Source organism: Delphinapterus leucas, chromosome 2 (assembly GCF_059928025.1).
Source record: "Delphinapterus leucas isolate spDelLeu-1000000601 "Yukka" chromosome 2, BTC_Dleu_Yukka2, whole genome shotgun sequence".
Taxonomy (NCBI): domain Eukaryota; kingdom Metazoa; phylum Chordata; class Mammalia; order Artiodactyla; family Monodontidae; genus Delphinapterus; species Delphinapterus leucas.
The window spans coordinates 171,268,048-171,339,646 of NC_143130.1; the positions used below are offsets into that span (position 1 = coordinate 171,268,048).

At 45.9% G+C, this 71,599-nt stretch overlaps 2 protein-coding genes across 3 annotated transcripts in view; both read right to left on the minus strand.

Moving 5' to 3' along the window:
- Positions 1–5,994: 5,994 nt before the first annotated feature.
- Positions 5,995–18,659, minus strand: SERPINA6 (serpin family A member 6). The gene is made up of 4 exons (XM_022575861.2): positions 18,035–18,659; positions 11,648–11,918; positions 7,682–7,829; positions 5,995–6,295 (listed from the first exon to the last, which is right to left on the minus strand). The coding sequence occupies exons 1-4, from the start codon at positions 18,642–18,644 to the stop codon at positions 6,110–6,112; spliced, it is 1,215 nt and encodes a 404-aa protein (XP_022431569.1). The 5' UTR covers positions 18,645–18,659; the 3' UTR covers positions 5,995–6,109.
- A 46,338-nt stretch (positions 18,660–64,997) lies between these two features.
- The window catches only part of SERPINA1 (serpin family A member 1), a 10,940-nt gene continuing 4,338 nt past the window's right edge, over positions 64,998–71,599 (minus strand). For both annotated transcript variants that reach the window (XM_022576185.3, XM_022576186.2), the window contains exons 2-5: positions 68,166–68,824; positions 67,235–67,505; positions 66,105–66,252; positions 64,998–65,265 (exon numbers count right to left, since the gene is read on the minus strand). In XM_022576185.3, the coding sequence (XP_022431893.2) occupies positions 65,074–65,265; positions 66,105–66,252; positions 67,235–67,505; positions 68,166–68,820 (1,266 nt within the window). In that variant the 5' untranslated portion in view covers positions 68,821–68,824 and the 3' untranslated portion in view covers positions 64,998–65,073. The remainder of the gene's footprint in view (positions 65,266–66,104; positions 66,253–67,234; positions 67,506–68,165; positions 68,825–71,599) is intronic.

A 71,599-nucleotide genomic window follows, 5' to 3' on the forward strand; every position in this document is an offset into this window, starting at 1 on the left:
AAGGCCCTTCCTGCCCGTGTTGGTGCCAGAATAGAACCAGGCCACCTGACTTCCCGTTTGCATTTGATTTCAGCTCGTCACCAGCCTGTGTAGAGAGAGATTGGGAAAGATCTGATAGGAAGGCGTGTGTTGACCAGAGTCACCTCATGGGAGACAGTACAATCCTTCCCAGAACTCCCTGCAGGCAGGAAGCACAATGCTTCCAAAAGCCACCCCGGAACGGGGGGATCCAGAGGCTTCTGAAGCAAATTTGTCCTGGAACCCAAGGGGCTAAATGCCTGAAAAACAACTAGAGCTAGTTATTGGCAGAATCAGGCCAGGAAACAGAGAAACAGAGAGAAATCAGGACACAGAGAGAACTGCAGTTGGTTTGCTCTGCGTGGATGAGATCAAGAGGAAAGCTTGGGCGGGTCCGAGGTGCAGAGGTAGAAAAGCAAAAGCTTCTCAAATCCTTGCGACATGCACACGTGTGGGACAAATGGCTCGCTGTTTGCCAAGCAGCCTCTCTCTCTCCCTTCCCCATGGGCCTGCTTTTTTGTAATTTACTTTTATTTTTAGTTTATTTTTGGTTGCGTCGGGTCTTAGTTGTGGCTCGCGGGATCTTCGTTGCAGCATGCGTGCTCTTCACTGGCACGGGCTTCTCTCTAGTTGCGGTGTGTGGGTTTTCTCTCTCTAGTGGTGGTCTGCAGGCTCCAGAGCGCGTGGGCTCTGTCGTTTGCAGCACGCGGGCTTTCTCATTAAGGCGCGTGAGCTCAGTAGTTGTGGCACACAGGCTTAGTTGCCCTACAGCATGTGGGATCTTAGTTCCCCCACCAGGGATCGAACCATGTCCCCTGCAATGGAAGGTGGATTCTCTACCACTGGACCACCAGGGAAGTGCCCCCCACGGGCCTTCTGATTCCCTGTTCCTGATCCAGGCTTCCTCCACCCTGGCTCACTGGGCTCCAGTGACACCTAACAAGATTGCTGATTGATCCCTTCTGTCCCCAGCGGTGCAAAGCTGATGGCCCAGGCAAGTTCGCTATGGTTGCCCTGAGAAGATGTGCTCAGGGCACTGGTCAGCAAGGTGGGGATAACTTCTGGGTAACTAGGGGTTTGACTAGTTAGCACCTAACAAAGCTTTCTTTCCTTGAGATGGACCCTTTGAGTGAGAGGGACATGATAATTAGTTTTCTTTAATGGGTATAAAGAAACAGATGCTCAGAGAGGTCAGTTAACCTGTTCAAAACCACAGAGCTTGAATTTGAACCCAGACCTCTGGTTCCCAAGGCAGTTAACCACGTAGTGTGACAGCAGGTTTTCACTAAGATGGTTCTTCTACTTGGGAGGTTATGTCCTTTCCCTATCTTTCTTTTGTGCTGCGGGTCATTATTTATTTATTTCAGTTTTTAACTTAAAAAAATTAATTTTAAATAATTTCAAACTTAAAGTAAAACTGCAAGAGTAGTTACAAAGAAATTCTATAACCCTTTACCCAGATTCACTAATTTTGAAGCATTTTCCACGTTTTACAATCCTGTTCTCTCTATATACCCATATCTATATATGTATGCACAGGTGCAAGGTGTGTGTACGCATGCACGCACACACATGCTATCTTATTCTGAACCATTTGAGCTGATAAGGTAATCCCAAGAACAAGAATATTCTCTTATGTAAATATCAATAGTATCAATTTCTGAAATCCAATTTAATATTGTTACACAACCTGAAGCTACAGTCATATTCCAGTTTTGTCAGCTGCCCCACTCATGTCCTTTGTGGCATTTTTATTTTTAGCGTAGGGTCCCTCCAGGACCATGTATGCATTTGGAGCTATGTCTCCTTAGTTTCCTTGAATCTGGAGCAGTTCTTCAGCCCTTTGTTTGCCTCTTATTATGTTGACATTTTGAAATTTTACCAGTTCTCTCAATTCAGGTTGGTCTGATGTATCCCCATGATTAGCCTCAGATTATACATTTTTGGAAGGAATATCACAGAAACGATGTTGGCTCCTTCTTAGAGTGTCACATCCAGAGGCACACGAAGTCTCTTTGTCCCTAAATGGTGATGTTAATTTTAATGCCTTGGTTAAGATGAATGTCCGTTTCTCCAATATATAGCTACCATTTCTCCCTTTGTAATAAGTCACTGCTGAGGAGATACTTTGAAACTAATTTAAATATCTTGTTTTTCATCAAATTCCCCATGCCCTCAGATTTAGCATCCATTGATTATTCTTGCCTGAATCAGTATTTACTATGATACTCTAAATCCATCATTCCTTTCATATTTATTTATCAGCATTATTGGTACAGATTCATGGACTCTTGATTTTATTCAATGCATTTTAATCCATTACTGTTCTTACTATATATATGTATGTGTTTTGTATGTATGTATTTATTTAGAGATTCAAATTGTCCCAGGCATACACATATTTTAGAAATGTACTAGAAACCATGATTTTATCCCTCCAATTCATGTGCTACCCCACAGGATTCTTCCTTGCTTCCCTCATTCTGTGTTGTATCTCTCCTTGCCCAATCCTACACATCATATAATGTTTGCTATCTTCATCCCATGATGAAAAATGAGCCTGAAAAGAGGCCTTCAAGATTGTTTGCAGTCTTGTATTCTTTCTTTTAAAAAAATAAATAATTAATTAATTTTTGGCTGCGTTGGGTCTTCGTTTCTGCGCGTGGGCTTTCTCTAGTTGCAGTGAGCGGGGGTACTCTTCGTGGCAGTGCATGGGCTTCTCCTTGTGGCGGCTTCATCTTGTTGCAGATCACGGGCTCTAGGTGCGCGGGCTTTAGTAGTTGTGGCTCGTGGGCTCAGTAGTTGTGGCGCACGGGCTTAGTTGCTCCGCGGCATGAGGGATCTTCCCAGATCAGGGCTTGAACCCGTGTCTCCTGCATTGGCAGGCGGATTCTTAACCACTGTGCCACCAGGGAAGCCCCTGCAGTCTTGTATTCTTAAAACTAGAGGCATATTGTCCAAGCATCGTGTTGAAAATTTCCTTGGGTTAATTCTTTTTCTCCCCTTCAGAATAGTTATATTATCCATTTGAAATATGTTTGAATTCATTTGTTTTCTTTTCACTTGGTTTTAGGGCTTTCCTCATTTGTTCATTTAATTTTATTTTTGAGTATATAGAACATTAACATTATTCTAAAAGTCTAAAGCATACAAAAAGCTCCATGAAGAAAAGTGCTATTCCCCACCCCCCATCTCTTCCACTCTGTCCTCCCCCTTCCCTTGCAGGTAACCAGTTAATTAGTTTCTAGTTTATCCTTCCTGTGTTTCTTTTTTCAAGGACCCATCAGCATTCCCACTAGCAACCCATGAAAATGATTGTTTCCACACAACCAATAGAGTGTCCTGTGAAGCTTTTACATTATTGCCAATCTGATGGATAGGAAATGGTATCTCAGTGTAGTTTTCAGTTGCATTTTTTATTATTCAGTGAAGTGAAATGTATTTTCATATGTTTAAAGACCACATATTAAGGATATTACCTCTATCAGTGGCATACCTTGCAAATATCTTCTTTCAGGTTTTTACTTCTGTTGACTTTGCTTATGAATTTTTACCACACAATTAAAAAATATTTTTATATAGTCAAATTTCTCAATTCTTTAAAAAATTTCATCTGGACTTTGAGTCATGGTTGAAAAGCCTTTTTCTACACCTAAATTATGGAGGAATTTACCCACGTTTTCTTCTAGTACTTGTATAGTTCTATTTTTTTTTTCATTTAGATCTCTGATTCTTAGTTTATTCTTAAGTATGGTGTGAAGAATGGGTCTAATTTTACCCTTTCTGTTTTTCTTTTTTTTTTTTTAATTTATTTATTTTCTTTTATTTATTTTTGGCTGAGTTGTGTCTTTGTTACTGTGTGCGTGCTTTTTCTAGTTGCAGCGAGCGGGGGCTACCCCTCGCTGTGGTGTGCTGGCTTCCCACTGCGGTGGCCTCTCCAGCTGCGGAGCACGGGCTCCAAGCGTGCAGCCTTCATGAGTTGTGGCTCGCGGGCTCCAGAGCGCAGGCTAAGCAGTTGTGGCGCACGGGCCTAGTTGTTCTGCGGCATGTGGTATCTTCCCAGACCAGTGCTCGAACCCGGTCCCCCGCATTGGCAGGTGGATTCTCAACCACTGCGCCACCAGGGAAGCCCCTTTCTGTTTTCAAATGGCTATCCAGTTGTCCCAATAACATTTATTTAAAAGTCTTCCTTTATCAAATATTAAATTTCCATTTGTACTTGAATCTATTGCCAGACTTTCTAACGTATTTCATTGGTCTGCCTATCTATTCATATCCGAGTACCATAGATTTAATTGAAGTATCTGTGCCGTATGCTTTAACATCTGGTCGGGCCAGTCCCCTATCTTCCCCACCCCCTGTCCCTGACATCTTTTTCTTTTCGGTGTTTTCCAGCTACTCTTGCATGCTTATTTTTCTATAGGGACTTTGGTATTATCTTGTTTATCTCCAGAAAAAGAAATTGCTAGTATTTTTATTGGGATACAATTAAATTGACAAATTAACTTAGGGAAGACTGATATCTAGATGATGTTGAGCATCTTATTCAAGAAGGAATATCTTTGCATTTGTTCAAGTCTAATTTTGCATCTTTAAGGAATATTTTATCATTTTCTCTATATAGATTCTGCGCATTTCTTGTTTATTTCTAAGTGTTATATCCTTTTGGTTGCGATTGGGTTTTCTCTTCCATTATGTGTTTTAACTGCTTGTTGTTTGTGTATATGAGGCACTGCTTTTGCATGTTAAGTCTATATTCTGATACCTTGCCGAAATCTTTATTGTTTGAGTTTGTTTTGTCATTGATTTGCTAGGGTTATGCAAGTATATTACATGTCATCTGCAAATAGAGAGAGTTTACAATTCTATGCCGCTACTTTCTCTTGTCTAATTGCTTTGTCTACTATCCCCAGGACTATGTGAATACGATGAGTAGTCTTGTCTTACAGTAGTGGGAATGCGTTTAGTGTTTTCTTATTAAGATGCTGACTTTAGAAACATGTAAATATGTATATTTAAGGAAGTATCGCTCAATTCCTTTCTCTCAAGATGTATGCTGTGTCTATCATCTAATTATCTATATATCATCTATTTTCTATCTATAATCGATCTATCTATCCATCCATCTATCTATCTATCATCTTCCTATCACCTATGTAATCTATGTATCTATCTATCCATCTGGTTCTCTTTTATCTCATTTAATGCTTTTTGTCCTGAACTGTGAGAATAAGGTCTCTTCCTCCTGCGATCTTTCTCTAGCGCCCTCTACTGACAAAATTTAATATCATGCCCAGGGGCACAGTAAAACTAAAAAGGTCCAGATTGGTTTTTGCAGAGCAGCAACGAAGGGAGGATTTGGAGTCGAAAAGCAATAAATCGATAACTATTTTTGCTTTAAACAGTTAATTATACTTTAAATATATTTTAAAATATTTTATCATTGCCCACATAATTACTCTTTCCAGTGCTCTTCATTCTTTTGTGCGTCCATCTAGAATCATCTTGTTTCTCCATAAACAACTACTTAAAAAAAGTCTTTAGTGAAGATGATAAGCCTCCTCAGCTCTTGTTTGTCTGAAAAAAAAAACCCAAACTTTATTTTGCCTTCATTTTTGAAGGAATTTTTTGTTTGTTTTTTTGCTTTTTGAAAGATATGACATTTCCATCCTAGCACTTTAAAAACATCTTTCTGTTGTGTGTGTGTGTGTGTGTGTGTGTGTTCTTCTGTTGTGTTTTGGCTTGTGTGATTCCTTCTTTTCAAGTTCTTACTTGGAAATAATTTCAAACTTACAAAAATTTACAAAAATAATAGTGCTTCCATATACTTTTCACTGTGCTTCCATACATCACATAACCCTAGGACAATGACCAAAACTAGAAAATTATACTGGTACAATATTATATTGATGTTATTCAAGTTTTATCAATCGTCCCACTCTTCCCCTTCAACCACACTTGTCACCAGTCGCAACGACAGTAATTTATTACCAGAGGGGAACCAGGGGAGGATTGGGGGGAACCTCTCACTCCTTTCTGTGGGGTCCCTGGTGCCCGAGTCAGATGCGCTGTGGCTCCAGGGGGCGTCCCCTTAGGTCGGATTCACAACCTTGCCCAGGAAGAGGCTGCTCCACGTGAAGTCGTCGAAGATCATGACAACGAAGGGCCGGTCGAAGCGGATTGTGAGAGGCTCGGGCGCCGAGTTCTGGTGGACCTGGGTGCGGGCGGCTGACTCCAAGCCCCTCTCATCCAGTTGCAGGGTGGCCTTATGGACCACCTGGTGGGAACGGACAAAGCGTGGAGGATGAACACCAGCCGTGTGGGCGGAGCTTTCCGAGCCTCTTGGCTTCGACTCCTACCACCCTGTTTTCTGGCTGGCGAAGCTGAGGCTCAGAGAAGGTCACTTGCCGGCTCCTCATCTACGTGGCAGCCCCAGGACTAGTGCTGGGGTCTATCCACCTCTGGAACCCAGGCCACACTTAGACTTCCTCCCTAGAGAGTGGGCAGCTGGAGCCGATCCATGGAGAGCAAGGGACTTGGGGCTGAAACTGGACTTCAGCATCCATATCGGGCTCCCCTCACCGGGTCCTGGGCTGGTGGAGGGACACTTCGCTCCCTCTCCACTCTGCCAGTAATTGAGAGGGTTCAACTTATGCAAAATGCTTGTGCCCACTCTGTAGGGAAAAGGCTTATCTTTGCCTGCTGAAACATCCTTTGTTATGATCAAAATTAGAAGATATTCTCAAGTCAGTAAAATGCTTGAGTAGGTTGCATCAAAAGCATCGGAAAGATCAGAACTGGCTGATTAAATAACAACACCTACGGGACAGGACTCTCACTGATGGAGCAGCAGGGAATCAGAGGCTCAGAGTGCTCTGTAAATAGGCTAGGGAGAAGCTCAGCTGGGCTAGGAACCCCTGCAGTGTGTTTTGGGAATATGAGGTTTTGAGTCAAATGTCAGGCTATTTACTAGCTCTGTGACCTGAGAAACTAGGGTAACACCCACCTCATAAGGAGGTAGCTGTTTGACTGAGTTCTTCACACACAGGCATTTTATTGAGCACATACTGTGTGCCCACATCATGATGGTCAAAGTCTGTGTGCACGAGGGAGGGGGCTGCTGCCACCACAGCTTCCTCCTGTTCCCTCTCCTGTTTTGTCACCCACAGGACTGTAAGATCCTGTGAGGGCAGGGCCACATCTGAGGCATACCCAGTGTCTAGCACAGTTTGGGGCACATAGAACATGTTCAGTAAATATTTTCTGAATGAATGAATAACAGAACATAAAGCTGAAGGATGGAGATAAAGAACATCATTGGATAGAACATTCAGTGTGATCTCACGCAGACGTTTCCTTTTGCCTGGGGGCTGCTCACAGCCCTGCCATGATGACTTGTCTTCCACAGTGCCCCCTCTGTGTGGCCTGGCAGAACGGTGCACGCCTGAGCTGTGGTGCTCCCTTGTCACTAGCTTCCTGTGTGACCTTGGGGACATCAAGTTCTTGCTGAGCTTTCATTTAGCCTGTTGTAAAACTAGGGGCTTGGACAAGACCTCTCAGCCTGGGGCCTAGAAGCCTATTCATGAATGGGCTCCATGTTGCTTATTATTATTTGTATTGTGAATTTGGGGGGGGAAGAAGGATGGGCTCTAGAGACCCCTACCTTTGACACCTTCGGCAGGGCCTCTTGGGTGATGCCTGAGAAATGTGTCCGGTTGTTGAGCAAGTCTGCAATGCCCATGTCCCCCATGATGCCCCCGAGGTCGTAGCCTCCAGAAATGGAGAACTTCGGGATGTACAGGTCCACCAGGCTGCTCGGGGTAAGCAGATGGGGTTAGACTTTCCCAGGGCTGGGCCCAGCCAGCCAGATTCCCGTTTCCCCTGTGATCCCTCCAGACCCTGCCTCCCAGCCAGACCTGCTCTTTCGGGACAGGGGAAGGAACAGAACAAGAAGCAGGATCTGCCTCTCCCTCCATCACAAAGGCATCTTCCTCTCTGGGTCTCTGAATTGCAAAGCCCTTTCTTCTCAGCTCTTTCTTTGAGCTGATTCCACCTGATCCAGTTAAACTACCAGACACTGAAGCAAAGAATACCTAAAGAAGTCCTTGTGGGCAAAAGACATAAAAGCAAAAATAAACAAATGGAACTGAATCAAACTTATAAGCTTTTGCACAGTGTTTAAAACCATAAACAAAACAAAACGACAACCTATGGCTGGAGAAAATATTTGCAAATGATGCTACCGACAAGGGCTTAATTTCCAAAATATACAAACAGGTCAAACAACTCAATATCAAAAAACTAAATAACCCAATCAAAAAATGGGGAGAAGACCTAAATAGACATTTCTCCAGAGAAGACACACAGATGGCCAAGAGGTACGTGAAAAGATGCTCAACATCACTGATCATTAGAGAAATGCAAGTCAAAACTACAATGAGGCATCACCTTACCCCAGTCAGAATGGCCATCATTAAAGAGTCTACAAATAATAAATGCTGGAGAGGGTGTGGAGAAAAGGGAACCCTCCTACACTCTTGGTGGGAATGTAAATTGGTGCAGCCACTATGGAAAACAGTATGGAGGTTCCTTAAAAAACTAAAAATAGAGTTACTGTATGATCCAGCAATCCCACTCCTGGGCATATATCCAGAAAAGATGAAAACTCTAATTCAAAAAAGATACATGCATCCCAATGTTCACAACAGCACTATTTACAATAGCCAAGACATGGAAGCAATCTAAGCGTCCATCAACAGAGGAATGGATAAAGAAGATGTGGTATATATATATATAGATAGATAGATAGATAGATATAGATATATTAATTACACCCAATGGAATATTACTCAGCCATAAAAAAGAATGAAATAATGCCATTTGCAGCAACATGGATGGACCTAGAGATTATCATACTAAGTGAAGTAAGTCAGACAGTGAAAGGCAAATGTTATACGATGTCACATGTGTGGAATCTAAAAAAATAATACAAATGAACTCATTTACAAGACAGAAAGAGACACACAGACACAGAAAACAAACATAGCTACCAAAGGGAAGAGGCGGGAGGGATAAAATAGGAGTATGGGATTAACAGATACACACTACCACACATAAAATAGATAAACAACAAGGATTTATGGGGGACAAGCACAGAGAACTGTATTCATTACCTTGTAATAACCTATAATGGAAAAGAATGAAAAAAAGGATATATATAAAACAGAATCACTTTGCTGTACACCTGAAACTAACACAGTATTGTAAATCAATTATACTTCAATTAAAAAAAAGAAAAAAACAGGAAGTCCTGTGGTCCCCTAAGCACCCCCTGGCAGAAGTGGAGGAGTGGAGGGAACGTGCAGCTGGGAGCAGGGGTCCTGGCCCCAGCCATGCCGCTAATGCTGTGTGGCTTTAGCCAAGTCCTGTCCGTCTCTGTGCTAGTCCTCATCTACACAGCAAGGGAGAGAGAAGATGCCTGAACCCTGAAGTCAGTGATAGGGCCCCGGCTCTCCAGAGGGTGGAGGGAAGGCATGAGACCTCTGTACTTGAGCACAAGCTGCTCTGGGGAGGTCTGGAAGCTGGCAACCCGGGGGAAGTGAGGAGGAATCCAAGGTCAGTGGGACGTGTGAATTCTCTAGATGGGAGATGGCAACAGAAGGTAAGGGAGGCCGACCCATACCCAGCGTTTGGCTGCCCCTCCTGACCTCCTTTATCTCGTCTAATCCGCGCAGGCACACACAGCCTTACAAACTGGAGTCATCATTTTTAACTTCCAGATTGAGAGACTGAAACTCAAAAAAAAGCTGAGGAATTTCCCCAAAGTCACACCGCTGGGAAGTAGCAGGACCGTGAAGAAACCAGGACTAGTTAACTCGGAGCCCCATCGCCCCAACTCAGAGAGCTGCCCCACGACCTGCGCGGGCCGCAGCGAGGTGACGCGGAGCAAGGGGATGGAGAGAGAGGCTGTTGCGAGAGCGCCCCGTGAGTGGGACCCAGAGGCTGCCCGGGGGCGGGGGGTGGGGTGGGGTGTCATCTGGGCCCTGAAGGATGCTGAGCTTGGATGCACCGGAGAGCCTGGTGGGGAAGGGCGTGGTGGTGCTGGCTGGGGTGAGGAGGGAGAAGGGGCCACGCAAGCGTGCAGGTGAGCCGTAGGCCACAGCATTGGGATGAAGGAGAGAACTCATGATGTCTAAAGGTGCAAAGTTTTACCTTGAATGTTTTCTTAAAAAAATCTAGAAGAAAATGGTACCTGTTACTGACTAATGTTGTTTAAGTGTTTTAGTGAAGAGATTATTTTTGGAGTAAAGAGAAGGGGCATCCTTCGCCTTATTTTCAACACACTAGGGTACAGAATTTGAATCATGGCGCATTGTCACTACCTGGTGGCACTGTACCTGAACTACAGGTTCCCTTCAAGGGGTGGGAGTGAAGTGGAGTGAGACGGTTGACCTGAAAAGCTGGCAAATGGCCTCCGCGACTTGACTGGTGCCATTTCCTCTTCCGTGCATACTCTCGGGGAGGTTGCCACTGACTGAACCTCTACTCAGGCTTAAGGCACAGTTCAAAGTGAAGGCAATGTGCTCTGCAGCCCCTCCTCCATTCCCCTGGCTTAGAGTCCGGCGTCCCACCCTCCCTCAAATTGTACACATTATGCATCTCCTTCCCTGTCTTGCTCTGACAGAGCTTATGACATTGTACCACTATTAATTCCACCAGAATCCGTTTTCTGCTCTAGAGTGCATCCCTTCTGCTTGGCCTAGTGCATGGTACATAGCAATTGCTTCCATATATATACTGAATGAATGAATGAATGAATGAATTCCAGACATGGTGCCTGGCCCACGAGGCTTCCTGAGCGACTCTAGATCCAAGTGCTGGCTCCTTCCCCTACAGCCCTCTTCCCTTTGAGTCTGCACCCCGCCACCCAGCTCCCACGTTGTTTGGCTCCTTCACAGACAGAACTCTAATCTCCCAAGAGCGAGGACCGTCTTCTCAAGAACATCTGCTCCCTCAGGACCGGAGCTGGACACAAGCTTGACTATAATTTTGATTCCCCTCTAGCGCAGAGGTTCCTGGGAAAATGAGTTTATTACGTACTTATGTCCTTACTTTCTTACTTATTTACTGATTGACTGATGGAAGAAACATTAGATTCCCTGAGTGACTTAACCATTCGTAGGCTTTGCGTTGGTTCCAGGGTCATTACAGTGGTCATATGGTGGTCACTTTCATTATATCTTTTTATGGTCTCCCAGGAATCTTTAGCGGTGCTTGGTCTCAGGTAAGCAATATAATAAAATGGATCAGTGCGGGCTGGGTGATGGGTGAATTCAGCTTAAGAAAAAGATGAAAGATGTGATAACACAGAGGGTGGCCATCAACCTGCTGGGGAAGGTGGACCTCGCTTTGTGGAGTGCCCCAGAGTATCAATAGCTCAGTGTTAATTGACAGAAAGATAAATAAGTGTAACCTCTAGACCAGAGAACCCAGCAGATAGGAAAATAATGAGCACTGGAAGGCGAGTCTGGGGGAGGAAGGACGGCCAGGTGCACCCCTTTTCCACTTGCCCCACTTTCTGGGAACACGTCCAACTGCAGAAATCAACACAGCTGGCTGGAGGGCTTACCTGTTGGTCAGGGACTTGGACCACCTCTGAATGGTGTCCCGGCTCAGCATGGCAATGACCGTGTCCATCTTCCCCTTGACCGGGAGGACAAAGAAGACGGTCTCGTTGCCTGTGTAGTCCAGCTGTACCAGCTGGCAGGGGAGCACCGAGTCGTTCAGGTACTTGATGGTGCTCGACTGGAACATCATGGACACCTTCACCGTGGTCGTCTCATTCACGTAGAAGTTATCTTCCCTGGTGCTTTCTAGGTTGAAGGAGTGTGCCCACGAGCCTGGGAAGAGGGGGGAGGGGGAGGGGAGGAGACAGACCTGTGACAGCAGGAGGAAAACGCAACTTGGGTGGCAGCAGAGGGCCAGGGGTGACCGCCAAGCAAGTTACACGGTGGCCTCCCTCAACCTGGAAGGTCCCCACCAGAGCTGCTGGAATTTGCTAAGATATGAAATTCCCAGAGGTTTAAAGCCTGTTCCATCCTCTACCCTTTGGGATGGCTTGAGGATTAGCACGATGTCTGAGACTGACTTCTAAAAATGGAAAGAGGGAGAGAACAGAGGATGCTGGCCCTAGGATTTGGGAGTAGGATTCAGTAAAGCAGACTTGGCCTTGTTGCCCCGCTCCCTGGAGTGGCTTCTGGACTGGAGGGCTCTGGAGGTGGTGCTGGGGAACCGACCATCCAGTCCATCCCCACCCCCTGATGTGTGGCAACAGAAGCCCAGCAGGCAGTTTGGCTGCCCAGTCAAATGTACCCACTTTCTTGCAGGAGGCTCCTTGCCTCCCGAGTGGCCCTGAGGGCCACAGTACATTTCCCAGAGGCAGAATCAGGGCGAGATGAGTCCTTCAAGGTTACAGACTCCCACCACAGCTAGACTCGACTCCACTCCACCATGTTCCATGATGTCATTATGCAACGTTTGTTCCCCTTGTGATGGGGAACTCACTACCTAACAGAGGGGACTTTCCACTACTGGTCAATGCTGAAGGGAAGGCAACTGCTCCTTAGATGAAGCCAAAGCCTGCCTGATTGTAATGCCTGCCGACTGAGCCTCTTTGACCCTTGAGTTTATTCCAGTGTCCTCTAATAGGTGATAGATCTTTGGATATTTAGACATGGATTGAGTCTCATCAGGGCCTCATCTGCTCTAGGTTGAGTCTCCCCAGGTCTGGAGATGACTGAGGACTCTGAGTCTAGCAGATCCTGAGTGTCCTGGCTGCCCTTGGCCTCCAGCCCAGAAGCCCTTGTGAGGTCACTGTTTCCCAACTGAGGCTGCCTGAAAGTGGCCAGAGCATAGCCACAGGCAGACATTTCTCTATCCCTCTGCCTGTGGGATCTCTGGACCACGAAGCCAGAACTCTTGGTTCTGAGCCAGCCTCAACTCCCTGGAAGGGTTACTAAGGGTGACCATGGGCAGTGGCCAGAGGATGTAGGGAAAAGAGCAATGGATGTGGAGCCTGGAGACCCAGGGGCTGTGCCTGGTCCATCCCTAATGACTGAGGCTGTCTCACAGCAAGTGAGATAATTTGCGGGTTCTCAAACCATCTTCTAAAGGAAGGCTGGGGTCCTCAGAATTGAAGGGGGGAGTGCTTTGTGGCTAACTTGTCCAACTCACAACCAAGAAAATGTAGATAAAATATTTTTCAGTGCTAGGTTTTTCATCCTTAGAAGTCTGCTGTGTGCTTTTTACTGAGTATTTCTTTTCTAGAAGCAAGTATAACGTATATCCAGTTTGGCAGAAAACCAAATACGGAATGGGATCTAATCTCTATTTTAAGGGATTTTTTTTGTTGAAAATTCTTGAGTTAGGAGAACTTATGGTAGAGAAACCTAAGAATTGATGAAGGGAAATTGGAGAGAGCAAGGATGAGTCCCTGGAAAATGTTTTAACAATATTTCTAATGTTCTCCAAAAAAAGAGCTGTCAAGACAGTCCACTAAGTAAGGAACATGCCAGGGATACTGTACATGTCCTAAGTTTAGTGATGAGAGCCACACCATTCTTCATTTCTATTTATTATCCTGGTGTGCTGGAAACATTTCAGAGTATCTCTCAGCTTAAACAGGGCTTGTTAATTAGCTTTGCCTGATCACAGAAAATCTGTGTACAAACAGGCACAGGTGGGTACAGCCCACACTCCTGTCAATGTCTGTTCCTGCATTCAAATGTTCAAATCCTCTCTGATTTTATTACCAGGAACTACTGTTTCCCATCAACTCAGCCCCACTGTGGTCATGAGAATGCTTAGAAACTGTGAGAGCAAAGCCGTGCGCCAAATGACACCCTGCCAGCCCCTGTCCTGCCAGCCCCCGCTCAGGCTCCTTGCAGGCTCAGGAGGGCCCTCTCTCTCTCTGGGTTTTCTGTGCTCTTCTCCCCAGGCTGTGTTACCAGAACCTCTATGCAGCCACTTTGGAGTTACTTCCATTTACCAAGCACTATGCAAACGCACTGGACCTCCCAAAGAGACGAGGATGCCATACACAAGAGTGAGGGGTCTAGTGGGAGAGATGGCCTGGAGAATTCATGGGAGCATCCAGAAACATTTCCGGGCAAACATTCCCTGACTCCTTGGCCCCCCAGGGTCAGGTGTAAAGAATACTGCCTTTTGTGTGGGACCACAGAAGATCTTAAATAGCCAAAGCCATCTTGAGAAAGAACATAGTTGGAGGCATCACACCTCCTGATTTCAAACTGTATTATAAAGCTATAGTAATCAAACAGTATGGTACAGGCATAAGGACAGACACATAGACCAATGGAACAGAATTGAAAGCCTAGATATAACCCCTCCCATATATAGTCAACTAAGATATGACAGGGGAACCAAGAATACTGAGTGGGGAAAAGATAATCTCTTCAATAAATGGTGCTGAGAAAACTGGATATTCACATGCAAAAGAATGAAACTGGACCCCTATCTTACATCATTCACAAAAACTAATTTGAAATATGTTAAAGACTTAAACATAAGACCTGAAACCATAAAACTCCTAGAAGAAAATGTAGGGAAAAAGGAACTCTTTGATATTAGTCTTAGCTATGATTTTTTTTTTTTGAATATGACACCAAAGGCATAAGCAACAAGGGAAAAACTAACAAGTGGGATCACATCAAACTAAAAAGCTTCTGCCCAGCAAAGGATACAATCAATAAAGTGAAAAGGCAACCTATGGGATGGAAGAAAATATTTGCGAAACATACATTTGATAAGGGGGTAATATCCAAAAATATATAAGGAACTCATACAACCTCAATAGCAAAAAAAAAAAAGCCCCAAATAATCAAATTAAAAAATGGGCAGAGGACTTGAATAGATTTTTTTTCCAAAGAAGATGTACAAATGGCCAACAAGTACAAGAAAAGGTGCTCAAAATCACGAATCATCAAGGAAATGCGAATTGAAACCACAATAGCACTTCACACCTATCAGAATGGCTATTATCAAAAAGAAAAGAGAAAACAAGTGCCGGCAGGATGTGAAGAAAACAGCACCCTTGTGCACCGTTGGTGGGAATGTAAATTGGTGCAGCCATTATGGAGAACAGTATGGAGGTTCCTCAAAAAATTAAAAATAGAACTACCATATGCTCCAGCAATTCCACTTCTTGGTATATATCAGAAGGAAATGAACCCACTATACTGAAGAGATATCTGCACTCCCATGTTCATTGCAGCATTATTCACAATAGCCAAGATGTGGAAACAATCAAGTGTCCATCAATAGATGAATGGATAAAGAACAGTGTGTGTATACACACACACACACACACACACACACACACACAAAAACCCCAAATGGAATATTACTCAGCCATAAAAAAGAAGAGAATCCTGTCATTTGCAGCAACATGGATGAACCTTGAGGGCATTATGCTATGTGAAATAAGGCAGACAGAGAAAGACGAATACTGCATGCCCTCACTTATACATGGAATCTAAAAATACAGAATTTATAGAAACAGAGAAAAGAATGATGGGGTAGGAGGTTCGGAGAAGTGGGTAAAGGTGGTCAAAGGTACAAACTTCCAGTTATAAGATGAATAGGTTCTGGGGAATCTAATGCACAGCATGGTACTACAGTTAATAATACTGTATCATATACCTAAAAGTTGCTAAGAGAGCAGATATTAAAAATCCTCACCCCCTGGCCCCAACACACAAAGGTAACTGTGAGGTGATAGACGTGTTAGCTAACCTTATCTGGGTAATCATCTCACCATATACATATACATATATATATATCAAGTCATCCCATTGTGTACCTTAAGCTTCCATGATAAGTCATTTATATCTCAATAAAGTGGGAGAAAAAAGAAAATGCTGCCTTTGCTGGTCGGTCTCTCACCCTCACTACCATCCAAGAAGGGAGGCCTTTGTCAGGTGGGTTCCCAGACTTGTGCTGGAGAATAGACAGAGAAAGACCAAGAGGCAGGAGGATGGCTCACCAAGATGCCAAGTCTGTCCAGGTAATAAAGATCTGGGGGAGGGAAGGGGTTCAGTTGGCTACTGGAGGGCCCTGAGTGAGAACTGGGGAGGAGCGAAATGGGCATATGGGATAATCTTTATGTTGTTGAGAGACACATTAAATATTATACTTTTTTTTTTGGCTGTTTTACCTGCACTTCTTTGTATATGACTACTTAATTGAAACTGAACCACTTGGGTCCAGGTTTACACGTTCTAACAAGATGCATATTAAAATTCGGTGTGGGCAAACTGCAGAGGATGCGTATGAGAGACAAAGATTTGCTGGAGAGAATCAGGGGAGGCTTCACGGAGGTGGTGACTTTTGAGCCAAGATTTGAAGGGCGGGTAGAAGTTTTAGGCAGTCAGACAAGTTGAGGGAGGGCTCAGGGGACAGAATGGGCACGGGCCCTGTGTCAGGCAGAATGCCCCCCCCCGCCCCAAAGATGTCCTAATCCTTGCAACCTGTGAATATATTATGTTACATGGCAAGAGGAAATTAAGGCTGCTAATCAACTGACTTTGAGTTGAGGAGAATTTTCTGGATTATCCAGGTGGGCCCGCTGTAATCACAAGCATCCTTAAAAGGAGAAGAGGATGGCAGGAGGGTCAGAGTCAGAAAGGAGACGTGATGGAGGTAGAGGTCAGCGCAATGCGATTACTAGCTCTGAAGAGGGAAGGGGGCCTCAAGCCAAGGAATGCAGGTAGCTTCTACAGGCTGGAAAAGGCAGGGAACAGATCCTCCCCTAGAGCCACAGAAGGAACACACCCTAGCATCACCTTGACTTTAACCCAGAGTGGCCCATTTTGGACTTCTGACCTCCAGAATTGTAGGGTAATAAATTGGTGCTGTTTTAAGCCACCAATTTTGTTGCAATTTGTTACAGTGGCAATAGGGAACTAATACAGACTTCCATGGGGAGAGTCATGCTCAAAGACATGCAAGGAGTTTGGTGTGATTGGATATCGTGTGTGTGTGTGTGTGTTTGTGTGTGTCTGCTGTGTATTGGGAACTTGTATAGGGGAAACTGTTGAGACCTGAGTCTGGACAAGGCAGAAGAAACAGATGATTTCTCAACCTTGGGACTCTAGCCATTTGGAGGCAGCTGTCACTGTGGGGAGCTGCTCTGTGCATTGTAGGACGTTGAGCATTCTCCTTGGCCTCTACCCACAAGATGCCAGTGGCACACCCCACCCCACCCCCAGTTGTTACAACTCACAATGTCTCTAGACATTGCCAAATGTCCCTGAGGGTGGATGGGGGTGGGAATCACCCTGGGTTGAGGACCACTGCTGTAGACTAAGGACTGTAGATTTCATTCTGGAGGATAATATATCCCCAAATTACCTGCTCGTCAAAACGATTGGGGAAGGGGGCCTTGTTAAAAGTACACATTCTAGGACATTCTTGCATCAGTTTTGCTCTAGTAGATCTGGTGTGGGCTCTGGAATCTGTAATTTTAACAAGCCTCCGTGGTGATTTTTATGGACAGGCATTTTGGAAAACTTTGCTCTGAACCGGTGAGGTGGGGCTGTGGTTTGGCTGAGAGGGGTCTGGGCTGGAGCTGGCTCGGGAAGTGCGTGCAGGAAGGCTTATGGGCCGTCTGGAAGTTCCTGAGGGGGGCGACTGTGTCTGTCTGGTTCTAGGCTCTATTTCCAGCCTCTGACCAAGTGCCTGACTCACAGCCAGACCTTGGCCAATATTTGTAGACCACTAGGCAGCCAGACTGTTCGTGGTTACATGTTTGGGCCTTGAAACAACCTGCAAGGGCTTGGGCAAGTTGCTCTACTGGGTGTCATTTTGATCCTTGGTAAGGATGATATAATTTCACCTTTCTAATAGCATCAAGAGCACACCCTTAATTTTGATGGCTTTTACTATCCCTGGCAATAGTAGATGGGACCTTGTCAGAACGGGATGGGTGGGGGGGTACCTTTAAAGAAGATGTAGTTGATCAGGATGAGCATGGCTGAGCTATCTTGCTCCGAGAACAAGTCCACAATTTTCCCTTGCGTCTTATTTTTGATATACTCGTTGATTTGTCTGCTGGCTCCTGCCCAGTCCTGGAAGTCTGCATTCAAGGCCTCCAGCTCATAGTAGTGCTTGGTGTCTGCTAAAAATGACTCCAGAAGTTCCAGGCTGCGGTCCAGGAACATGGCATTGCCCATGGTCATTTCCAAGGTGGTGTTTGACTCCCTGAGGAGGTGGTGGAGATGCCGGAAGCCCTGGTGGATCTCGGCTTCGGACATCTCGGTGAGGTTGAAGCCCAGGCCTTGGAGAAGCTGCTCCCGCGTGTAGCCTCTGGCGCCCAGGGACAGCATAGCCAAGGCTGTGGAGATGCTCACAGGGGAGATGAAGACATTCTTGCCCGGAGCTGAGGCCACTAAGTGCTTATACAGGGTAAAGGCAAAGTCAACGTTGTTTGGAGCCAAGTGCCGGTGAGGGTTCCTCATGCTCATGTCAGTGTCAGGGTCCTTAGCCTGGATGGTCCAGAGCCCACTGGTAGACAGCCAGAGGAGACAGATGTACAGGGTGAACAGCATTGTTCAGGATGGCCAGGCCCTGGAAAATCAGAAATGCTCATTAGATGACGTGGGGCCTCCGAGGCAGTGGGGCATGGTGAGCAGTAGGCAGAAGACCCCATTGAAGACCCCCCTGAAGCTCCAATTTCTTCTTCCACATTGGCTGTGTGACCTGGGGCAAGTCAGGACTCTGGGCCTCAATTTCCTCACCTGAAAGTATGAATTACACCTGCTATGATTTATCAAATACCTACCAAGTTTCCAAAATTTTGCCTCACCAACAATAAAGTATATATGATTCTTTTGATTTCGGGTAGGCAGAAGTGGAAGCTCAGAAAGGTTAAATATCCACCCAGTTGATATATTCAAAGTACTGAAAGGAAAAAGCTATCCACCAAGAATACTACAGCAGGCAAATCTGCCCTTCAAAAGTGAGGGAGAAATTAAGACATTCCCCGATAAACAAAAGCTGAGGGAGTTCATTACCACTAGACCTCTCCTACGAGAAATGCTAAAGGCAGTACTTCTGGTTAAAATGAAAGAACACCAGAAAGTAAATAGAATCTGTAAGAAGAAATAAAGATCTCTGCTAAAGGTAAATATATGAACAAGTATCAAAGCTAGTATTATTGTGATTTTGGTTTGTAATTCCACTTTTTATTTTCTATGTGATTTAAAAGACTAATGCATAAAAAGTAATTATTCGTATATGTTTTGGGACCCACAATGAATAAAGCTGTAATTTGTGACTTAACTGAAAGGATGTGGGAATGGAGCTATATAGGAGCGATTTTTGTATGCTACTAAAGTTTATCTGGCATAAATTCAAATGAGAGTGTTATAACTTTAGGATGTTAAATGTAATTTCCATGATAACCAGAAAGAAAATAGTTATAGAGTATGCACGAAAGGAGGTGAGAAGGGAATTAAAATGTTTCACTACAAAAAATCAACTAAACACAAAAGAAGACAGTAATGCAGGAAATAAAGGACAAAAAAACTATAAGGCATACAGAAAACAAATAGGAAACTGATAGAGTAGTCCCTCCATATGAGTAATTACTTTAATGTAAATGGATACAATTCTCCAATCTAAAGACAGAGATTGACAGAATGGGTTAAAAAAAGAAACAACTATATGCACACTACAGAAGACTCATTTTAGATCCAAAGGCACAGATATGACAGTGAAGGGATGGAAAAAGATATTCCATGTAAAGAGACACCAAAGGAGAGTGCAGCTGGCAGAAGAAAGAAAGCAATAAAGATTAAAGCCCAGACAAATAAATAGAAAATAGAAAAAGGAGAGAAAATCAATGAAACCAAAATATAATATATCTAATCAATATAGTATTATATAGTAAGGTAACATAATATAATAATATAACATGATATAATTATAACATCATATAATATATATAATGTCATCTTCAAAGAGATTAACAAAATTGACAAGCCTTTAGCTAGACTGAGTAAGAAAAAGAGAGAGAAGTCTCAAATAACTAAAATCAGAATTGAAAGTAGGGGCATTACTACCTATTCTACAGAAATTTTTAAAAATTCTGAGAATACTATGAAAAAATTGAAAATGACACACCAACAAATTGGATAACCTATATGAAATGGAAAATTTATAGAAACACAAAACATACCAAAATTAAACCTCAAAGAAATAGAATATCTGAATAGACCTATAAGTAGCAAGGACATTGAATCAGTAACTGAAAACCTCCCAAAAAAGAAAAGTCCAGGATCACATGGCTTCAGTTTTGAATTCTACCAAACATTTAAAGAAGAAGTCACACAAATTCTCCTCAAACTCCTTCAAAAAAATTAAAGAGGAGGGAACACTTCCTAACTCATTCTTTGCCCTGATACCAAAGCCAAAGACACCATAAGAAAATAAAACTACAGACAAATATTGCTTATGAACATTGATGCAAAAATCCTCAACAAAGTGCTAGCAAATAGAATTCAGCAGTGTACTAAAAGGATTTTACACTATGACCAAGTGGGATTTATTCCTGGAATGCAAGGATGGTTCTACATACACAACTTGATCAATGTAAATACCACATTAAAAGAATGAAGGAAAATAATCATATGATCATCTCAACTGATGCAGTAAAAGCATTTGACAAAATTCAACATCCCCTTTCATGTTAAAAACACTCAACAAACTGGGAGTAGAAGGAAACTACTTCAGCATAATAAAAGCCATATATGAAAAGCCCACAGCTAACATCCTACTCAATGGTGAAAGACTGAAAGCTTTTCATCTCAGATTCAGAACAAGACAGGATGCCTGCTTTTGCCTCTTCTATTTAACACAGTATTGGAAATTCTAGCCAGAGAAATTAGGCAAGCCAAAGAAATAAAATGCATCCAAATTGGAAAGGAAGAAGTAAAATTATCTCTGTTCACAGGCAACACGATCTTATACATAGAAAACCCTAAAGACAACAAAAAACTTATGAGAACCAATAAATTCAACAAATAAGTGGGATACAAAATCAACACACAAAAATCAGTCCTGTTTCCATATACTAACAATGAGCAATCTGAAAAAGAAATTAAGGAAACAATTCCATTTATAATAAAATTAAAAAGAATAAAATACCTAGGAGTTGAGTTAACCAAGGAGGTTAAAGGCTTGTACACTGGGAACGTTGCTGAAAGAAATTAAAGAAGATATAAGTAAATAGAAAGACATCCTGTGTTCACAGATTGGAGGACGTAATATGTAAGATGTCAAAACTACCCAAAGAAATCTATAGGTTCAATGCAATTCTTATCAAAATCCCATGATGTATTTTGCAGAAATAGAAAAATCCATCCTGTAAACTTGGAGAGCATTATGCTAAGTGAAATAAGTCAGAGAAAGACAAATACTGTATGATACCACTTATATGTGGAATCTAAAAAATATAACAAATTAGTGAATATAATAAAAAAGCCGACTCACAGAGAACAAACTAGTGGTTACCAGTGGGAAGGGGAAAGAGGAATTATAGGGGTGGGGGAGTGGGAGGTACACACTCCCTGACTTCAGACTATACTACAAAGCTACAGTCATCAAAACAGTATGGTACTGGCACAAAAATAGAAAAAAAAAAAAAGATAAGTGGAACAGGATAGAAAGCCCAGAGGTAAACCCATGCACCTATGGTCAACTAATCTATGACAAAGGAGGCAAGAATATACGATGGAGAAAAGACAGTCTCTTCAATAAGTGGTGCTGGGGAAACTGGACAGCTACATGTAAAAGAATGAAATTAGAACACTCTCTAACACCGTACAAAAATAAACTCAAAATGGATTAAAGACCTAAATGTAAGGCTGGATACTATAAAACTCTTAGAGGAAAACATGGGCAGAACCCTCTCTGACATAAATTGCAGCAAGATCTTCTTTGATCCACCTCCTAGACTATGAAAATGAAAACAAAAATAAACAAGTAGGACCTAATTAAACTTAAAACCTTTTGCATAGCACAGGAAATCATCAACAAAACGAAAAGAAAACCCACAGAATGGGAGAAAATAAGTTCCAATCATGACTTGGTCTTTCTGGTGACACGCCCCCCATCCTGAAGTCATCCAGGAGCTCACTCAGAGTTGCCTCATTAGAGCAAAGGACACTGCAGTCACCCAGGAAATTCCAAGGGATTTTGGAGCTCTGCCTCAGGAAGCAGGGTCAAAGACCAAATATTAGAAAAAAAGATGCTTCTAATGTTCTTATCACTTAGGAAATGACAAGGGTTTTAGGAGCTCTGCACCAGGAGCCAGGGGCAGAGATCAGTATGTATTTTTTTCTATATTTCACAGTGGTATATGCCTGTGGTTGGATACTCTTCAGTCTTCAGAAAAATGAAATTCTGATACATGCTACAGCATGGATGAATGAACGTTGAAGGCATGCTAAGTGAAATAAGCCAGTCACAAAAGACAAATATTGTGTGACTCCACTCACATGAGAGCCCTAGAGCAGTCAAATTCATAGAAACAGAAAGTAGAATAGTGGTTAACAGAGGCTGGGGGGAGGGGGAAATGGGGAGTTAGGGTTTAATGGGTAGAGTTTCAGTCTGGGATGATGAAAAAGTCCTGGAGATGAATAGTGGTGTTGGTTTCACAACAATGTGAATGTATTTAATACCAGAGAGCTGTACACTTAAACCTAGTTGAAATGCTCAATCTTTGTGTATCTTACCACGATACAAAATTAATTATAAGCCATGAAAAGTGTTTGATAAGAGCAATTCAAAAACTGCAGCCAGGCTCAGAATCAGTAAGTGGACACTCTGTCTGCAAGGCCAGTGGTCCCAAGCTCTGAGCTTTATGGAACCCCCTGTATCCCCATAAAGAAGGGATACTTATAGGAGAAGCTGATTCCCCTGCACCACCCCACCTACGGGACTAGCCATGCTGGGAGGGGGCTGGGAACCCGCAGTAAAACCAGTCCCGGGAGAATGCGTGCACGTTGCGTGTGGGAAACCCTGGTCTGCTCTGGAGCACCCCCGAGGCCTTTTCCCTGGCCTGTTCCAAACCCAGAACCTCATGAAAGCGGGCTGTAAACACACCCCTGACCTCCCTCAGCCCTCCTACAACCCTCCCCGCCTGTCTCCCTCCACGTGGTAGAAAAACAAGCAAATTCCTTGCTTCTTGGCTTTGATAACAGCCCTGACGTCCTGCCCCCTCCCTCCGCAGCCGCCTGGCTTTACAGACAGTTCTCCTTTTTCCTGGGCTTTGTGGCAGACCGAGTTGAATGAGGATCTCAGCATTGCTATTTATGACCTAGGTGACATGGGTGCACTGTTTAAAACTCTTCCCGTTTCCTTGGCATAAAATAGAGTTGATAATAATACCCGCCCCAGGCCTGGCCCATTTACCTTCTAAATTTCTGGGGTTTGTCTTCGCTTCTTCAGTCTCAGGACACAGCCCAAGTTCGGGGCTTGGCATCTCTCCCGTTGCCCCCTCCCCGCCCCCACCTGTTCTCCTTTCCTCCTGCTCACCTCCTGCCAGCCTTTCTTTCCTCTGCAACTAGGGTATCTTTCCAAAATCAAGTGGATGGGCCATTCTCCTGCAGAAAAGCTTTCAGTGACTCCCACTGCCTGCGGGCGGAGCTGATCCTCACTGATGTGGCCCAGGGAGTCCTCATGCCCCGTCCCTGGTGACAGCACCACCCCCAGCCTCAAATCTGGCCTCTTGAAGTCTCAGTCACAGCAACACTGGGTGTCTTGGGGTGTCCTCCCAGCACTTATCAGACTTTCATCCCTCTGCCTGGGTCAGGCCAGGGAGGTCATTCCATTCCCCAATGTTTGCAGAGCCCGGCTCTGGCCTGAGAGCTGGGGACAAAGATGGGCCTGTTCCAGTCCTGCCCCATGTGGGTCCACTGTGTCGGCCCGTCCCCTCCTTGTCATGCCTGGCTCACTGCCTCTTGTCCTTTGGCACGCAGGTCCTGGGTCACCTCCTCCAGGAAGCCCTCCTGTGTGCTTCTCTCTGTCACTGCCCTCATCAGACTGTAGTGAAATCTTTGCTTCAGCCCTAGCCACCTCCACACCTCCACCTCTTTGGTCCCTTCTTGGGCAAGGACCCCATGCAGTTCACAACCTGGAACGAGATGGGCTTGCCCCCAATAGAAGTTCTTTTCCCTTCCCTTCTCTACCTGCTGCCTCTGAGATTTTGTGCCTCATCCTCTCCTGTGCTAATCCTCCAAGATGGGGATTAAATCTCTACCCACCTCAAAAGACTTTTGTGAATATCAGTCACAGCTGTTATCAGTGCTTTCTTTAGTGACCTCACTTCATGGGTCATCCTGGGCCCATTGTACAGATAAGAAAACTGAGGCCCAGGGAGTAAAAGCTGAAATTCCAAGCCCTGCCGTCTGACTTTGGAGCCTGTGCCATGCTGTTCTGCCTTTCTCTAGAGTGAACCAGCTCTCTGAAAAGTACCCAGCAACGTAAAAATGCAGAGTATCAATATTATCCATGAATTTAATTTCATGTGTGTCCTCCTTGTCCCTCATTTTTGAAGTCACACACGCAGTAAACACCCACTGTGTTCTGTTTTTCCAAATGCTCCCCATAAGCCAGGTATAGTCCCAGGTACAGTCCTAGGCCCTGTGCATTTAAACCTCATACCATGTGGTGTAATGCTGGTAGTTCCGTCCTATCTGCAGGATCCTTGCCCCAGGTCACTGAGGGAGGAGGTGTGTGTGATTCTGTAGGATGCACAGTCTGTGCTGTGTCAGCCGGGCAATGCTGTCTCCTGCCTGTGTCCCCGGCAGAGGCGTTGTGTTGTGCTGATCCATCCCAGCTCTCAGACTCCATCTCTGAGGCTGTTATGGCTGTTTGGCTGGCCTTAGGAGCGTCATGCGATGGCTGGGAATGGCTCTTAGTTCAATGTCAGTCCCTGCAAGGCAGGAGCCCGGGAGAAATAAAAACCCCTGTGGGTAACCCACAGACTCTGAAAAACCCTCCCCAGGGTTGCCTCTTATCACTGCTGGTTGCCCTAATGCTCAATGCCCCATTAAAAAAAAAAAATTAAATGAGCAAGACACAGTCGTGGCTTCGTTCTGGAGGCTGGGCAGGGGCGGGGGCGATGGAGAGTCCTTAGCTGTTACTCACGGTCTGCAGTGGGTTCAGGCTGCAGGTGCTGGCTCGGTCCTGCTGTCCCGGATCCTGTCATGTGTACAGTAAGCCGGCGGGGCGGCTGCTGCTCAATCTTGTTTGCCAGCTTTCCTGCTGGTTAATGGTTAGAGGGGGGCCGGTGGCCTTCACCATTTGGTGGTCTCCTCCCCCCAGTCATGAACCAATGGGAGCCTTTTCCAGGAAATTTGAGTAAACACAGCAATACTGCGAATTAACTTTCTTCGGCGTACAGTTCCCTGAGGTTTTATTTTTTGATATCAAAATGTGGCTGGAATTGCGTCAGTGTTTGTGGTTGCCCAGGGGCAGCTGGCACAGGAGCCACAGGTGCCCTTAATTAGCACGATGGTGCTGACAGCTGTGAAGAACCGGGTGCTGAGCTTGGGCTGGGAATGAGACCTGCAAGATCCTGCCTTCAAGGGGGGGCAATGGTCCGATGGGAAAGACAGACATGGAATAAAAGGCAGCCCAGTGATTCCCATGGATTATGTCATTTAGTCTTCACAGCGACTCTGTGAAATGGATACCATTATTATTATCACTCTGCTCTAGATGGGGAAACTGAGGCACATGACGCTTAAGTGAGCTGCCCTTGAGATTCGAATCCAAGACCGTTTACCTCTGAAATCTAGCACCTTCACTTCCCTCTTCCCCACATTTTTATTCATCAGTTCTCTTTTGATTGCAGGTGACAGATGAAGTTCAAACAGCTTTAAAGCAAAGAAGAACATTTATTGGATCTCCTGAAGGAGAGTTCTGAAGGGTGGAGGGGGGCGCTTCAGGCCTGGCTGGATCCAGAGGTCCCAAGATGGTTATCAAATCTCTGTCTCTTTAAAAAAAAAAATTCTTCTTAGTTCTGCTTTCCTGCTTTAGTCTCTCTGTGGTAGAGACAAAGGCGGCCACTGCAGCTACAGGTTATTTGGGTCTAGATGGTTATTTGATATCAGAAGGAGAGAGACTCACTTTTTTTCAGTGTTCATATCAGCCGCCCCCAAAGGACGTGATTGCCCATCCTTGGACTGATAGAGTGTGCAGAAGAATAGGGCATTGTGAATGGCCAGCTAGGGTTCTGTGCCCTCTGCTGGGTTGATGGCGCCATTACTACCCTGCAGGTATGAGGGGAGATGTTCCCATGAGGCCCACAACTGTGTCAAGAGTTTTGGGGGCACCTCAGTTTTATTAATAGTTATTGGTCTTTTCAAGTTTTTTATTCCTTAAGCTAATTATAGAATTTATAACTAGGAATTTACTATTTTTCAAATCTCTGTCATATCAGTAATTATTTTAAATTTTTGTTGGTTCTATGTTTTATTTATGTATTTCCTCTCTTTTTTTTTTTCCTTGATGAGTCTTGTTAGTCTATCTAGCTAATTAATCTTTTCAGAGGACCAAATTTTAGTTTTGTTAATCCTTATTGGTTTTTTAAAATCTATATTTCATTGATTTCTGCTTTTATTATTTTTTACCATCCTTTCACATTCTCTGAATTTTCCTCTGCTCTTTTTCTATTTTCTTGAGTTAAATGCTTAGCTTTCTTACTTTTTAACATTTCTGCTATCCATATAAATATATTTAAAGTTTTCATTGAAAAACTGACTTAACTATGTCCCACAAATATTCTCATTGTTATTTTTTTCTAAATATTTCTTAATTTCCCTTATGGTTTCACTTTTAACCCAGGGATAGTTTAATAATATGTCATTTTGTGTATTTAGAATTTTAGGCTACTCTTCTGTTATTAACTTTTATTTATATTTCATTATGATAAAAAATATCATGTATATGATATTGAAGATTTGGAATTTATTGAGGTTTTTTGGCAATCACATATGGTCTCTTTTTGTAAATATTCCATATTTTCTTATGAAATATTGGGCGTTACCTGTTTGAGATGCATATATATGTATATGCATAATGCTATAATGCTTGAGCTTATTATTTTATTCAACTCTTTCATATCTATGTGGATTCCTTATTTACTTGAGCTTTCAGGTTCTCAACAGGGAACGTTAAAATCTCCAATCACAATTGTTCATTTATTTATCTGTCAGTTGTTGGTTGATATACTTTGCAATGGTCACACGGTGACAGAGTGACTCCTGTAACTCTTTGTTCTGGCAATGTTTGCCCTTTGAGTTTATCTTGCTTTTTGTCCTTAGGGCACACAACAAAATTCTTAAACGTCTTCAGCAAGAAGCTCTTCACAGGGTTTGGGGTGGTCCCTGAAAGACCAGCAAATCATTATCCATGACTTAATGCAGGGCCGAGGTCCTTAACTGGAGGAAACGTGCTATGACGGACATTATTGGGACAATCGACAAAACTGGAATATGGATGGTACGTTAGAGAAAAATATTGTACCAGTGCTAGATTTCCTGAAGTTAATAGCTTTACTAAGAAAATAATATCCCAAATTCCTAGGAAACGTACATGGAAGTATTTAAGGGTAAATGGTCATGATGTATAAAATTTACTCTCAAATGATTCTTTAAAAAAAAAAAGTACACACACACACATGGGGTTGCTGTGAAGACTGGACTGTACCGTGAGCCTAGCACAGCAGAGGGCACGTAGCAAGGCCTCATTCAAGAGAAGTGTTGCTAGAATTGTTATTTTATCTCCCCCGGTCCCCATGGAGTGTGGGATTCTGTTTAGATAGTGCCTGACTAGAAGTCCTTTTCTTTAATCATCGATCTCTTAGCCCCTTAAAATAGAAAAATAGTTTAAAAAAATGGAAGAACATTTTTCAGAAGCACTGTTGAGTCAGACGTCCGTGTGTTCCCAGTTCGCTGCTGGTCTGTGCCCACCAGGCCCTAGATAGCGGCCTCCAGGTGAGTGGGACCTGCTCCCTGCTTACCAGGAGGCCCACTTCAGTTGTTCCCTCTGGGTTAGTCACTGCTGCATCTGGGCCTCATTTGGGAAAGATGTATCTTTCAGGGTTCACCCCAAATCCAGGGAGAAGCTTCTGGCTGAAGCCCTCTTTGAACGAGCAGCTCCTCCTCTGAAATTACCCCGTTACAGACGTGTTGCTCTTGGTTTCTCTTTCCCAATTCTGCCAACCACAGAAGTGGTGACTGGGAGGCTTGCTCAGGGCCTCCTAACTTTGCCAGCTGTGTGGATAAGTGCTATTTGAAACCCTGCCTCCAGGAAAACAGGGCCCTGCCTGGCGTGGGACAGGTCACATCAAGCCAGAGACCTGCAGTGATGGGACTTGCCAGGGAGGAGCCTTGGATGGCCTTTGCTGAGCCTTGGCCGGCTGCTTACCTGAGGCATCATGAATTGGGTTGGAAAAAAGGATGCCAACCTGTACTCGTGGCCAGCATGGAGGTGGTGTGGGTAGGTTGGGTTAAATCTTGGGGTTCAGAGGCTGGACTTGAGGGGATCCTCGCTGGTCCTAGGGCCTGTCTCTGTTGTAGATCAAGGGAACTGCGTGTAGTCCCTGCAGCCCTGCAGGCCCTCATCACTGGGACCACCTGTCCCACCCGTAGGCTTAGCCTTCAGACAACTCCTGGACCAAGCAGGACTCTAAGCCCCCCTGGGCCGTCCTCCTCCTGGACAGGCAGGAACACAGCCCAGAGGCACCATTACTTTGCTGATAAGGTTCTGCATTGGCTGGCTCACCCCTTTTATCTCCCTTCTCACTTCCCTGCCACTTCCTGCCCTGCTCTGGTATCACAGCCCTATGTAAAGCACTGGGCATGGGGTCTGGCTCCTGGTGAGGGTAGTAGCTGGTATTTATTGCACCGTCGCTGGGTACCGGCTCTGGTGTACATGGATATTTACCGATTTGATTCTCACAGGAACCCCAGCAGGCAGGTATTATTATCATCTCGGATAGGATAGCAGTCAAGAGCATGGACTCTGCGTTTGATTCTAGACCTTAGGAGTGTGGTGCCAGGCAAATTACTAAGCTCACCATGCCTCAGCCGAGAAATGGAGATTCTAGTTATCTAGAATGTCTCTAGGTTGTTGTGAAGATTGCATATGGCGGAAGAGCATAGAACAGGGCCTGCTATATTCTAAGTGCTATATGAATGCTAATGAATACACGCATACCTCGTTTTATCGTGCTTTGCTTTATTGCACTTTGCAGGTATTGTGTCTTTTACAAATTGAAGTTTTGTGCGTACTGGAAGTCTTATCAGCGCCATTTTCCCAACAGCATTTGCTCACTTCATGTCTCTGTGTCACATTTTGATAATTCTTGCAATATTTCAAATTTTTCTTTAGTATTATATTTGTTATGGTGATTTGTGATCAGTGACCTTTGATGTCACTATGGCAGAAAGACTTTGATTTGCTGAAGGCTCACATGATAGTATTTTTTAGCAATAAAATATTTTTTAAATTAAGGTATGTACATTGTTCTTTTAGATGTAATGCTGTTGCACACTTAATAGACTACAGGATAGTGTAAACGCAGATTTTATAAGCCCTGGAAAACCAAAAAAAATTATGTGACTGGCTTTATTGCAATATTTGCCTTATTGCAGTGGTCCGGAACCAAACCCACAATATCTCCGATGTATGCCTGTATTGCTATTCTCATTTGGCAGACTGGGAGACTGTGGCAGAGAGAGGTTAGAATGTTACTGAGTCCAAGCTCGTACTGCTTGCCATACCACAGGCCAATGAATGGACAGACAAGATGCTGGGGCAAGGAACAGAGACTTTATTTGGAAAGCCAGCTAACTGAGAAGATGGTCCCAAAGAACCATCTTCCTAGAGTCGATTCAGGCTTCTTTCTTACTAAAAGGGATGGGTGTGACTTGTTACTGCTAACTTCTTGGTCCTGGTTGGACTCCCTGAGGGGATGTGATAATCGCTTGTTCTTGCAACATCATGTTCCTGCAAACCTCCAACAAGACAAATGTTATTTTCTGTAAAAGTGTTACACCTTTAAAGGTCAAGCCTGGGAGGCAGAGCCTTGAGCCGTGGGCTAGCATGTACATTTCAGGCTCTAAGCAACATTCTTTTACAAAAGGTGCAAAGCCAGCATGACTAAGCACAGGCAACAGAGCGCAAAGTTTAGAGCTAAAGGAATAGATCCAGTACGGAGTCAGGTTTGTTTGCTGTTGCAAGAAGACTTACCCAAAGTTACACTACTAAGGAGAGGAATCAGAATGGCAACCCACGTACCTTAGCTGAAGCCCTTATCAGAGTTCCACTGCCTCCGTCTTCCCTCATTCCTTCCCTGCCTCATCCCACATCAAAGCAGAAGTTATGGGCCCTCTTGTCTTAACACTGAGCAATTCCACAGGGCAATTCTGGGTCCCAGGGGGCCAATGGGGGTGATGGTGATACGGATGCCCCTGTTGGTCCAGGTGTGGCCTACGGATTCACAAGTGGGTGGTAGCCTGAAAAAGTTTGAGAAACATGGGGTAGGACAGGCATGTTGTGGAGGTACCCTCAGGAGAAGCTTGCAGCGGCCGGGGCTGAGTCCCAGCTCTGCCTCTTGCTCTGTCACTAACTTGTCCTGTGACCTTGGACAAGTCGCTGGATTTCTCTGAGGCTCAGCTTCCTAACTTCCTGCCTTCCCTGAGGGCAGAGGAGGTGGGAGATGAGAAATAAAACGCTGCGAGAGAAACTGTCACAGGCTTTGCCTCTGTCAGACCTGTCTCCAGTATCTCTCCAGCTGATTGCTGACTGTGATTTAGGCAAATCCCCTACTCTCTGCAAACCTGTTTTCTGGTTCATTAAGTGAGGTGAAAGGATCGTGCACACCTAAGAACATTATCGTGGTGATGAGTGGTGGTCAGTAGTCGGTGAGTTTCTTTTGTCAATGAAAAGTTAATTGTCAATCCAAGAAAGAAATTGAAAATTTTATTTGAGCCAACCTGAGGATTGTAAGTCGAGAGACAGTCTTTCAGAAATCTCTGAGGACTGTTCCACCTCAGAGGTCAAGGCACAGTTCTGTAAGTTTTTTTTAAATAGGAGCATAATTGCTTTACAATGTGTTAGTTTCTGCTGTAGAACAAAGTGAATCAGCTATATGTATACATGTATCCCCTCCCTCACAGCCCCCCACCCCTCTTGGTCATCACAGAGCACCAGCTGAGCTCCCTGTGCTATACAGCAGGGTTATACATCACAGCAACTATTGACAGCTTACATAGTCCAAGACAAGTAGTGCGTCATCATGACTCCTTAGAGGATTGAGAAAGGAATGTTATCTCCTGTTATCTCCTAAGGAGTGACCTTGCTGGTGCCTGGAGGAAACTGCTTTTTGTTTTGTTTTTGTGAGTAGGCAATCCTGTGTCTTCTAAGGGGATCCAGTTAATGTGTAATGCAGATAAATGCACACTAAAGGGAAGGGGGGTAGTGGCTCAAATGGGCAGAGAGAAAATTTTATGTTTAAAAGTTTTCATGTCCTGCCTTAACATAATTTTATTTCATCACCTTTTTACTACTGCTCTTGCCAGGTTTGCGTGTCAGTGTCATGCTGGCCTCATTTAACAAGTTGAGGAGTATAGTCTGTTACTCTAAAATATGGAAAAGTGCATAAGCCTGACATTCTTTTTTTCCTTAAATGTTTGGCGGTATGTGCCAGAGAAATCACTGGGGCCTGGACTTATCCTTGGGAGAAATTTTTTATTTATGGATTTAATTTCTCTCATAGAGAACTATTCAGACTTTCTATTTCTTCAAGCAGTATTTTTTTAAGAAGAAAATTTGCCCATTTAATCTAGCTTTAAAATTTATGTATATAAAGTTTTCATAACATTCTTTTATTACCATTTAGCATGTTCCAGATCCATAGTAATGGCCCATTTTTCATTTCTTTTTATATTTTTTTAATTGAAGTATAGTTGATTTACAATATTACATTAGTTTCAGGTATACAACATAGTGATTCAAATTTTTTATAGATTATACTCCATTTAAGATTACTATAAAACATTGGCTATATTCCCTGTGCTGTACAATATATCCTTGTAGCTTATTGATTTTATACATAGTAGTTTGTACCTCTTAATCCCCTACCCCTATCTTGCCACTCTCCCCCCTTCCTTCTTGCCACTGGTAACCACTAGTTTGATTTCTATATCTGTGAGTCTGTTTCCTTGTATTTATTTATTTATTTTTTTAGTGATAGTGTACGGTATTTGTCTTTCTCTGTCTGACTTATTTCACTAAGCATAATACCTTCCAAGTCCATCCATGTTGCTGCAAATGGCAGAATTCCATTCTTTTTTATTGCTGAGTAATATTTATATATATATTTCTCTCTCTCTCTCTCTCTCTCTCTATATATATATATATATATCACGTCTTCTTTATCCATTCAACTGTTGATGGACACTTAGGTTGCTTCCATATCTTGGCAATTATAAATAATGCTGCTATGAACATTGGGGTGCATGTAACTTTTCAAAATAGTGCTTTTGTTTTCCTCAACTGTATACCCAGCAGTGGAATTATTAGATCATATGGCAGTTCTACGTTTAGTTTTTTGAGGAAACTCCATGCTGTTTTCCATATTGGCTGCATCTATTTGCATTCCCACCAACAGTATACTAGGGTTCCCTTTTCTCCACATCCGTGCCAAAATTTGTTGTTTGTAGACTTTTTGATGATAGCCATTCTGACAGGTGTGAGGTGATATCTCATTGTGGTTTTGTTCTGCATTTTTCTGTTGTTAGTGATGTTGAACATCTTTTCACGTGCCTGTTGACCATCTGTAAATCTTCTTTGGAAAAATGTCTATTCAGGTCTTCAGCCCATTTTAAAATCAGGTTTTTTGCTTTTTTGATATTGATTTGTATGAGCTGTTTATATATTAATAGCTTGGATATTAACTCCTTATTGGTCATATCATTTGCAAATATTTTCTCCTGGTCAGTAGCTTGTCTTTTCATTTTGTCAATGGTTTCCTTTGCTGTGCAAAAGCTTTTAAGTTTAATTAAGTTCCATTTGTTTATTTTTGCTTTTGTTTTCTTTGCCTTAGGTCCAAAAAAGAAAATTGTTACATTTTGTGTCACAGAGTGTTCTGCCTATGTTTTCTTCTAAGATTATTATGGTTTCTGTTCTTACATTTAGGTCTTTAATCCACTTTGAGCTTATTTTTGTATATGGTATGAGAAAATGTTCTAATTTCATTCTTTTACATGTAACTGTCCAGTTTTCCCAGCACCACTTACTGAGGAGATTGTCTTTACTCCATTGTATGTTTTTTTCTCTTTTGTCATAGATTAATTGACTATAGGTGGGTGGATTTATTTCTAGACTCTGTGTTTTGTTTCATTGATCTATGTGTCTGCTTTTGGGCCAGTACCATACTGTTTTGATTACTCTAGCTTTGTAGTATAGTCTGAAGCCAGGGAGTGTGATACCTCCAGCTTTTTGGCTCTTTCTCAAGATTGCTTTGGCAATTTCGGGTCCCATTTTTCTTTCTTTTTTTAAAAATAAATTGATTTATTTTTATTTTTGGCTGCATTGGGTCTTCATTGGATCTTCGTTGCTGCGCATGGGCTTTCTCTAGTTGTGACAAGCAGGGGCTACTCTTTGTTGCAGTGGCTTCTCTTGTTGTGGAGCATGGGCTCTAGGCATGCAGGCTCAGTAGTTGTGGCACGTGGGCTTAGTTGCTCCGTGGCATGTGGGATCTTCCTGGACCAGGGCTTGAACCTGTGTCCCCTGCATTGGCAGGCGGATTCTTAACCACTGTGCCACCAGGGAAGCCCCCAAAGTTTTTTTTTTAAGTTTTATTGAGATATAATTTATATACCATACAACTCATGCGTTCAGTGTATGATTCAATAATTTTCAGTAAATTTACAGAGTTGTACCAACATCACCACAATTCAATCTTGGAACATATTTATTATTGCAAAAAAAAAAATACCATGAACCTTTTGCAGTCAATTCCTACTTTTATCATTAGCCCTAGGCAACCATTGACCTGCATTATGGCTCTATTCATGTGCCTTTTATGGATAATTCACATAAGCAGTGGAATCATATAATATGCAGTCTTTTTGGTCTGCTTCTTTCACTTAACCTATTATTTTTGAGGTTTATCCATGTCATAGTATGTATCAACAAATCATTCCTTTTTTTTTTTTTTTGGATAGTATTTTACTGTATGGATAAGCCACATTTTGTTTATCCACTCACCAGTTGATGGACATTTGGATTATTTCCAGTTTGGGATCTATTAATTATAGAAGCATTCATGTACAAGTCTGTTTTTGTATGACATATGTTTTCATTTCTCTTTGGTAGATTCCTAGGAGTATAATTGGTGGGTCATAGGGTAAGTTTATATTTGACTTTCTAAGAAAGTGCCAAAGTGTTTTACAAAGTGGCAGCACCACTGTGCTACCCCATCAACATCGTGTGAGAATTCCAGGTTCTCCAAATCTTTGCCAACACTTCGTATTGTCTGCTTTTTTGATTATAGGCATCTTTTCTATATTAGTGAGCTATAGTTTTATCTCATTGTGGCTTTAATTTGCATTTTGCTAATGACTAAAAAGGGCACATTTTCATATGCTTATTAACCATCCATATGTCTTCTAGGTGAATGTCTATTAAAGTCTTCTGTCTTTTCTAAATTGGGGTAACTTGTTTGAAGAGTTAAGTTGTTATAAGTGTTCTTTCTATTCTGGATACAAATCCTTTGCCAGATATATGATTTGCAATTATTTTTTTCCTATCTGTACCTTGCCTTTTTTCCAATACATTTTAAATTTTAGAACAGTTTGAGATTGACAGAAAAATTGCAAAGATATTGCTGAGAAGTCCCATAAACCCTACATCCAGTTTCCTATGCTATTAACAGCTTTTATTTGTATAATACATTTGTTACAATTAATAAAACAATTTGATACATTATTTTTAACTAAAGTCCATACTTTTCTCAGATTTCAATATGAGTCTTTTCTACTTTTACCCTTTTTATGTTCCAGGATCCCATCCAGGATACTACATTACATTTGGTCATCATGTCTCCTTAGGCTGCTCTTGGCTGTGACAGTTTCTCACACTTTCCTGGTTTTTCATGACCTTGTCTTTTGGGAGTATAATGGCCAAGCAATTTATAGGATGCCCGTCTTATGGAATTTGTCTGATGTTTTCTCATGATTATACTGGGGTTGTAGGTTTTTGAGAGGAAGACCAAAGAGTTATGATTTTCATTACATCGTATCTAAGGTGTGTACTGTCAGCATGTTTTATCATTTATCACTGTTGATATTGACCTTGATCACCTGGCTGAACTAACGCTGTCAGATTTCTCCACTGTAATGTTACTCTTCCCCTGCCTTTCCAGACTGTCCTCTTTGGAAGAAAGTCACTGCACAATCTACATTTGAGGAGTGAAGAGATATGCTCCACCTCCTTGAGGGCAGGGCAGAGTAGCTACATAAATAATTTGGAATTCTTCTGCGTGGAAGATTTGTCTCTTCTCCCTATATATTTATATAATCATTTATTTATATCAGTATGGATTTATGGATATTTATTTTATACTTTGGGTTACAATCTACCATATATACCTATACTATTAAAATCTGTGATGATACTTTATTTCTGTTTGTTCAAATTAGTCCAATTTTGGCCATGGGGAGCGTCTTCCATTGGTTCCTGTGTTGCTTTGACATACCCCGCCCCCCGTGACTGTAGATTTTTTTTTAAAGCACTTGCTCACTTTCTGGAAACACAGGATGCTCTGGGCTCATCTGGTATATATCCTGCCCTAGTCTTAGAATCAGCCGTTTCTTCAAGGAGTCCTGCTTCCTTTCATTGGAGAATGGTATTAGAAACCAAGATTTGGGCACTATGCATGCTTGTTGCTGCTGGGGTTCATTCCTTCTACAGCCTCTCAGCTGACAGAGCAAGGGAATATACATATGTACATTAACCTCTGTATATATACATATCTATAAACATTTCTATATGTAACCATCTGTGTCTATATTAAGCTAAACATGAGTTCAGACTGATGTTTCCATCTCCAGTGCATAGATCATTTTAGTTCCCTCCTGCTTATCTATAACCTCCTACCCCAACCCGGATCCCCAGTATCCACCATCCATTTACTTCATGTAGCTAATTGTTGAGTTCCTGCATACTTGTAGGACAGTTTCAGAATTGTTAACCTGTACTCTTCTGGAAAACAACTTTACTAACTAGGAGACAGAGCTTATGTACAATTTCTTTTGCCTTTAGTCTTACATACTTCACTCACTTCTAAAGTTACTTAGGTCAGCTTTCCCCCTGCCCCTACTCACTCACCCCTGCTCCCTTCAGTGAAGTTATTTCATGCATTTGTAACCCATTTAGATTGTTTAGTCACTTCTACTTTCCATTCTGGGATTCTCCAATTTCCTAAACGAATTTTTCTTTTAATTTGCATATTTTGGGTTTAATATTCTGTGCTGTAAATTTCTTCAAGTTTTGACAAATGCATAGTGTTATGTATCCACAATTACAATATCATACACACTACTTTCTTGTCCTAAAAAAATACCTTGTTTCACCTATTCATCCTTCCCTCCTCTCCCTGAACTCTGGACAACCACTGATCTCATTACTGTTGCTATAGTTTTGCCTTTTCCAGAGTGCCATGTAATTGGGATCATATTAGTATGTAGTCTTTTAAGACTGGGTTCTATCACCTATAACTATGCACTTAAGGTTTCTCCATGTCTCTTGTGATTTCACAGCTCATTTATTTTTATCACTTCACCTTTTTATTAGTGAATAGTATTTCATTGTATGAATGTACCACAGTTTGTTTATCCATTCACCTATTGAAGGACATCTTGGTTGCTTCCCGTTTTGGGCAACTATGAATAAAGCTGCTATAAACATTTTGATGTAGGTTTTTGTGTGGACAAAATTTTCATATTAGCTGGGGAAATATGTAGGAGCGTGATTGCTGGAGCATATGATAAGACCGTGTTTAGCTTTGTGAGAAACTTACGGCTTATCTTTTCATTTTTTAACAATATCTTTTGAAGTGTAAACATTTTACTTTAGTGAAGTCCAATTTATTTTTCATCTCCAGGCAAACTGGATGGCTGGTCACCCTAATTTGGAGACAGGAGAATAAATAAGTTTTTAAGCAATGGTGTGTCAGCTAGAGAAGGAAATGATCTATCTTTATCTCTATCTCTTTCATCTATCTATCTATCTATCTATCTATCTATCTATCTATCTATCATCCATCCACCCATCCATCCATCTATGTTTAGATGGAAGAAATTGTATCCTGGTAGAAAAATCTAGTAGGTAGGGAAGATTTGTGATTGAGGAGATGATAAAGGGCAGGGTTGCCGGTGTGATGTCCTTGAGGGCCTGAGATAAAATACAGATACAACCAGTGGTGTAGGTAGAGGGATGGCCTCAGCTAGGCCAGGTGCTCTGTTGTAACAGAAGGGAAGGCAGACACATGAGCAGAGCTGCAAGCGGGTGCGAAGGTGATTGCCTATATTTTGCCAATGAAAGGAAGTAAGGTCCCCAGCCCAGGGTGATTCGGGGCAGGAGGTGTCAGAGGTTTGCTGAAAGGTGAAGGTAGGAAGTATTTACTTAAGATAGGAAACATGAAAGGGCTGGAATGCAGAGTGATTGCTGCCCAGGATCAAAGGCTCTCTTGAGGTTCAGTGATCATGAATTTAAAATGAGACCAGTCAGTGCTTCGGTGTTTTTCTCTAGCTACATGCAGAAGTTTGAGTGCAGACATGGCATAGGGGGAGATTTGGAGGGTTTTGCCACGAAGCTATGGTAAACGCAGAAAAGGGCAAAGGAGCTGAGGGTGTGACTGATCATGGAACTTAAGCTGGACAAGGAGGGAGCAAGGACCTGCGGGAAAAGAAGGAGGTGAAAACTAGTAGGATCAATGGATGGTGCATCCCTGAGGGTTGAAGGATTGTTAGAATTGGGTGCCAAGAGGAATGAGCTGGAAAGAAGAGAAGCGGCAGTCAGAGGGTGGAACACTTGAGATTGTGGAGAGGTGACTCTAATGATGGTACCTATCGGATGACTGAGAACAAAGTCCCCATGGATTCTTATCAACTTGCAGTTTGATGTTAGGCTACACGCTTCTCCTTCACAGTGATTCAGACTGTCTGGGCTCCTCGCCCATTCAGCTTAAAATTCCATCTGATACACTCCCAGTAAGAACATGTATCTTGTTTGCAGTGAAATTTACCCCAACACCAGGAGTGATTGCGGTATGGCAGGTGCTGTGCCTGCCTCCACCAATAGCTCTTTGAGGATGGGACCGTCTCCTCTATCTCTCCATCCTTCCCTCCTTGGGACCATGCTGTGCACACATCTGGCACTCAGTGGATGCTTTCTCAGATAATACACAGGATTGAATGTTGGATGGAGACTTGTGAAGAGCTCAGTCCCTACTCTGCAAGTCTATTTCACAGGAGGTGGAGTTTCATGGACAGGATTTAAGGAATGTTTGTGCCGGATAATCCTTTGTAGGAGCACAACTGAGGCATGCAAATGCTTCCAAACACAAAATAATATTGCGTAGCCTTTCTTATCAAAAGGACCCTGAGAAGTCCCTGCTTTCCTTCTCAGCCACTTGTGGAGCGGGACCCGAGACCCGGCTGGCACCTTGTAAACTTCTGGGCCTACTGGATGCCAGCAGGTAATGATGACAGGATGGTCCTACCCTCTTTTATGTCACACAAACAGGCTCCCAGGCTGCATTCAATGGATTTCCCAAGCCCTTGCAGGGGGACTGCCTGCCCAGGGGCACCCAAACACCCTCACACAAGGTTTATTGAGCTGAACAGAGCTCTGCTATAATTCAGGTGGCAAGGAAACTGGAAGGAGAGGGAAACATACAGAAACCAGCAGAGGATATGGAGCTGGTGGAAGGTCGTGAGAGTGAGTTGAGTCTGTAGGTCCTCCCAGGAAGGTTGGCCCTGGGGCAATGAGATTGGCTTATAATTGTTCAACTGTTCTGGATCTTGGTTTGCTAATCTGTGAAATGGGGATAACAACTCAGAGGGATTTTGTGCGAAGACACTCTACTTTTGCTCATATCTTCAGTCATAATTTCCCTTCTTCTTCAAGAGCCCAGAGCACCTGACAGTATGGGTAGGCTGGTGGGGGTACAGGGAGGCACACCCTCTTTTCACCCGACTGTGACTTTGCTACAGGATCCATCGTTTTCCCCATGAAGAGAAGGCCGTGGCTGCCTTCCTCAAAAAAAATTAATAGCAGGAAAGGCCTGTTGAAATGAAACGTGTGGAGGTGGGACCTGGGAAGGGACCCCAGGCTCGTGGTATCCTCCTTTTCTGCTCCTTTCTCATCCACGGTCAGCCATGCTCTGTGCGCTGCCTGCATGGGACCAAGGCGACCTCAAGGTTTCTGGTTTGGGCAGGCGCATGGAATCAGGACAATTTATTGAGACTTAGAGGAAAGGAGCAGGGAGAGGGGATTTTCTTTGGGGGGTGGAGGAGAGAGTGGGAAGAAATGCTTCTTTTTTTGGAACATGCTGAATTTGAGGCACTTCTTGGACATTTGGACGGAGGTGACCAGATAGCCGGGGAGGATATGGGTCTGGAGCTCATGGGAGCTGGGGGCTGGGCATAGGGAGGTGGGAGTCTTCAGTGTACAGGAGGGTTGGAGGCCACTGGAGGGCTTCCCACTGCTCACCCGAGGGAGAGTAAAGAATAAGAAAAGAAGACGGATGGCTGAGCAGGAGCTCTGTGGAATGCCAATATTTAACGGGCTCTGAGTGTGCTAGGGAGGTGAGGTAGGAGAATCAGGAAAGCCACGCTGAGCCCACAAGAGGAGGGTGTCGAGGAGGGGGAGGCTAACAAAACAGGTAAATGTCACAAAGCTAGGTGGACACAGAAGGACGAGGTTCCCCCGCTCAACAAGGAGCTCCTTTTGGGGGGATGGGTGGGAGGTAGCTTGATAAAACAATTCGGGTGATGGACCCAGAAGCAAGGCTTATGTTTGGTGGAATGAGTGGCAAATTGGGACAGCTCATGTGGGCAGGACTGGCTTCGAGGAGGTGCCACCTGGGATGTCACAAGGGCCGGAATGTGGTTTAAATACTCTGCTGTCACCACGTTGAAACGTGATTTTTGAACAAGGGCGCCAAGTACTCATTTGCACTGAGACCCACAAATTATGTAGCAGGTCTGTGGCAGGCACTACTTCCTAAAAGTTTGGTTGTGATGAGAAGGAGAGAGCTGGGGCTGTAGCTGGAGAGGGAACTGGAGTTGGAAAGTTCAGGTGAAGGTTCTAGAAGAGAGGTTGGAGGTATGGGAGAGAGAGGAGTTAATCCACAGATGAAGTCTTGGTGAGGCAGGAGGGAGAGAGGAAACCCATCTTGGACAAGAGATGGGTTAACTTTGTAATAAATTGCAAAGGGGTCTAAATAATCCTTAGAGGATTACTTACCTTTACAGAAGATATAACTGGTCAGAATCAAGACAGTGTCTGTAACTCCAGGGCGAGCTTCCCAGTCTTTTTTTTTTAATTTTTAAAATTTATTTATGGCTGTGTTGGGTCTTCATTTCTGTGCGAGGGTTTTCTCTAGTTGTGGCAAGCGGGGGCCACTCTTCATTGCGGTGCGTGGGCGTCTCACTATAGTGGCCTCTCTTGTTGTGGAGCACAGGCTGCAGACGCGCAGGCTCAGTAATTGTGGCTCACGGGCCCAGTTGCTCCGCGGCATGTGGGATCTTCCCAGACCAGAGCTCGAACCCGTGTCCCCTGCATTGGCAGGCAGATTCTCAACCACTGCGCCACCAGGGAAGCCCCCCGAGCTTCCCAGTCTTGAAGTGAAAGGATCCATCTGCCCCCTGGCTACCCGGTCATTCCCGAAGGGGAATGTACCTCTGCGTGGTACAGATTCTGGGCATCATCAACAAACTTCTGTACAGGTACTGCTTCTGGTCCCCAAACAGCATGCTGCCACGTCTGGCTGGCATGCCCCAGGGGGAGGAAGGAGGGCATGGAGGAATTGACTATAGTGCCCATGGAGCCCTTTGTCTGGGACTCGGGACAGGCTGAACCCCAGTCCCTCCAGGCCCTGGGTGCGCACTGCGGGCCTGGCCTGGAGAGCGGCAGGCTGAGGGGATGGAGATGCTCAGCGGGGAGAAGATGATGTTCCTGCCTGGGGTTGTGGCCACCACCTGCCTGTATAGGCTGAAGGCAAAGTGGGGATTGTTCAGGGAAGTGGAAGAGGCCAACAGGGTCACTGGGGTTGGACGATTTTCCTGGTCAGGAGCCCCTTGGTCACAGGTGCGAGCACCCAGCCTGGCTACCAGCAGACAAAAGAAGAGAGTGGGGTGCGCCATCCTGGACCAACAGAGACACAGAGCGCCCTCATGCGGTCCAGCAAGGCGCCAGAACGCTTCCCACTGCTCTTCTCTCCCCCTCCATCGACTGCCCCGGGGCAGCTTTAATGGGCAATTCAAAGGGAACAGGGGGTGCCTGGGTAAGGCTCCGGCTTTGGAGTCAGGCAGACTCGGGTTTGAATCCTGACTCTGGGCCTGTGTGAGGCTTGATGAGAACACGGTGGGCAAAATGCAATAGGTATTCAGTAGACCTATAGGTGTAGAAAAAAGTCCTAACCATACCCCGCAGGTGTCCTTAGATTTTCGTTATAATAAGCAAGAGGGAGGAGATATGGGAACATATGTATACGTATAACTGACTCACTTTGTTATAAAGCAGAGACTAACACACCATTGTAAAGCAATTATACTCCAATAAAGACGTAAAAAAATAAAATAAAATACAATACAATGTTTACAACATAAAGTAAAAATTCAGTTCCTTACCCGCTCACTCCACTCCTGTTCCCCAGAGCTTATCAGTTTTAAGAATTTGTCAAAGGTTGGTTTAGAATTTTTAAAATTTGGATCTATGTGTGAATTGAATATGTACTATCTACACAGAGGACATACTTATATGTATGGGTAATTTTACATACATACTTCAAAATGAAGTGGAATTATATTCTACATATTGTTCCAAACTTTTTAATTTAACAATATAAGGCAGATGTATTTCACTAATTTGTCAGTAGGTACAAATTGCTTCATTATATTGATGGTTATATATATTGGGTAGTAAGGATTTACTTACTATAAATCATTGAATCATCTTTCATAGTTGGGTGTTGATTTTTTTCCTGCTCTTCCAAGAATGCTGCCATGAACATCTTTGTACATATATCAAAAAATGAGGTATTCTCTAGAGTTCATTTATGAAATTGGTATGCATATTTTGAATTTTCCTAGATGCTATTAATTTGCCATTCAAAAAATCTGTATCAGTTATGCTCCTACAAACACGGGGTAGAGGTGTGTATTCGTCCATGCTCTTTCTGATGTTGAATATTGGCATCGTTTGATTTTTGACTGTCTAACTGATGGAAATAGCCTTTCACTGTCCTTTATTTTTGTAGTTCTGTTGTCTTTTTTTCTCTTGATTGGGTTGTAGGAAATTCTTATATGCATAAGGGATATTAAACCTTTGTCATAAATATTGCAAATATCTTTTCTTCTCACTCTGTCATCTGTCTTTTCACTTTGGTCATCTTGTCTTTCATCATAAAGAAGTTTTAACATTTTATCTACTCTGATCTGCCAGTGTTGTCACACTGACGAAATCCTTCCCCATCCCAAGATTATAAAAAACCACATGCACCATTTCTTCTTCTGGTATTTTTAATTTCATAATTTTATGTTTAGCTCTTTAATCTGTTTTGAATTTAGTTTGCATTTGGTGTGAAGTAAGAATACAAGTATCCCATTCCCCAAATAGAATAGACAATGGATTGAATTGATAGCATGCATGGATTAAACTAAAATTTCCCCATGGATTTGAAAAGCTATCATGGTCTTATATAAAATTCCATTAATCACAGATTCTTCTAGACATTTTATATGGTGTATAAATGTATATTTTGCAAGGCAAGGCAAGGCATTTGTTTTTCTTTTTCAAAAATCATCAGCTTTTTTTTGTGGATTTTTTCCATCAGGTGAATTTTAGAATCGATGCGCCAAATTCAAAAAATCTAGATGGGATTTCAATAAGAACTATTAACTTGAAGGCATATGTCTCTCTTTCTAAACGTGAATCTTTTAAGCCAGGGATGTGGTATAGCTCTCTAATAATTTAGGCCTTTTAAAAGTGACTTTTTTCATACAGTTCTTGCTTTTCCTGTTACACTAATGTATAGTATATTTGCACCCACTTTTTGGTTGCAATTGTAGATTAGTTTTTATAGATGCGTTCCCCACCTCCAGTCACTCTGATGGTCTGGAGCAGACAGTTTATCCAGGACAAACAGACTCTTCCTTCAGAATTTGTCCTGGGACTGAGAGAGACTGCCCCTGTCTCGTGGCTGCCTCCTTTGTCCTATGAGCAGGGGGAATGGGGGTGTCTGTCGTCATTTGGATGGGAGAAGCTGGCAGCTGGTCCAGAGGGAGAGGGCTGGAGATGGGTTGGGCAGGGTCCATGCGAGATGGAGAGAGAGGACTCCTGGGTTTCCCACAGCACTCCGGGTCCTGTGCCAGGCAGGGTGGGCACCGGGACATCCCTCCACTCTCCTCTGGTCACTGGTCTCTCCATCTCTGGAGCTACGGCTCACAGCGCTTTAAGATTTGGTGAAATACACACCTTTATTCTAAACAAATCACAACAGAAAACTTGGGGGTAGGGGTGGGAATTGGGGTCATTGATCCCCCATTTCTTAAACATGTTCCGAATCTGAATTCACCTTCTGGATCAATGAGAAAGTCCATTAAACTAACAACACAAGTAGTGTTGCGCTTATGCACTCGGGGCTAAACTCTCTGAGTCGAAATGAAATGCAATAGCGTGTAGTGCTCAGCAAGACCTGCCTCTTGCCTTTACTATGAGCAATACCTTTTCTGCAGGCTCTTTGCCAGCCCCCTGCCCATCGTCTGCCCTCTTCTGCCACGCTCTGTGCTCTGAGACGCTGACTCGTATGTCCTGTACTGCTAGCTCTCTTTCTTCCCATTCCTCCCTGCTTCAGCTCGGTGCCTCTGGAGTGGCTGCATCCCTCCGCCACCTCAGACCCTTCCAGGCAGCCCCTCCTTCCGTGGCTCCTCCTCTCACTGTTTCTTTCCTTTGCCCCTTCAGCTCTGGACAGGTAAGAGCTTCCTGGTTTTGCCAACCTCTGGGTGTCTCACCAGACACCCTCCTGCTTTTCCCTTAACATTTTCCACATCTTTCTACATAGTCTCTTTGCAAAAGTCTCATCCTTTGAACCATTGTGGGGACTCTGAGTAAGACTCCATTTAATCCTCACAACCAAACTCCTGCAAATATTTGAGTTCCTGGGAGGTGAAGTGACTTATTCAAGGTCCACAGCGAGCCAGTGACCGAGCCAGGATTCGAGTCTAGGCCTGTTGCCTCCAAAGGCTTGATTTTACCCTTCACATCTCTCTATTTCAGGATAAGGTGACTCCCTACAATAAGACCCACCTGCATGTGAGCCCCGCAAGTCCTGTGCTGCTGCTCTGGCCCCTCCCCTTAATGGCAACCTCCTAGCCCACAACTTACAAAGAGAACTATCTCCTCAGGTAGTAACTGGGAGCTGTGTGGACCAGATATGAGGTTAGGGGAAGGTAATTTTTACTTACAAGTCGGGGACAAGGAATCGGATGCACCCACAGCACCCTCAAGGCTGGCCCCCATGGACAACTGTCATGAGGATCAGAGTGGGCAGCCAACATCAAAAGATGATTCTGTTCAGGGATGCAGAAACACAGGGGAAGGTCAGGTTGTACCCTCCCCAGGCAAATGTTCCAGTTCTCAGCCCACTGTACCTACATCATTTGGGTGCCTAGTGTGCAGTGCTTACTGGTGCACGAGGAACTAGAGGAAGAGGAACTGCTGACCTGACCTGACCAAGGAGGTTGGCCTCACTACGCTGTCAGAGAAGCTGAGGAGAAAGGACAGATGTCTGTGGGGAAAGTACTTTCTCATCCTCCCATCCATCCATCCATCTCCCATCCATTCCATCCATCCATCCATCCATCGTCCCATCCATTCACCCACATCTGAAGCACTTGCTCTATGCTTAACCCTGGATGGGCATTGAAGGGAGATGTAGAGTAATTGTATTACTGCCTTCATGAAGCATATCTCACAGGAGGCCCTGGATACTTACTGTCCCCACACTTAAACACCTCAGGGAAGGGGAGTGGAGTGTATAAAACTGTGGACTGGGGAAACCCTGACTTGACTGAAAGAATTCTGAGTCGACAGAGTTTATGTTGAATGAACAGAACTCAACTAGAGTTAATAAGATTAAGCTTCCTCCACCAGGCAGAGTAGAGGCTCCATATTCAGTGGAGGCTCCTGTAAGGACGTGGACTTGAGCTGAGTTCTGAAGGATGGGCAGGATTTGGGCCAAGCAAACTTTGAGCAGTGCCTCAAGCAGAGTCAGAGGCCACTGTGGTCCCCCAGTACTCCTCGAGTTTGTTATCCATCTTTAATCCCCTTTGGCACTTCTTCAGACATATTTCTCTGTGCCAAAGCTCAAGGACACACAGATCAATATAGAAGTAGTATTAATCATGATAGTGACACATGCAAGAGTAGCAGCAAATCTTATTTATTTGTTGACTGTCTTCCAGGTGGTAGGATATGTGCTCTCTGCTAAAATGACCCTATGAGAAGGCGTCAGTCCTATTTTGCAGATTGAGTAACTTGTTCAAAAGCAAACAGTTTGTAGAGATTGAGGCAGGCTTGGCACACAAAGCTATGTGACACCCAGACCTGTATTCTACTATGATAGGTGACTTCTTGGGAATGGGCACATTCTGAGGTTGCTGCAGAGGTAAGAGAAGTGGAAGAGTAGTTTGGAGACTCGGTCTTGAGTGTTGAAAGAAAGCTATTCATCTGGCACTGGTTTGAAACTGATCTCTCTAAATACACATACAGACGCACACAGAGCTAGTTTCTTCTTGGTTTAATAATTTGTTCTCGAGTTTCTTTGGACATACTTTCTTGGGACGAAATGGCCAACGGTTTTTATCTATATGTCAATTTCAAGTAATTGGTAAGGGCAGCCTGGGAGACTGAGTTGAAGAGGCAATTGAGGGACCTCCCTGGCTGTCCAGTGGTTAGGACTCGGTGCTTTCACTGCTGTGGACGCTGGTCAGGGAATTAAGATCCCACAAACCACGCATGGCATGGCCGGAAAAAAAAAAGGCATTTGAGACTCCATCTTTCTGTGTGAGAGTGCCTTAATCCATTAACCATGACTGTCGCGGGCATGAGCAGAGGGAACCAGGTTATTAAAATAACGGAGTTACCAAAACCTAGGATGCCGGTGAAGATGTTGGGCATCCAGCCTGGGAGAAGGAGATGTGGAGCGATAGGACAACTTAAGATGTAGGACCCCAAACGTGAAATATCCCAAATAATTTCCCCATGAAAGTTTTGGAGGATGCAGAGTGAAGTCATGTCTAGCCAAGAGAGGAATCAGGCCCAGAAAACATAGGAACTGTAAGGCATTTTAGAGATCACCTAAGATAGGACAGTAAATGGTTTCCATCTGAGCTGCCATCTTGGATCCATCATAGTGGATTCTGAGGCTGTGCCTGAATGAAGATGACAATCAGGCCATGGTCGATTGGTGATGTCTGCTGTGGATGTGAGATTGGAAGCAGTTGCATATGGCCCCATGTTTGCCATTTTTAGTCTAGTCCAACATTCTCATTTTATAGGTGAGGAGGTAGAGGTTGGGAGAGATAACAGGGACTTACCAAGGGTTACACATCCTGAGAAAAAGTGAGAATTAGAATCCCCTCTCTTGCCTCATGAGCGTGTATTCTTCCTACTTCACTGTACATTTTCTCAGGATTAACAAGAAGTCATAGCCAACTTTCACAGCGTCTAATGGGAATAAACCCCTGATGTCAGCTGAGTAGTGATTTTGACATCACAGTCCTGCTGACCTTCACCTACAGCCGTTTGTTTATTGAGCAAACAAGCCTTTGAGCCTGTTTATTAGTCCTCATGAGACTTATCTCCTCCTGTCTCTGGATTTTTTCTCCCATTTCTTAAGCACATGCTATGTGCTTAGAGCTTTACATGTCATACTTTACTTAAGCCTCCCAACAACCGGTGTCTTTGTGAACGAGAAGGTAGAGTTCAGGTGGCTCGGCCACGACGACGTAGCTTGTGAGTGGTCAGTGCCAGGAACAGAGCCCAGACTCCAACCACTGTTTCACCATACCTGGTTACTTGGGTTCCTGTGGGTTTTTAAACAACGTTGTCTTATGTCTTTATTTGTGGAATGTTATTGTGTCAAAAGTCAACAGTGGCAAAAGCTCTTTGCTTTTAGTTCCATTATTGGGCACGAGCTGGCCTTTAAATCCCAACGGACAGTGATTTCTCTTCATTGTCACTCATTTCTTCCTAAGGTAAGCATTAGCCTGTGGTCAGTTTCCAGCTCCTCAAAACGTTCAGTAGGAAGTCTATCTACTAAAACACTGCCCAAAGCCCTCCTTACAGTTGCGTGCACTCTGGGAGTTCAAGGAGGCGATCAGGATACTGCCAGCCTTCAGGGTGCCTCCCTCTGTGCAGACTAGGAAAAAGCACCTGCATTAGGGCTGCCATAACTAAGTACCACACACTGGGTGCCTTAAACAACTGAAATTTATTGTCTCACAGTTCTGGAGCCTAGGACTCTGAAATCAAGCTGTTGGCAAGGTTGGTTCTTTCTGAGGCCTGTGAGGGGAGGGTCTGTTCCAGGCCTTTCTCTTTGGTGTGTAGATGAACCATCTTCAATTTCACCTGGTGTTCTTGCTATATCTTCCTATTATCTTCCCTCTCAGCTCGTGTCTCTGTGTCCACATTTCCCCTTCTTATAAGGACACCAGTCCTATTGGTTTAAAGCCCAGGCTAATGACCTCATTTTAAGTTGATTACCTCTGTAAGGACCCTATCTCCAAATGAGGTACTGAGGGTTAGAACTTCAATGTATAAATCTTCGAGGGACACGATTCGACCCATAACAGCATCTCTTTGGGTCATACATAACTCATGAGGAATGGTATTCTAACCCCCTCCACCATTTTATTATGACAGTTTGAAGACATAGAGCAAAGTGGAAAGATTTTTACAGTGGACACTTTAAATCTACCATCTAGATTCTTCCATTAACGTTTTAATATGCTCATTTTATCACATGCTATCTGGAGTAACAGCATCTTTGTGCAAATTAAAAAGAACATCTTTTAACCAGATGGATGTCACCACATGCCAGGGTGTACCAATTGGTGAGTGTAGCTGGGATGGATTTCAGGCCCCATGCTATCTCTGCCAGCACCCGTGTGCAGCGCACAGCCTGTACCATTGTCCTTATTGACCCCGAAGACGATCCTCTGAAAGAAGCAGCAGGGCAATAGAGTATCTACAAAGCCCTCACTTCTTTTTACAAATAAGTTTGTAATTCGAAATTATTCACTGAACTTACATGGAACCCACACCCAGCACAATGTATAGCCCAGGACTGGCATGTGGTTGGCACTTAGTACAAGATGGTTGAATGACTGATTGGTTGACTGAATCTACTTCTTCATAAGCTTAGCTTATTGAGCAATGACAGGAATCAAAAATGTATCCAGACTCCAGTGACAGGGAATGCCCACCAGGAAGAAATACATTCTTCTTAGAAGCAGCTCTGATGGCTTGATTACTGAAATGGCTCAAGGTGACAATTGTCCCGAAGACCGTTGGTTGGCTGTTCATGTTTCTTCTGCTGGGTTTCTGCTCACGTTCGGTCCTCCATCTGGTACTGCCCTGCCCCATGGGAGGCATGGTCCCCAGCATGTAGCCACAGGGGATGAAAGCGGCATATTTGTGGGGGACTCAGCAAGATTACAATCTAGGGCTTCCCTGGTGGCGCAGTGGTTGAGAGTCCGCCTGCCGATGCGGGGGACGCGGGTTCGTGCACTGGCCCGGGAACATCCCACATGCCGCGGAGCGGCTGGGCCCGTGAACCATGGCCACTGAGCCTGCGCGTCTGGAGCCTGTGCTCCGCGACGGGAGAGGCCACAACAGTGAGAGGCCCGCGCACCGCCAAAAAAAAAAAGATTACTATCTAAGGCCAAGTGAGTATCATTGAAGATCTAGCCAACAACTTGAACAAAACAAAGTTTATCAGGGCAGTGACTCTGGGGATTTCTGATGCTCCCCTAGGCTGGAGATTGAGTTAATATTAACAGGCCCAAGGTGATGTGAGCTTGTGTAACCAGGGCCTGACCGCCTCCTCCCCGGCCAACCACCCTGTTTGTGCTCCCTGTTCATTGCGCTTCAGCTGCCCTCCAGTTAACGCCCAGGGAGGAGGCTGGTGTCCTGGGTCTCCGGGCAGCAGCATGTGGTACTGTCCCTCTGAACCAAGAATGTCAAATGCCACTCTACTGCCTCAGTGAATGCCAGCGTCTCAGAGGGCAGGGGCATCTGGTGTCTGAATCGCTGTCTCTGGGCACAAGGACATTTTTGCCCAGAAGGGGCAACAGATCTGTGTGACGAGAGTGTAAGCTCTCAGACCTCCTTATACCTCATCCTGCCCTGCCAACCAGTTCCCCTGCCACTGCCTGGGTGAGCTGTATAAAGGCAAACATGCCTTGGCCACTACCCACCCTCAACAGCCTTCTCACCCACAGCAGCATTTTACAAAGTGGATTCCGTGGAACCCTAGAGATGATTTGTAAAAAAAAAATGGGTTCCATGGTCAAATAATTTTGGGAAACACTGCATACTCTCTCTCTCACTTGGATGGTAATATTTGAAAGGAGCTGAGAAGTCCCTCAGTAAAGACTTACCCAGAGTTTTCCAAACCCATTTCACCAAGGAACCTTCCCCGCTCCCAGGTAATAGAAATTAAGACCCCAACGAAATGCCTTAAGGGTAACATCCTTCTTCAGGCCCCGTGCCCTGCTTCTCTGTCTAGGACAGAAGTGCCTCTCTGACCGTCCACTTGCCACCATCCCCTTCCATTTGATTCTTAAATTAATATTCAATACTTTTTAGATACATAGAAAACTATAAAGAAGCAGACAAAATGGTGGGTGATCGGCCTCCTGAATCTTTCTGTGATTCTGTCAAAATAGAAATCACTTCGAGCCTCGGTGGGATACCCTGTGTGGGCTCCAGGTCACTCAGAACGAAAGCCAGTCCATGCACGTGTGTGATGTACAAACCCGTACCCCACCCCCTCCCCAACCCAGGTGCTGTAGTCACATCTCTGCCCTCTTCTGCTTCTCTCTTTCTCTCCTGCTCTCCACTGCTCTAGGCACACTGCTTTCTCCTTGCTTCCCTTGAACATGCCAGACACATTCCTGCCCCAGGGCCTTTGCACCTCCTAGTCCCTCTGCCTGGCTGCTCTTCTATTAGATGCCCGCATGGCTTGCTCTCGCACCTGCCTTGGGTTTCAGATGCCGCCTTCTCGGTGAGGCCTTCGCTGACCACTCTGTCCAAGTGTGTCTCACACCCTAGCACTCCCCATGCCCTGTCCCCGCATTATTGTTTTGCCGTTGGGCTCATCACCTTCTCCTATTCTATACACGGTATTGATTTACCCGGGTCATCCCTGCACCCCCACTGAGTTCCTGTGGACGGGGATTTGGTCTGTTTTGTTCATAGCTGCACAGCCATGCCTGGAACATAGTAGGTGCTCAGTAAATAATTGTGAGATAAATGCATGTATGTGTTCACAGAAGAAATCGTACTATGTATACTCTTCTGTATTTTTTGCTTTTAGAGGCTTTCCCTTATCAACCTATGCAGAACTGGCCTTATATTCAATACTTTAAAAAGGTTGCGTGACACTCTATCCAATTTTATATAATTAATTTCCTATTATTATGGACATTTAAGACTTTTTGCTCTTCAAACAATGCTGAAGTTAAAAAGAAGACTTTTTTTTCTTTTAACATTTGCTGTTTGTAAATATTTCCATGGGATATATTCCCAGTAGTGGACTTCCTGAGTCAAAATTAGTTTGTTTTTTTTTAAAACTTTAATAGATGTTACCAAATTATCTTCCAAAGATCTTGCACAAACTTACACTCCCCCAGTCTATTGTATGAATGCCTGTTTCCTCACGTGTAAATCAGCAATGAGAATTGTCAACCTCGTATGTTTATGCCAATCAGAGGTGAAAAGTGGCACTCTGACTTGCGTTTTTAAAATAATGAGTGGGTTGAGAATTCTTTTATATTTCCATTGGCCATTTTTTTAAAATAGATTTATTTATTTTATTTATTTATTTTTGGCTTCATTGGGTCTTGGTTGCTGCGCGCAGGCTTTCTGTAGTTGCAGTGAGCAGGGGCTACACGTCGTTGTGGTGCGCAAGCTTCTCATTGCGGTGGCTCCTCTTGTTGCAAAGCATGGGCTCTAGGCACGTGGGCTCAGTAGTTGTGGCTCGCAGGCTCTGGAGCGCAGGCTCAGTAGCTGTGGTGCACGGGCTTAGTTGCTCCGCGGCATGTGGCATCTTCCCAGACCGGGGCATGAACCCGTGTCCCCTGCATCGGCAGGCGGACTCTCAACCACTGCGCCACCAGGGAAGCCCTGGAGTATAATTGCTTTACAATGGTGTGTTAGTTTCTGCTCCATAACAAAGTGAATCAGCTATACATAAACATATATCACCTCCAAGACTATTCTTCTTGAAACCTCAGTTTCCTAAATAGGAAAATCAGACCTGTGGGATAGGATGACCCAGGGCCACTACGGTGCTGCATGTGAGGAACTTCACTCAGTGTAGGTGCTCAATAAATGTGTGTGTGTGTGCACAAGTGTCTGCATGTGTGACAGGTGTGCATTTGTGTGTGAGTGTTTGAATAAGGACAACAAGAATCAAGACCTTTATCTGGTAATTGTAAGCCTCCATCAACTGGTCACACCTACTTACCCAACCCCATCCCACACTCTTATTCTTAACTCTTCCCTCTCTGGGGAACTGGTCCCTTCTCTGTGCTTCAACACCACACTCATGCCTCTCTCATCGCCTGTCCTGTCCTCCCCTCCCTGCAGGAGACACACAAGCATGGCTCTCAAGGCTTGTGTCTGACCCACAAGGGGACCCTCACCCTTTCCTGACCAGCCTCCTCAATGGCCCTGGGAAGGAACCCACCACCTCAGGAGGCGGATTTTCTTGTACTTTTTCTCCTTGGCTTCGCACTTGTTTGTAGACCAGATTCTAAACTCCTTGGGGACCAGGGCTTCGATGGGGACCTTCACACCCCTCATCCCCACCCAGGCACTCAGCTCACAGTCAGGCACTGAACTGCAGTTGTTTCTCTGGGCACCTGTAATTCTCCTGCGTAAATGGCATCTTTGGTCGAAATCACTCTGTAACTCAGACTCAGTGATTCACCGGTAGCTCCTGGCATCACAGGCTCAGGGCCAAAGGTGTTGCTCTCCCTGCACGGGGCACTGGCCACTGGGAAGGGGCAGTGTCCAGGCTGGGGAGGAAGTCCTCAGGGACAGGACTTTCACTCCTCACCCCTGGGCACTGTCTGTCTAACAAAGCCCAGTCAGTGCTTTCCGAAAGGATGCTCTGTCTGGGAGCATGAGATTATGCACCCTCCCCGCCTGGGTCAGCCCTGGCCTGGGAATCACCATATCTCAAGGTATTTGAGGATTTTGGCGAGGTGCTTCTCAGAGAGCCCACCCTCCAGCAGCTGCATCTTCCCCAGGTTGGGCAGAAGCAGGAAGGCGGCCATTCTGCCCTGGTAGTGCTGCACGAACACCCAGCAGGAGAACTCATTGTCTCGGTACAGGTGGAACATGCCCACGTGGTTGATCACGGGCACCTTGACCGTGATCTTCTCGTTCACATGGAAGTCTCCTTTTAGGAAGCACTGAGCCTCGAATTTATCATTCCATTTGCCTGTAGAGGATGAAGGTGCACAGCAGCTAGGGGTAGGAGAAGGTTTAGAAAAGTGTGCTAGAAAAAGGAGCCCTGAGGCCTCCTGGTGAGATGCTGGTCTCTGAGCCTCAGCTTTGCCCTCTGTAAATTGGGGCAAAAATGAAATCGTCAGGCTCCTGAAGGGCTTTGTGAAGATAATTTGAGGCTAGAGGAGGATCCAGAGTTTCTGTATTGCAGAGGCTAAATGGCATCAACCTGGGTGGGCAGAACAAACATTTTTACTTGGATTTGATGTTTAGTTAATGCGTGGTCTGAGGCTGAAAATTATTGGGAGTGGTTGGAAGCTCCCCAGGTCATACTGGGCACCTCCCATCTGAGTCTCCCTGCCCCTTGGTAATTGGTGCTTCTTATTATTCAGGGAAATCACTCTTGTTCCTACTCTAATGGCCTTTCCCTGGACCAACATGTGAAATGCAGATGCCTTAGAAGTGCCCCCTCTGCTCTACCAAGAGAACGTCACCATCCTGCTAAGACAGGTTGCCTCGGGGACCCCAGGGCCCAATTTTCCCATTTGTTGGGAGGAGGAAAGTGAGGCTGGGGAGGGGACGAGACCCACGTGAAGTCCCACAGCAGAGCTGGAATCTGGGATGTGCTCACTCCAGTCTCTGCGCTCTCCATCACACTTTTCTCTCTCTAGAGCAAGGGGCCAATGGTGTGAAGGAGGCAACCCCTGGCCTTGACTCTCACCTCCCCTACCCTAGGCTATCTCCATGGACTGTTTAAACTGCCTTAGAATGCCTTCTGAGGCCCACAGGTCCTGACATTCTCAACACTCAGAGGGAGGAAGGGAGGCTGGGATTCAAGTTTAGTTGAGCACCTACTATGTGAGCATATAGTCCCATGATCTTTGTAACTTATTTTTTCCTTCTAAAATTCTGACAAGAAGGGCATTATTATGTCCTTATTACAGGTAGGAAACTAGAACCTCAAAGAGGTAAAATGACTTGCCCGTAGTCAAACAACAGCTAATAGGTCATAGAGGCAGGATGTGAGCGCTTGCCTTTCAGTCTCCAAAGCTGTCACTATTTTCACTACACGAGAGCTGTCAGTGTCTTCTGTGAAATCCTATTCCCTTCATACGCTCCGCCAAAATTTGTTTTTACGGCTCTCTATTTTGGGATACTACATATTTTGCCTCTCTCCCTGGTAGGGATTTACAAAGCACATTAGGACATTTAAGGCTCTGAAAAGTCCTGCAGAGAAGATGACGATTTGACTGTTTAACCCACTATTTCCTAACCTTATTTGATCACGCAAAGTCTCTTTTTTTGGCCGTGCTGCATGGCACGCAAGATCTTAGTTCCCTGACCAGGGATAGAACCCGTGCCCCCTGCAGTGGAAGTGCGGAGTCCTAACCACTGGACCATCAGGGAATTCCTCATGCAAAGTCTTTTAATGGTTGTGTGTAGAAAATTGAATAACTGAGATCCATAGCTACATTCCATCCACTGCCAAGGAAAATCTAAAGAACCAGTTCAGGCTACTTGTACAACCTTAACCTTCAAAAATTATGTAGTTCACCAGAGCAAGAGCCGTGTCTTCGTCAAGCGCTTTGACCAAATCCACAATTATTCCCTGAGTTCTTATCTTTATCTGATGGTTGATCTCTTTCTTGGCCTCTTTGATGTTCCTGAAGTTGATGGACAGGGCTTTTGAGTGGTACAGCTTCTTGACATTGCACAAAAACTCAGGCTTTTGCTTCGGTTTCTCATCAATGATTAGCATAGTGCTGGCAGTCAGCTGGAACTGACTGTTTGGCTGCTTAAGGGTTTCAGGGAGACTCCCTAAGTCTTTGTGGATATCAGCCTTAGGCGCCTTCTTAAACTTGAAGCCTATGCCCTTCAGGATCCTGATGTAAGTATCATCTTTGGTTCCCAGGGAGAGAGAGCATCGCAAAGGCTATAGCGATGCTCACTGGGGAGAAGATGATTTTGTTGTTGGACTGACGGGCCAGTTCATGGTACAGGCTGAAGGCGAAGCTGGAGAAGTGTGGGAGATCGTATTGATAAATATCAGGGCTGGACTGACGCATGGCGCCAGGGACTTGACTGACGCATGGCGCCAGGGACTTGACTGACGCATGGCGCCAGGGACTTGACGGCACAGGTCTGCCAGCAGGAGGAGGCCCCACGTGATGGAGGATGCCATTGTCCTGCAAGAGAGAGAAGGGTACCACACCCGGGTCAGGCCACACGACGAGTCCCTCGGCCACCGATTGACGCCATGTCAAAGCAAACACGGTTTATCGAGCATCTATGTGCCGAGCACTTTCCTACATCAGCACCATTGAAAGACTCAGAACAACAGCAGAGACTTTATGGTGATTACCATACACCAAGTTCCATTCTAAGCACTTTACTGTCTTATCTCACTGCATTCTGGTAACAGTCCTATGAGGCAGGTCAGGCGACTATCCTGGGCTTACAGATGAGGAGACCAAGCTCCTAGAGGTTAAGTCACTTGTCCAAGGTTCCAGAGCGGTAAGGTAGCAGGACCAGAATCACACCCCCAGGTAGTCTGGGTCTGGTCCACGTTCTCGATGGTTCCACTAACACCTGCAATGACCCCGAGGTGTAAGTGCCACAGCCCCTACTTTGCAAAAGAGGAAACTGAGGCACAGGAAGTAGATGCTCGCCCAGGAAGCGGGCCAGATCGGGCTCAGGGATGATTGGACCTGGAACAGCCCTAGGAGGGATTCCGCTGAACCCTGGTTTTTAATGGACAGAGAGGCTGCTGCCCTGAGTGGGAAGGATCTTGCCCAGTGACACCCAGTCAGAACACAGAAGGGCTTGCCTGATTCAGGCCCAGATTCTCCCTAACTCCACACGCTTCCTCCATCTCCTTTTTCTTGAAACTGCTACAGCTCTCACTTTATAGGCCGCTTGAGCCTGGAGTTCATTATCATCTGGTTCTATAATGTTCTAGGCCTGGAGAAGGCTGTTGAATTAGAGCACATGAGAACCCTCAACCTCGCGGCCCTCACAGACATTTGTCTTGTGGAGTGTTCTGTTATCTTCATTTTACAGGATGTGAAACATGAAGCTCGGAGAGGGTCATTAACTTGCTCGAGGCCACATAGCGGGCCAAGCAGAGCCAAGACAGACAGGTGTCTTTGCTTCTGGCCCGGTGTTCTGTGTTCAGGGGGCTGTTCATCCAGTAACTACCTCCTGAAGTGGGAGCTTGGCTGCTTCTAAGGGCTGGGCACAGAGGGAGTCGGGGGTCTCAAGCTCACTACTATTTCTGCGCTGGAAAATTCTATGCTGTGGGGAGGCTGTCCTGTGCATTGTTGGGTGTTTAGCAGCATCCTGGATAAAACTAAATCCCAGTAGCCCCTCCCCACCCCCAGGTGTGACAATAAAAATTTGTCCAGGCATTGCCCAGGGTCCCCCAGGGCCAAAGCACCCCTGTGGAGCTCCCATGTTGAAGGAGGAAGGGCTCAGAGCACGAGACCCACTTAGGAGGCCTCCTTCTTCCTGGTTGACCAGACTTTTCTCATTTCGGAGTGGGTTTGGGTCAAGTGATTCCCATTTGAGTTTGCTCACTGGGGCCAAAGAGTTTAATGGACTCAGTCAGTTTGGGGTGTTCATTCTTCTTGGGTGGGGACCTTGTCAAGGGACCCCAGGATTCTGCTGTGGTGAGTTGTGTGAGGCCTTCGGGAGACCACAGAAAAATCTCTTTGGCTGTCAGCTTGGGAGCTCAGATGCCTCTGTGGTCCTTTGGCTACCAGTAGCTTGATGACCAACACCTTTAAGAGGCTTAATGACAACAGCCCCTGAGTATCAGGGCTGTTCCAGCTAGACACTCACGTGCAGCCACAGCCCCGAAAAGGCTTTCTTGAGCTCTCTGGGGGAAGGGGACGGTGGGTTTTTCCAGCTAAAGCTTTTAGGATCGGTGAGGGGCCAGAGATAGAAGACAGGGCCGTGAACCCAGATAAGAAAGGGGAGGAGGTGACAGAAAAGCTAGCAGGGTTATCTGAGGAGTTAATGAATACACCTCAACCTTTCAGAGGAGCAGTTCCAGCAATGAGGTCAAGGCCAGGGGTCCACTGGGGAGCAGAGGGGGAGACCTCGGGCTGGCCTCTGAAAATCTGGGGGACAGGCCATCACGGGGGGTCAGCTTTCTCCAGCAAGATAGTTAAGTGCTGGGGCATGGAAACTACCAGGCCAGGCCAAAGGCTCTGGCTCTGACTGGAAGTGAAAAGAACAGGGTAAGAAAGGAGAATCTTCTTAATAAAAAAAAAAGAAATAAACAATAAAGAAAAAGGAAATAATAGTATCACCTCAAAACAAAAACAAAAACAAGCGGAAAAAAAAAAAAAAAGAGGGAAGGATCCTGAGGCAGAGAAGCATTTTAGAGAATGGGGCACGGGGTGCAGTCCCTCCAGGAGGCCTCGTCCCTGCCTTCTACAGGGGGGGAGACACACGGGTGAAGACCACCAAGGCCATGGGGTTATGTCCAAGCCTGAGGAGGGTGGGAGAAGGAGAAAGGTAACCCCGAAGCAGCCCCGCGCACCAGCCTGTATTATTATAGGGACCTCCTGTGTGCTGGGACCTTTTTTTTTTTTTTCAGTTAAATATTCAGCCATATTTTCTTCAGGTTGTTTGTGGCTACATTTTTCGCCTTTAACTATTTTATAACATTTACTTCCTTCCCCCCCAACTTTATTGAGATTTAATTGATTTATATCATTATGCAAGTTTAAGGTGTACAATGATATTTGGGATTAACATATACTCACTACTATATATAAAATAGATAATCAACCAAGACTACAGTATAGCACAGGGAACTCTACTCAGTATTCCGTAATAACCTATATGGGAAAAGAATCTGAAAAAGAATGGGGGGGTTTGAATGATGTCGTTCCATCCTCCCCACCGACTGTGCTGGGCAGAACAGCAAAGGCTCGACTGCCCGCCTTCAAATCCTGACCCTGCAAATCGGAGCCGAACCTGCCTGTGCCACAGTTTCCTCCTCTGTCAAGGTGTCCCGGCCTCACGCACCCGTGTCAGCTCAGGACAGGGCTGAAGGAGAGCTACTCACTCAGTGCATGGAAATCTCTTCTTCCTCCAGGAGGCTCACTGGGCTGGACTCACCCCACAGGCTGCACCACACTGGCACATGCCTTCGCCTACGTATAGGGCGTTGGGATGCTCAGCCCTACGGGGCCCTACCCCCCACACCCTGAAGGAAATAAGCCTGGGGAGCCTCCAGAGCTCAGCCAGCACATGCCTGATATCATCTGAGGGCCGTGCTGTTCTTCCCTGAAGTGGTCTAGTCCAGCGGAACTGGCAGGTACAAGGCCACCTGGGAGGATGGGGTGATGGGAGCCTTGTGACCATGCAAGACCAAGGATTCATCTCTCCTTGAGACTCGTCTCCCAGAGCTATTGAGAGGAGTGAGCCTAGAACTGTGCCTGATGGATGGTTGACCTTTTTTTAAAAAAAATCTCTTATTTATTTATTTTTGGCCATGCCATGTGGCATGTGGGACCTTAGTTCCCTGACCATGGATCGAACCCGCACCCCCTGTAGTAGAAGCACGGAGTCCTAACCACTGGACCACCAGGGAAGTACCCCATGGTTAAACTTCAGTAAATGTCAGCTGCCTGAAGTCACTGGGTTTGTCACTGCCAAGGTCCCAGCCCTAGGAAACCTCACACTGGGAGCTGGAATCTGTGTTCTTTGGGCTCCAAAGCCCATTTTTCCAGGCACAGAAGGGAGATAACAGGCCAAGATAACAGGTGCCAAGGCTCAGAGGAATCACATGAGAGAATGACATGGGACCATCCTGATGGAGTTAGAATACTGAAGAATATCAGGACCTCAAGCGACCTTAATGCTCACATTTTTGCTGGTGATAAAACAGAGGCTCGCAGAGGGGAGGTGATCTCTCTAGCTCTTGGGGCACGTGAGTGGTAGAGCTGGGAGACAAAATCAAGGGAGAGGGGAAGCTAGTACCCAAAATATTACTTTTGGAATCTGCAGTCTTGATTAATGTTTAATATTTGGTAAAAGAACCAGCACTAAAAATAGACACTTTGCACAATCATCCAAAGAAGGAAACGAGTGAGTTAGGTCTCGTTACCCCCATTTTGCAGGAATGGAAACTGAGGCACACAGAGATCAAATGCCCTGCTCAGGGTTTCACGTTCATTAGAAGGCTGATTTGGGAATTCCTGGATTCTCTCTACTTTGTTTGTACTGCTGTTAGCACTTTCGTCCTAACATTGCTGAAAGTCACCTCAGAACTAAAGGAAATTGCAACGATCATATTGATAATACTCAGACCATATTTCAAGGCTATTGACACCTGAGGACTAAAGAAAAAAAACTTAATGTGTATTTCTAACTTGGTCTGTTCACTGTGCTCTTTGTGAAAGTCATACCGTGAGATTAAAAAAACTTCTGATGGCTCTGATTTCTCATTATATGATGTTCACGTTGTTCTTAGATAACCAAAGTGATACCTAATAACAAGGAAGCACCTGACCATGGAAAGGCAGCTTTGCCTTCTGCGAGCAAACGTCCTGTTAATTACCTGACAGCTCCACCTGGGTCAGGCCCTCGCCTGTGGGACTGACCTGCTGGTACCCTGTCTTACATGACTCAGCCCCACATCCCCCAAATTTCCTGACATGTGCTCACCACCGCACCTGGGCTGTCTTTCCCTGGCATTTACTTAGCACCCCTTTCTGGCGCCTTCTAGTGTGGTTGCCTCCTGAGGGTTGCTCCTCAGCCTTCCTTTTCAGTCTTAGTCATCACTTCAGGCTTGCTTCTTAGGTGAAGACTTCTTTGAGTGCAATTTCTCGAATTCTAGTTGTATTAGTTAGGATGGGCTGGGTTACTCTGCAGTAACAAACAAACTCAGAACCTCAAGGGCTTAACACGGCCAAGGTGATATCTCATTCACTGTATGTGTCTCCTGTGGGATGTATGCAGGGGCTCTGCCCATCACGGCAAAACAGGGACCAGGCTTCAGGAGGCTCCAAGTTCCTGCTTCAGTTCTTCCGACTCTGGTTCCTTTGCTCGTTCCTTATGTAACCTTTGCTACAGCAAGGAGGACACCAACAGCACCAGTCACAAGACGACTGCAACCATCAGAGTGCCTGCTATTGGCATCGTTCAAGCTTTATTGAACAGCCTCATCTTTCCCGCCAAGGTGCCAAACCAGTTGAGTGAAAGAACAAAAATAAGGCCTACGGGGACATATAGCACCTTTGTTTCTGATAAAGCCGATCTTGGAACATGGGGCTTATTTCTGTGGGACAGTGGGCTTCCAGAAACCTGCACCTGAGTTAGACAGCTCACACCACCCAGAATTGTGAGACTGAGGCCAGGTCTCCCCACGGCCTGACACCCAGCCCACGGACAACTTCTGGGCTGCCCAGGCCCAAAACAAGAGCCGTTATATTGATAGAAATGAGCCATTTCATAGAGTCCAGCTGCAAAGTAGATACTCTTTTTCACTTTTTACATATGAGGAAACCGAGGCACAGAGAGGTTGAGGATCTCTCCCAAAGGCACACAGGCGCTGTCTCCTACTGTCTCTCCTGCTGTGCCAGAGTGAGTCTCATACCACCGTGGGCTTCTGGCTGTGTCCTCGCTGGGGAGGGAACCATCTTGGTGAGAGTACCTTTCTCTGACTTCTCCACCTAGGAGCACTCCTTTTGTTCTCCCACACTAGGCCCAGACTTCATTCAGAAGCTGTCCTGGCAGGGCCTGGCCGTGAGGGGGGCCGCGTGCTCCGCCTGCGGCACTGAGCGTGATTACCCAACAAAGCACAGCAGCAGAAAGTCCCCAGCCTCTAAAGGCACTCTCAAGCTGTCCACGTTGTTTGTGGATGTTTGTGGATCATTCCTAACGGCCCTGGAAGGGATCTGAAGGTGCACAGTCACCACGCAGCCGGGCCTCTAATGATTCTGCACCCAGTTCCAGCGTGTGTGGGGTTTTTTCCACACCAAGCAATTCTCCAACCCCAGCTGGTTGTCCTACAATTCAATTCTGACACTATGTACCTGGGTCTGGCATCAGCTACCACAGGTTAAGGGCTCAGTCCTGCAAGACTGCCCCACCCTGTCTTCAGACACCAAACTCAAGTCCAGGATGTCACCTGTGCTTCTGACCCACAGGTTATAGATTGGAGGTTCCCGTGATCTCCTTCCTTGGGTTCAACTGATTTGCTGCAGCTGCTCGCAGAGCGCAGAGAAACCTTCTGTTTACTAGATTACCGGTTGATTAAAAAAGATTAACTCAGGAACAGCCAGATGGAAGACATGCGTAGGGCATGTGGAGCTCCTCTGAGTGGAGCTTCCGCGTCCCCTCCAAGCTCATCTCTCTCCCCAGTCTCCACGTGTTCACCAAGCCGGAGGCTCTCTGAACCCCATCCTTTTGGCTTTTTTGGAGGCTTTATTACATAGGCATGATTGATTAACTCACTGACCATTGGTGATTGAACTCAATCTCCAATCCCTCTTCCCCTCCTGGAGGTTAGAGGTTGGTTTCCCATGGCAACCAACCCCCATCCTTAGGGGACCTAGGGACTTTCCAAAATCACCTCATTAACATAACAAAAACCACCTTTCTGGTGCTCATCACTTAGGAAAATCCAAGGGTTTTAGGATCTCTGTGCCAGAACTGGGATGAAGACCATATATATATATTTCTTCTTATTGATCACGATATCACAGCCTCATGCATTCCCCATTATCCACAGCCATATAGACAAGTGTTTTTTGAGGGTGGGTCTCCTCCCCATCCCTGGGACATTGCAGACACCCAGTAAAGGGTTTCTTTTCCTTGTTGAACTAATGCCCACCCCACAGGCCTGTGGAGAGGATCAAGTGAGCTCCTGGGATGAAAATCAACATGTAATCAGTATCTCTCATTTCTGAATTAGTGTGAATGTGTGAGATGCCAGAAGTATCCCTGACCTTTGTTTTCATTTTATGAATGAATCTCAGATGATCCCACCAGTCAAGGCAAAGCTTGCACATAACCACAAAGGTTCATTTATTTACGCTTAAAATCGAATTGGTATGTCTTTTTCCTGCAGGCTGATAGGGGGGTGTAAATGTCCCTTCCACGTTGTCCCTGTCCGAGCCTGGAGCCTGCTTGTGTGTTTCCCTCTCATCTGTCTCAGAGCAGAGCTGGGTCCCTGCCTGGAGGGACAAACTGACCTGGACCAGCCCAGAACCCCTAGCAGTTGTGCTTCAGCTGGTGCTAGGGCAGAGAGGTGGACCCCATGTGGACCGGGAGGTTGGCATTCTTCCTAAAGTCTGAGATGGATTGGGGAATGTATGGCATTAGGGCAGCCCGGGCTGAAGTGTGAGGGACCTGCCTTCCAGGACTGTGCTGGGCAGGTCTCCCAACCTGCCATCTCCCCATCTGTACCTTGGGGATAACGATTCCCAGCTGGGTCCTTCGAGGGCCGAGGTTGAGGGTCAGACTAGGCAGTGAATACATTTTGAAACTCTAAAGAACAGGTAAAGCTGAGGTTTATGGCTGTGCTGCCTGGTTTGCGGCACACTCTTGTTCTCCTTATGACAAGGTTGCCCTGACGCTTTGCCTCCCGCCCCACCCCAATGAACGGACGCTGTTGGTTCCCATATGAACCAATGAAATCCCCTCTGGGGCTTTAAGTTTGAATTGGGGCTTTGCCAGCCCGAGTCCAGACTAATGTAATGACAGGCCATTCTTTGATGTAAAATGATGGTATCTTAGGTGAATTCCCTGGACTCTCAGGAATTCCCAGTGGCCTTTGCATCTGACCCTTTACTTCCCCAGAAGCCAGTGTCGGGGAGTATGCCGTGTTCTTGCTCAAGGCGGTGAGCTCTTTAAACTCAGGTGGGAAGAGCTCCAGAAGATCCGGGGACTGTTTTCCTTGCAGAGGCATCCAGCACTCCTCACACTTCGAGGAGGGATTTATCTCTGCCTAAGTCCCACGTGGCCCATCTGTTGTGATGTGGTGAGGTCTGGGGGAACAAGGAGAGCCTCGGAGGGCAGCTCTGCCACTTACCATGACCTTGAACAAGACAGTGAGCCTCTCTGAGCCTCAGTTTCTTCATCTGTAGAATGTGCTGCATATAAGAGCAGAGCAGCTCCACTCCCAACATCACAGTGCAGCCATGAGGATTCAATGAGAAAATGCTTGAACGGCCCCTCCCAGGGAGCCAGGCTTAGAGAAGGAGCTCATAAAGGCAGCAAACATCATCCCTGCCACCAGTGCCCTCCTCTGCTGTCCTTTAAAATCCATTTTAACACTCTGATGTGAACCTCACAGCAACTCAACATAGGTTTTGTAACCGTGATGAGGATATTGAGGATCAGAGAGGTTTGGCAACTTCACTAAAGTCACACAGCTGGGAAGTGGCAGATTCCGAACTTGATCCAGGTCTTCAGACCCTCAGGTCTGGCATCATTCTAAGTGCTGGAAGATGTTTGTATCATTAATGGAATTTGTAGAAGTTGGAAGTCTCTAGGCAGAGAAAACTCAAGAGGATAGAGACTTATTTGGGAAACAGTCCAACTGTATCCATTATGTTATGTGAAATTGCACAGATGTGGCCATTTTGACTTAAACGGTGTAAATCTGACATGACTCAAGCCTGTACTTTCGGTATACATTCATCCCAGTGAGAGGCTAGATGGTGATTACTGGATTTGTGTAGGACGGGGCCGTCCTTCCACGGGACCAGCGTATTTCCGCGAGAGTTCAGGAAGCTGGCTCCTTCAGGCTGGGCTCCAGCCAGGCCTCCTGACTGCAGCAGCCCTCCAGCAGGGGCTTGGAGGGCCAGAAGGAGTCACGTGGCCCTTAGTGAAAAGGTCTGTTCCCAGGACAGCCTCTGACTGTGGCCCAGGGAGCTGTGGTTTTTCTCCAAAGACCACAGGGAGGGCCCTGGGGTAGGAATAAGGCAAGTGGAAATGTGGCCCCTGATACAGCTTAGCTAAGGGAGGGCAGCTGGGGCACAGGGTGTCTGCTCTACTTTCTCTCCTACGGCCAAGGAATCATTGTCGGGACTTTGCAGAGCCCTCTGCGGCACCTTGGCTGTGTGATTAGGGAAGACAAGAGGGCGTAGGCTAAGTGGTCTTGGGGGCCTGACATCCTGGGTGAGTCTGAGCAAGTGATACAGACCAAGACCTTCGCTTCACTGGGGAGATGAGACCTGCTTCTAGGAGTGCTACGTTTGAGGGTCTTGGAGCAGAGCTGGAGTGACAAAGGCAGAAGTATGTGTCCCCAGTCCAGCCCCATGGGAAAGGGTCCCTGGAAAAACCAACCAGAGCCTTTTGCAGGAAAGACCTGTGAGTGGTCAGGGCTCAAGCCTGGCTCAGGTGACAGTGTGGGACAAGAAGAGGACCTGGTCTTCTCCTGCTGCTTGTGACGCGGCAGCCCAGTGTCCCCGTGTGAGCTGAGAGGGCTCTGGGAGCAGTGGCAGCCCTGCAGGGTGAGGGGCTCTCACCGGGGGTCGCAGTGAGCACCAGTGGGGTTGGGACGCTGAGCAGAGGGCCTGGTGGACACTGGGTGGAGGTGGGGACCACGGGCTGGATTCTGAGCCCGTGTGATTTCCCCCTGGGGGTCCCAGAGCAGACTGGAAAGCCTGGAGGTTTTCCACAGTGACTGGGGAAGGGGCAGTAAGCTGTGGGTTTTAGCCTACATTTCATCCTGGCCTAGCACAGGGCTGGATGGTGCAAATGCTAGTAAACCGTAACGCAGTGGACCCTTGAAAGATCACCATGGCCTGGATTTCACACACATCCTGGGGATGTAAAGAGAGCCTCAGACGCAAGAGGATGAGGGATTTACATGCCACACACAAGCTTGGGCCGGGTCAGTCATTCTTTAATGCCATGGAGGAAGGGGACCTGGCCTGGAGGGGACAGCTGAACCCAGAGAGGCAGTTATTTTTGGGTGGGATTCACCACCTTTCCCATGAAGAGGGGAGTCTTGGTGCTTTTATCATAGATGATGAAGAAGAAGGGTCTGTTGTACTCAACTTCCGGGGGAATTGACATGGGGATGGCTTCCAGAATCGTGGCCCCCGTAGCTTCTGTCCCTTTCTCATCGATGGTCAGCACGGCCTTGTGCAGCGCCTGCAAAGGGGAGAGCACAGAGGTCCCATCTGAACAGAGACAGGCTGCCGGCCCCCAGCCACACCTGGGCGCAAGGCGTGAGGAGAGCCTTGCCAAGGGAGGGGCCCGCTCTGGCCTCTCTCCTCCCCTCCCTGCAGGAGACACACAAGTATGGCTCTCAAGGCTTGTGTCTGACCCACGAGGGGACCCTCACCCCTTCCTGACCAGCCTCCTCAACGGCCCTGGGAAGGAGACCACCACCTCGGGAGGCGGATTTTCTTGTACTTTGTCTCCTTGGCTCTGCACTTGTTCGTAGACCAGATTCTAAACTCCTTGGGGACCAGGGCTTCGATGGGGACCTTCACACACCTCATGCCCACCCAGGCACTCAGCTCACAGTCAGTCACTGAACTGCAGTTGTTTCTCTGGGCACCTGTAATTCTCCTGCGTAAATGGCATCTTTGGTCGAAATCACTCTGTAACTCAGACTCAGTGATTCAGCGGTAGCTCCTGGTGTCACAGGCTCAGGGCCAAAGGTACTTTGCAATCCCTGAGCCTAAGCCTCTCTCTGTAAATAGGGGTTTATCGGGACCCAAAGAAGGGAAGTGCCCGGCCAAGGATGGGACAGAGGGTGAGTGACACAACCTCAGAGGAGGTCCTTAAATAAAATGCACCAAGCATGTGAGGCCACCTGTCCCCCTCCATCATCCGACCACATTGCAGTCTTGGTGGAGCGATGGCATTCCTCAGGGACCTCAGTCTGCAGGTGTGCCTGTGTCCCTCTGTCCCTTCCTCAGCCTCACCCTTGAGCTGTAGCCCCCGTGCACATTCTGACCTACAGAGGTCAAGAGCACACTCACCTTGGACAGCTTCAGAGGCACTTCCTCAGTGATCCCTGAGAGGTCAGCCCCGTTGCTGAAGACCTTGGTGATGCCCAGTTTACCCAGGAGAGTTTTCAGATCGTAGGTTCCAGAAATGGACAGTTTGGGCAAGTGTAAATTGGCAGAACTGTCACGATGGTTAGAAAATAAAAACATTTCACAGAATTGAAAGTGTTTCCTTTTCTGGTTGCTCCTCCCACTTGGTGCCCTGTCCCCCTGCCCATGCAAGGATGTGAGGTCAGCCTTGGTTTATTCTACTTTAGTTCGTCTACACGTGGGGTCAGAGAATGTTAGAATCCCAGGGATCCTCTTGTCCTGCAAAGCCTCTCAAATGCCACCTCCTCTGATAAGTCCTCCTGGAGGATCCAGGGTGTCCTCTGGAAGGACTGTGCACACTGCCTCCCTGCAGGGTTTGGTCACCCTTCAGACTGGGACTCCTCCGGGGCCAGGATCCCAGCTGACCATGGGGCGTGGTGGCAGGTCCTGAGTGACATCTGTTCAGTGAATGATAAGTACTTCTCTGTACTTTTGTTTTATATTGTACATGAGAAAGCAGCTCATCCGGGCATGGGCATATTTACAAATACAGAGACATGCACTAATTTGGGGTTCATGACGGTGACCGACCACACTCATCTAGTGACAGAGGATCCAGAACCAGCGTCAAACGTGTCCTGGAGTTGCCCGCTCTGGGCCTTTGCTTTTCAGGCCTCTCCTAGCAGGTTTCCCCCCTGTCTTGCCGTGGACTTTCTGTCCTGAAACTCCACACTTAACTGCCACCTTTGCCGGGAAGCCCACCTCTTCCTTCTGGGTTTGCCCACAACATGGGTTGGCGTTGCTCTCCCTGCACGGGGCACTGGCCACCAGGAAGGGGCAGTGTCTAGGTGGGGGAGGAAGTCCTCAGGGACAGGACTTTCACTCCTCACCCCTGGGCACCGTCCCTCCCATGGAGCCCGGCTGGTACTACCTGCACGGATGCTGGCCTCTGCCGGAGGCACAAGTTCACACACAGTGGTCATGGCCACGGGACGTGGGTCTACCCCCGCCTCCCCCTTCGGGCTGGACCTCTTGTGGCAGCTCCTGGGCTGGCCTCTGGTTTGGGAAGTCACCTTGCGTATCTCTTTTCCAGGACCTTGGAGAGAAGCTCCTTGCTGAGCTGGTCCTCCAGATGCTGCAGTTTCCCCTGGTCGGGCAGGATGAAGACGGCGGCGGCGTTCCCCACGTAGTCCATCAGCAGTACCCAGCTGGCGAGCCTGTCGCAGTAGTGGAGGTCAAACATGCCCAGGCGGTTCATCATGGGCACCTTCACGATGGTCTCCTCACTGACGTGGAAGTCCCTCTCTGTGGTGTGCTTTTCCTCAAAGGGCTTCTCCCATTTTCCTGGAGAGAAGGGACAGCGGACATCAGCCAGGGCTGGGAGAAGGTTTAATAACAGTGGTAGAATAAAGGAGCCCTGAGCCTCCTGGTGAGACACTTCTCTCGGGGCCTCAGCTTCACCATCTATAAAATGGGGCTAAAACGAGCAATCAGTGTACAGAAAGGTATTCTGGGAGGATAATGCAAGACTGGAGTAGGGTCCAAAATTTCAATTTTGTAGAGGCTCATAAGTGGTAGAGGAAGGATTTGAACTTTGGTCCTTCTGACTCCAAAGGTGTCACTGTTTCCTCTACACTCGAGTTGTCAGAAGCGTGTTCCAGGAAATCCTATTTCCTCTGTACACTCTGCCGAAATTTGTTTTTCTGGCTCTCTATTTTGGGAGACATTGCATATCATACACCCCTCCCAGATAGGGATTTACAATGCACATTAGGACATTTAAGGTTCTTAAAAGTCCTGCAGAGACGATGATACTTTGTTTAATCCATAGTTCCCTAACCTTATTTGATCACGGGAAGTTTTAGCGGTCCTGTGTGGAAAATTGAATAACATGTGCAGAGATGCATGGCTATATCCTATTATGCACTGCCAGGAAAGTTAAGAACTGAGTGTTTGAGAATATTTTGGGGGTGTTTCTGTTTCAGGCTGGTTGTGCAGCCTTACCTTTAAAGAATATGTAATTCACCAGAGCAAAAACTGTGTCTTGGTCAAGATCATCTACCAGATCCACAATTTTTCCTTGGCTTCCCTTCTTCACGTAATCGTTGATCTTTTTCTTGGCCTCTTCAGCATCCCTGAAGTTGATGGAGAAGGCTTCAGAGTGGTACAGGTTCTTGACATCCTCCAGAAACTTACTCACTAGCTTCGCGCTCTCGTTGATGAACAGGCCGTTGCCAGTGGTCAACTGCAGCTTGTTGTCTGGCTGGTTGAGGGTGTGGAGAAGATGCTGGAAACCTTCGTGGATCTCAGCCTCTGTCCTTGTAGTGAGGTTGAAATGTAGGCCCTCCAGGATCTCGGTGTGAGTGTCACCCTTGGTCCCCAGGGAGAGCATCGCAAAGGCTGTAGCGATGCTCACTGGGGAGAAGAAGATGTTGGTGGCGTTGGACTCATGGGCCACTCGGCGGTACACACTGAAGGCGAAGTCGACCAGGTTGGGGGCGATCTTGTGGCAGGCTGCTTCCTGGCGGTGCTCATGATCGTGCTGGGACGCATCTGTCTCCTGGACAGCGTGTCCCTGGAGACCCTCAGCCAAGGAGTCGGGGACCAGGAAGCACAGGCCTGCCAGCAGGAGGAGGCCCCACGTGATGGAGGATGCCATTGTCCTGCAACAGAGAGAAGGGTACCACACCCGGGTCAGGCCACACGACGAGTCCCTCGGCCACCGATTGACGCCATGTCAAAGCAAACACAGTTTATCGAGCATCTATGTGCCGAGCACTTTCCTACATCAGCACCATTGAAAGACTCAGAACAACAGCAGAGACTTTATGGCGATTACCATACGCCAAGTTCCATTCTAAGCACTTTACTGTCTTATCTCACTGCATTCTGGTAACAGTCCTATGAGGCAGGTCAGGCGACTATCCTGGGCTTACAGATGAGGAGACCAAGCTCCTAGAGGTTAAGTCACTTGTCCAAGGTTCCAGAGCGGTAAGGTAGCAGGACCAGAATCACACCCCCAGGTAGTCTGGGTCTGGTCCACGTTCTCGATGGTTCCACTAACACCTGCAATGACCCCGAGGTGTAAGTGCCACAGCCCCTACTTTGCAAAAGAGGAAACTGAGGCACAGGAAGTAGATGCTCGCCCAGGAAGCGGGCCAGATCGGGCTCAGGGATGATTGGACCTGGAACAGCCCTAGGAGGGATTCCGCTGAACCCTGGTTTTTAATGGACAGAGAGGCTGCTGCCCTGAGTGGGAAGGATCTTGCCCAGTGACACCCAGTCAGAACACAGGAGAGCTGTGAGGGAACCCAGATGGGAGGCCATACCCCCTTAATACTCACAGTGAACCTCAGCCCCTAGTAGATTTTCCTGAGCTAGAGGGCTGCCCTCAGAGTGAGTCTATGGCCTCAGACGCGGGAATGGGCTGCAGTCAGCTTAGCTGCTTATCTCGCTCGCCACCTGTGTCCCAGCTCTGCACTCAGCGTGGACGTGGGTGTTAGAGGCCTGGTTCCTCCATTCAAGTGGGGTTTGTTTGGTGGGACAGGGGTGAGGTGGGGTGGGTAAGATTCGAAAAAGCATCCCTTTTCTGTTCAGACAGACCTGGGTTCTAATCCGGGTCTCTGTCACTACCAGCTGTGTGACTTTGGCCGAGTCATTTAGTCTCTCTGGCCCTCATTCTGTCACATGTAGAAAGTAAGATTGTTGGGAGGACTTAGTGAAATAAGTCTAGACACCGAGCCTTACAATGAAGGCATCTGAGAGAGATTACATTGAGGGGAGGCTGGTAGGGGTGCAAACTAGAAGGCTTCCGAGGGTGGCTGGGAGGGAGATGAGCTCCATGGCTGGGGGGAGACAATAGGGAATGGCAAAGCTTGTGGCTGACCCAGCAAGGTCAGGCTTTATCTCGTGATAGTCAAAGTCACTGTCACCCGCACCACGGAGCTCCCTCTACGGCATATAGATCCCAGCCTTGGGCCACTAGGCTGAGACCTCCTAAGTACAACCTGCTCTCTTCCCAGATGGAGAAACTGAGGTCCAAGCAGAGGAGAACTGTGTGTCTGCTGCTAGCTATCAGTCATATAACTAAAACCGTCATTTTAATAAAATACAAAGACAAAGGAGCCCTTGAACTTGGCATATGAGAACCTGAGGGGGAAAAGTTGGAAATAAGGAATGCTGGGTTTCACCTACCCCTTGGACTTTTAAAAGTTTCCTTCCAATGAAACAACAGGATGAAGCACAAAACTGGCTTCTTTCCACCACCTTTCTTTCTGGCCTTCAAACCTCTAACTTATCCAAATAGAGCAGACCGCGCATTACGTAATACTTGTTTATACTTTTCTTAAACTAGCCAGTGGTTTTAGAGCTTATGATCGTGCTAAGATTAGTTCTGTATATTTCCATTGCCCTTGGATTTCTCTCTACAACTCCACTGGATTTTGCTGTGGTCCTTCATGGTTTGTGGAAACTCCCCATCTTTGCAGGGCGCAGAGATCATGAGGGATTTGGGCTTCTGCAGGGTGGGGACATTAAATATGCTGAGTGGTCTCAGGGCCAGAGGCTGTGGCTTCTAGTCCTGACAGGGCCACTTCTGTCCACTTGGCCTTGGGCAAGCATCTTCGTGTCCTGGGGCCTCATTCTCACCAGCTGTATAAATCGAGGCAGGGGGGGATCTAAATGAGGTCCCTGTGTACCAACGCTGGATTTTTAATTAGAGGGGTATCTGGCTTTGGTGGAACAACATGGACTGAGACTTCCCATGGGGGATGGGATGCAGTGCCCTTCCGCTGAGAGGGCTGCTGGCCTTAAGAATGTAACAAGGCTGGTGTGGAGCTACAGCTGGGGTGAGCACATCCCTGGCTCCCACCCAGTCCATCTGCCAGGGGGTTACATCACCTACTCTGGCTTCCTGCTTTCCCAGTAAACGGCTTGAGACCAGGAAGGGGTCAGGGCCTTGCCAAGGCCACACAGTGAGTCAGGGATAAAGCTGGCTTGAGCAAGCCTTGGTTTTCCCACCACTCGAACTACAGATGGGACAGTATGTCACCAGGTCTCAGACCCTGTAAATGTCAGAGTTAGGTCCTGAGGACTCTGACGTTAACCTTGAGCCCCTGTTGGCTTCATTTTGCCTCTCAGTCTGTTCCTTACAACTTCGGGGGCCTAAGACTTCTCTCTCCTCACCCTTCTATCAAAAGGAGCACCCCACCCCACCCCAATTCTAGTGCGGGAACCAAATGGAGATGAGAAAGTAAATGGTGACGTGCCCAGAGGTGTAGGAACCACATTTTAAACCAATAGAATGAAGATGTCACAGTGACACTTCTGGAATCAGGGGCAGGTCAGGGAGAGCAAAGTGAGCTGTCCCTTTGCCTAATCTCATGCCATTTCCCCCAGGACATAAAATGAGTGACCAAGAGCAACCTAGTGGGGTCCAG

Bases quoted from the DNA above. Each gene is read 5' to 3' on its own strand.
- SERPINA6 (XM_022575861.2), bottom strand. From the start codon at position 18,644: ATGCTGTTCACCCTGTACATCTGTCTCCTCTGGCTGTCTACCAGTGGG. The intron at 7,830-11,647 runs GTAAGCCCTCCA...TACCCCGAGCAG, and splicing joins TCCAAGTCCCTGACCAACAG to CCTGGTGGACCTGTACATCC. The intron at 6,296-7,681 runs GTAGGGGTCTCT...CGTTCCCACCAG, and splicing joins CCCTGCCGAAGGTGTCAAAG to GTGGTCCATAAGGCCACCCT.